General features: G+C 40.1%; 1 protein-coding gene across 1 annotated transcript; it reads right to left on the minus strand.

Moving 5' to 3' along the window:
• Positions 1-29,418: 29,418 nt before the first annotated feature.
• On the minus strand, positions 29,419-30,144 carry LOC138897558 (uncharacterized). The gene has a single exon (XM_070183540.1). The coding sequence runs from the start codon at positions 30,142-30,144 to the stop codon at positions 29,419-29,421; it is 726 nt and encodes a 241-aa protein (XP_070039641.1).
• Between the last annotated feature and the right edge of the window lie 41,945 nt (positions 30,145-72,089).

Genomic DNA, 72,089 nt, shown 5'->3' on the forward strand with positions numbered 1-72,089 from the left:
AGAAGCAAATGTGGTGAGAGTCACCAATTATCCTACATGGTTGTCAAACATCGTACCGTTACCGAAGAAGTGTGGGAAGATTAGTATATGTGTGGACTATCGAGATCTTAACAAAGCTAGTCCAAAGGATGATTTTCCTATACCAAATATTCATATCTTTATCGACAGTTGTGCGAAGCATGAGTTGCAATTGTTCGTCGATTGTTTCGCCGAATACCACCAGATCTTAATGCATGAAAAAGACGCGGAGAAAGCAGCGTTCGCCACACCATGGGGAGTTTATTGTTATAGGGTCATGCCATTTGGTCCCAAGAATGCCGGTGCTACCTACATTAGGGTCATGACGACCCTCTCTCATGACATGATCCACAATGAAATTGAGGCATATATGGATAATATCATCATCAAGTCTCGAAAAAGCATGGATCATTTGAATGACTTAAAGAAGTTCTTCAAACGATTATGAAGATAAAGTCTAAAATTGAATAGTGCATTCGGAGTTCTCGCAGGAAAGTTGTTAGGATTCATCATCACCAAAAAAGGGATAGAGCTGGATCCCTAAAGATCAAGGCCATTCAAGAATTGCCTCCACCCAAACGCAAGAAGGATGTGATGAGCTTCCTTAGTAGATTAAACTATATCATCAGGTTCATAGCTGAGTCACAAAAATCTACGAGCCTATTTTCAAATTGTTGAAGAAAGATGTTGCTACAAAATGGACAGAAGAATGTCAGAAAGCTTTCGACAAGATCAAGGAGTATTTGTCGAATCCGCCAGTATTAGTTCCTCCCAAACCTGGGAAACAGCTGCTACTATACTTGTCCATCTCGGATAATGCATTTGGATGTGTGTTGGGACAACACGACGAGACTGGAAGGAGGGAGCAAGTAATTTGTTACTTGAGCAAGAAATTCACACCTTCCGAGGTCAGATACACCTTGTTAGAACGAACCTGCTGCACTTTGACCTGGATCGCTCAGAAGTTAATGCATTACATGTCAGCATATACCACGCATATGATAACCCGACTCGACCCGCTCAAAGACATCTTGGAAAGCTGGCCAAATGGCAGATTCTTCTCAATGAATTTGATATTGTGTACGTGACACAGAAAGCTATCAAGGGACATGCATTGGCCGATCATCTCACAGAGAACCCGGTGAACAAGGATTATGAGCTACTCACTACATACTTTCCAGATGAAGAAGTGTTGTTCGTAGGGGAGAACATTGTAGAGTCATACCCAGGGTGGAGAATGTTTTTTGATGGAGCGGCAAATTTCAAAGGTGTAGGGATTGGAGCAGTCCTAATTTCTGAGTTAGGTAGCATTACCCGGCTTTAGCCAAGATAAGGTTCCTTTGCACAAATAATATGGTGGAATAGAAAGCATGTATCCTTGGGATTAGGATGGAAGTCTACATGAACGCCAAAAAACTTTTGATCATAGGGGATTCTGATTTGTTGATACATCAAGTTCGGGGCGAATGGACCACCAAAATCGTCAAGATGCTTCCATATTTGCACTGCATAAAAGAGTTGTGTAATAAGTTCACCAAGATCGAGTTCAAACATATTCCCAGAATCCAGAACGAGTTCACCAATGCTCTTGCAACCTTGTCACCTATGATCCAACATCCATACAAGAATTAAATCGACCCCATCGAGATATAGGTTTAAGATCAGCATGCGTACTGTTTTCATGTAGATAAAAAGCCAGAGAGACCCCGAACTTAGGTTTGTTAAGGTGTGTAGATGCTGCTGAAACAACAAGATTACTGAAGAGATACATGCAGGAACGTACGGGCCTCACATGAACGGTTTCACCTTAGCCAAAGAGATTTTAAGAGCCGGATACTTTTGGATGACCATGGAAAGTAATAGTATCCGCTACGTGCAGAAGTGTCACAAATGCCAGATTCACAGGGATTTCATCCAAGTTCCACCGAATGAGTTGAACGTAATGGGTTCTCCTTGGCCATTCACTGCCTGGGGCATGGATGTGATTGGATCTATAGAACTGGCCAGATCAAACGATCATTGTTTCATCCTGGTAGCCATCGACTACTTCACCAAATGGGTCGAAGCTTCTACATACAAGGCCGTCACGAAGGTGGTGGCAAATTTCATCTGTAACAATATAGTTTGTAGATTCGGGATTCCAGAGTCAATCATAACTGATAATGCAGCCAATATAAAAAACGATCTCATGAGGGAGATTTACGAGAAGTTCATAATCGTCCACCATAATTCCACAGCCTACAGGCCATGAATGGAGTAGTTTAAACAACCAACAAAAACATCAAGGGGATCTTACGAAAGATAGTGGACAATCACAGGCAATGGCATGAGAAGCTATTCTTTGCCTTACTGGGTTACTGTACCACTATGAGAACATCTACTGGGGCAACGCCATACATGTTGGTATACGGTACATAAGCTGTGATACTCGTAGAGGTCGAAACACCATCTTTGAGAGTCATTCAGGTAGCCAAACTAGATGATGCAGAATGGATATGGGTCAGGCAAGAACAACTCGTGCTCATCGATAAGAAAAGAATGGACACAATATGTCATGGTCAGCTGTATTAAAATAGGATAGCCAACGCATTCAACAAAAGGGTGAATCCTCAGCAGTTCACACCAGGGCAACTGGTTTTGAAAAAGATATTTCCTCATCAAGAAGAGGACAAAAGAAAATTCGCACCGAATTGGTAGGGTCCTTATGTGGTCCATGGAGTATTATACTTTTAGTAGTTGTTGCCACAAAAGACTAAGAGAATTTTTGGTACTATAGAGTCAGCACGAAGCCCATCAACTCAGACTCAATCAAGAGATGTTATATTTGAAGACAGTAGAATTAGGGTTTGGTTGTAACAGAACTATGCCTGACCTGACTTCCAAAGGTGGGATACGTAGACAACCCACGTAGTGTCCGGTCTCCCTCCCCCTTTTTGTAATAGAAAATCCAAATGTCATTTTGTATATATTCGGAACTACGCCATGACTTGATTTCCTTTGGCGGCATTACGTAGGCAATCCACTAGGTAGTCTGAGTCAGACTCAGCCACTTCATTTCAATTTCTCACCATTTTGCATCTATTATAATCAAACTACGTTTTGACCTAATTCCATTCGAATACGTAGGTTGCATGAGTCAGGCTAGGTCATTCAATCATAATCCATTCCTCATTATCGAACTATGTTCGGACCTGATTCCGTTCGGATATGTAGGTTACCTAAAATGGTTTAGTCATAACCCTAGGAAAGCCTTTGTAATGCATTTGTTTAGATTAGGACGATTGTGATGGCAATAAGCTACGTCATTAGGGGAATGTTCGGAAATCATCATCGATGGGATAAAATCACGAAGAAACGATACTCGCGTCAAAGGGAATTTCTAAACATGTCATAATCCGGACCTACGATGTTTGCCATAAAGATAAACGATTTTCAAAATGAAAACTCTATCTTTCCACCTACCTAACTTCGTGGCATAATCCACAAGATTCAGGCAAGGTCAGACCCATAATCAACAAAAACAATGCCCTCTACTAAGGATGTTTCTTTGAGCACAGGATCGACAGGAAGGATACCATAACACACTAAGAACAATGACAGACCCGCTACAATATCAGGAGCCCCTACCTCTCCTTTATTATTCAATTTATTTTCTAATATGGTTAAGGACTAACTTCAAAATCTTTGCAGGTATTATGGGACCAAGTCTTGGACGCATTCAGAGTAACCTGTATATAGCAAACCCTCTGCTCAACCAATCAGAGAGCCTTGTACATGTCAAACCACCGGCTTCGCCAATCAAAGCCTTGTATATAGCAAACCGTATGCTCAACCAGCTGGAGCACCTTGTATATATTGATACGCCGGTTTCGCCAATCGGAGCCCTGTATATAGCAAAATGTTTGCTTCGTAAATCGGAGCCCTGTATATAGCAAACTATTCGCTTCGCCAATCAGAGCCTTGTTTATAGCAAACTGTTCGCTTTGCCAACTGGAGCATTTCACATAGATAACCGTCACTCCGACATATCGAAGATTCCAAGTAGATAGTTACAAACTTCATTGCCGACTCCACCAATCGAAGGAAGGATCATCCAATTCCACCATACATTCCGTCGATCGATGCCCGCAAATTAGCTCTGCAGTCAAGAGTATCTCTTGGGCATGCTCATTTACTTTCTCTACTTTATCTCGAATGTTTTGACATTTTATTTATGCAGCTTACATGCTTTTTTACATTCAAAGTCATCTACTTTCACCGCATGGAGATACTCCCATCATGCAGAGATTTTGCATTTATAAAGTCAACTACTCCCATCGCGTGGAGATACTCTCATCACGTGGAGACTTAAATGCTCCGGCAGTTACAAAACGATACATAACCCGGCTAACACTTAAGTAAAATTCAAAGTCCCATCCTCGGCATCGAAAATAATGCTCCAGAGCTGGGAGACTTCAGATTCAAACATCCCGTCGCCCCGAGATCCCAAATAACTTCCAGCCGGCAGCCAGGGATCATCATTCCTGCATTATTTACATCATATCTTAACGTATTTGCATTATGATATATGGATATGTGTGTGTATCCTTTTGCAAGATCAAACACTATGACGTGGAACTTCTTCTAAGCAGCAAACCAAGTTACACCTCTATGAGGGACAACAAACTCATAAGCGAGCCAAGGACTCAGGCCGATTAGCAGAACTCCAAAATCGTTACGTCTTTCAAGTCTCATAATCAAGCTACAATCCATGGAGTCAGTCCGGGTTCCAAGATCTTCTCGTCTTGCAGTATCATCATTACACAATACCGGGGCAACTCCTGCAAGCATCACCCTCTCCAAACCATCATTTCAAAACTACATGAGGACTGATCCTCGATAAGACCGAGGTATGTAGGTGATTCAAAGCCAAAATTTGGCCCCTAATCTTACAACTCATAATCTTTCCCAGATCCATATGTCATTCCTGCAATACATGCCTAGAGTCGGGACAAAATTGGTCTTGGTCCAATTTCTTTGCCCGCAAACTCTTTCATCATCTTCGGTCAAAGAGGGGCACCTGTTGACGACCAATTTTGACCTTAGCTTTTCAAATTTTAATTATGCTTAATAATTTGCAATAAATGTGGTAAAGTATTTTCTAATCAATAATACCTATTTTTATTTAAATATAATAGGAAATATGAATTAACAATGTTAAAATAATAATTTAGTATTAAATATTTATGAATTATATTACCCCTATTATTTTGGAATTATTAAAATAGCCTTTATATTTTAATATACAAGTATTACAATTAATTTAATGAATTAATCTTTGATTTTTAATTATATCGCTTATTACTTTAATTAATTCGAAATTAGTTTCATAATTTAGTAAATAAAGTGTTAATAAATTATAGTAATTTATAATATATTTGATGATTATATTTTATCACATTTAATTAGAATTAATTAAGTATAATTAACTTATTCTTTAAAGGGGTTAAAAGTTCGAATGCTACAATTGCAATTATCTAATTAAACACAATGTGGCCATATTTTAAATCAAATACCAACTGATTTGGCCAAAACAACAAACCCAATACACCTTTGACCCGGTCCAGACCCACCCCCTTGTCCACTTTGGCAATCTACGCCAATCCCTGGGAGCCAATGGTGTTGCGCCACATCACCTCCTTTCTACACTAACAAAATAAGAACAAATGGATTTGGACCGTTGATCCAATGTAGCCCATAATTTATCTCCGTTTTTCCTCTACTTTTTAAAACCCTTGTCGGACCCCATCGCAACCGTTGGATCACACAAATCCAACGTCCATCGTTGTTTCATAATAACCTATTTTTTGTAATTTCTATCTTCTAAAATATCAGGGTTGTTGATCAAAAGATCCAACGCCCTAGATTCTATCCTTCACTTTTAACCTTAGAAACGGCCTAACCCTAATCATTTTACACCTTCAACGGCCTCCTTCCGTTCCTCTTTCTCTCCCTTTTCTTTCAACCCCTGTAACCCCATCAATCCAATAACCTTGCATAAATTAGTGCAAGGTCACCTCAATCGAGCCTAAATCATCTCCTATGTCCCTATTAGCCGCGAATCCCGCCTGAATCTTTCCTCTTTCATCGTTACAACTCAAAACCCCAAATCAAACCCTAGACCTAAAAGAATAACTCAAGATTTCATCTGTTTTGTCCTCGTTCTTTCAAATTGGAGCATGCATAGAGATTATATTTGGCTTCATCATCATTATTCTTTGTCCAGAGGTCAGATGCAGTGATCTCTATACATTAGGGCTTTGACCGACAGTTCTTTATGCTTCAACGGTCAATTCCTCACCACCTCGTACCTCAGGTAAATCCCATGCTTCTTTTCCCCTCTGTAGTTCTCTAATTACACCTCTATGCTATCATTATCATGCCTTCATCACTTTCCACTATCAATTTTGAATCTGACCGGACCCCTAGGGCTTGAATGCCACTATAAAAGTGGCATTCAATGTCCTCACCTAACATTGATCAATACTATCTAAAACACAAAAAAGAAGAAGTTAAAGCTTAAGGTTTTCCTCACTAAGTATTCTCTGAATTTTTTCTTTTCTTTTCTCTTCTCCGATTATAAGTTTGATTGTCGTATTGGTCTTGAGTTGGGATCCCCCAATGGCTGTTGAACAATCCTCACTTGGTTTGTTGCCTTGCAGAAGGTCAGTGTATACTTACCCTATGTCTATCTCTCGATTGTGCAATTTTATGATGTTTTTCCGGTTGATCATCTCTCGTTTATAATGTATACTAGTTTTGCATGACTATACTTGTTATATTCTATTTACACTATTGATTTGATGATATTACTGATAAAATTGTGTTGTTCTAATACTGCTATCTTATATATGGTCTCATCTCTCATAACTTAGAAGGATAAATATTTTTCATGATATTGATACTTTTCTGGGAAAATCCTGTAGGACCATTTATGATAAGTTGAACTAAGCCTTAAGTCAATGCTATGTATGTTCTAACCCTGTCAGTTAGATAATAGTTGTACTACCATGTTTAGTTAACTTAATTGAGCTATGCTCTTAAACTTCTCCTAATGTCCTCTTAAAAGTTCATATCTACTGCATTGTGCTATATTGATCCTTGGATTAGTAATGTTATACCATATTGTTGATTCAATAAAAGTGATCCTCATCATAGTTCATGTCATACCTTTGACTCGTTTGCTTTGATTGAATAGTTTGTTGTTGAAACTATGCATGTCATATACACTTAAGAATTCATGCAAATCTATCATTATAGTCTGAACTCATGTGATGAACTCATTAGTATAGTCATCAAACCATCTACTCATCTGATTTGTCCTTATTTTATGATCATGAAACTCTGTAGAAATCTCATTGTATGTTGGTTGAGTAACTCCCATTGACCTCTATGCTTGTGCTTGTCCAGTGATGCTCATGAACCCTTACATGCTTTTTATTTGAGAAAGTTTCACATCTAAACTACTATATTCTTTATTTGAAAATTGCTCTATAGAAGAAGAAAGTTGAACCATTGTCTTAATAACTTAACAACTTGTGTGAATAATGTTGAACATAGGATCTGAAATGGGAAGTTGAATGGTGAAACTTGGTCACTCATATGCTTAAGTAAACTCATTAAGACCTGTTTGTCTTGTTCTCATCCACTAAGAATGAACATCCTTACCCACTGTATCATATTTGGTTGATGTCCTTGTCTATAAAGACTTAATTATAAATCTAGAGTTGTTTGAGAACCTGATAAACTAGATATCATGCTACTAGGTTTGAACTAGATTAAAAATGACCTTCCTACTTACATTGATATCTTTGCTAGCTATCGTTATCCTTAAGAAGCCTGAATAAGGTTGTTAGTATAGGTGTTCGGTGAAGTAAAGTCGCAACCCTGTATAAGCTTACTTTGGATTGTTCTGAAGATCACTGAAATATCTGTTGAAGTGATATGAACCTAGTTAAGGATCCTAAAATATTGAGTCCTCAGTAGAACTAATGAAACTAATGTGTAGGTCTTTCCTTATCACTTACTAATGCTCAGACACTCAACTAGGTACTTCTGAGCTTGAATTGGTTTACTGATAGTTTGCCACTAATTCTCCTTATTTTTTACATCTGTGTGATAAACTTCCTTAGTGCCCTAATGCATGCTATAATCAACCTTAAGTTCATTGGTATTACTAGACCATATAAGTCCACTTGTAGCAGCTTTCCTTTACAATTTGGGTTCTGATCCTAAAGTCAATGTTGTGATTGATTTTGAACTGTTCATATCCTTGCACTCTAATGATGATGTTCTCCATAGTTTCTGTTTTGTGTGTCTGAACCAGCGTGTCCATTGTTTCTTTCATGATAGTTGCTAAGTTGACACCTTATTTGTGTCTTAACCTTTGGAGATGAATGAAAGTGATTCGCTGAGGGTATTTGGATTTGAAACTTAATATGTGGTTGAGATACCCCTCCTTGACACAAGCATTGCTCGGGGTTAATGAGACCCTTGTGGACTCTAAAGTGTCGGGGGTTGAAAAGAGGATTTTATCTATGAAATAAGGTTTTACTCTAAGCCTTTGGTCAATGAATCTCATTAATCCTCGTACGATTAACACAGATGAGAATTGGATCCACTGCATTTATTACTTGTTGTGATTTTATTCTTGTTATACTTCATATTGATTTCCATTAATTATCTCTTTATTTTTTCATGTGCATGTTTGAACTAGGCCTGTTGAGTTCTTTGGAACTCATGCCCTAATTTCAGCTTGGACTGCCTTTTCGCTCGTTGGAGTCTGTTGCTTGTAGATCTGCTGGGCCTGAATGTCCATCGTCCCAATGTCAAGAGTCTAGCCTTTTCCCCCCTCTCATTTTTAGATGATAACCATTGTTATTTAGTTATTCTGTGTATATGTCTTGTTTGAAACTAACGTCGCTATTGAATAATTTTTGATACCTTGATTGTGTTGGAAGCATAGGCAAACCAAAAGCTCATAGGAAAAAGAATCGAAATTTGAAATTTTGTTTGCTTTAACAATTTTTGTCACGCCCTGACCTCGGGGAGCGCGATCGACCCTTAACCGAGATACCCTGGTTAAGCAAGTCTGTTAGATGCCTACTACCCAACCTTTTCCATTAACAATATAAGAACCAGTACATGTGATAGACATGAGAAGAGTCAAGTGTTCCATAATATTTTCCACTACTAAATGATATTCATTTATGATTTCCAAAATATAACAAGTTTACTGATATGATAAAAACATGTTCGCCCAAATACCAGTACTTACTTGTTTAATTCCCAACATCATATACCACCCACAACTTGTCTACAGAGCCTCTAAGTACAACAGAAAAGTAGTATGGATATGCCGGCGACAAGGCCCCGGCTATACCTCAAAATGTAACGTACAACGTCAAATGACATGAATCCCGGAACAGAGTACGGCTCACCAAAATCTGCTAAATAGAGAGTAACTGCTAACGAGGGTCAAAACCACCTTCTAGCGAATCACCTGCATCCATTGAAGATGTAGCGCCCCCGGCTATAGGGATGTTAGTACATATGGAATAGTACTAGTAAGTAAAACTAAATGTCCACTTTCAAAATAGAATACCATTATAAGAAAGGGAAAATCATAGAAACAGCAAGTCACAATCAACAATATCCAAATGCCCAGTTAACACATACTAGTTTTCAAAATACGAAAAATAATATATATTTTTGGTTGGGAGATCATTAGCATCGATATACTGCCGTAGTTTTAGCACAGAGTCCAATCATGCCCGATCGTCTAGGCCATATCCCCACGGACAATGTGGTTTGACATGTGATGCGAAAAAAGGGTGTTACCAAGAGTAGTACCACCATGTGCACAACATCGCGTCCGATCTCCACCCGATCGGCTAGGCCGCCTTCCCACATATGCCGTGTGGGTTGAATTTCAAATTCACAGCTAATATCAATCTCATCCCAAATAAGGGGAATAATCACAATACATCACCATCCACCCCTACACCGGCACGTGTAGTTTCGTGTGTGGGCTCTATGACCCACCCTTCCTCGGTTTGCTAATAATACTCCCAAAAATATTTTTGGTTTACACACAAGGGAAACAAAAGTACAAATGTATTTATCTCATCATCTTTCACATTGTATAAACCTTCATTAGTATTTTCAACTACTCACAACAACAATATTTTCTTGGCTCTTTTGGCCATTCACAAGATTCATTATTCATGGCACGGTGGTCGTACTTCATATTCCACACTTTATTTTCTTTACTTTCAAGGATCATCAATATAAACATCAACATATAGAGTATTCCGGAAATCACAACTTTAAGTTATTAGCAATGAAGACTTAAACACAATGAATTCATTTCCAAGAAAAGAAGTAAAATGGCTGGCAATCAAAGCACAATTTAGAAGCATAAACGAGTAACACATCATTTAATCTTGAAATACTTTTCCCAAAAAGGGAAATACACAATATCAAGTCATGAATATATATAAGAGCTAAAGACACATTGAAAACACTTACAAAACATAGCATTAGTTAAAACAGCCATGTTTGGGCACAAGTATAACTCTTATTAATGGAACGGTGGCCACACTATGCATCTCCAACCCCCTTCTTTCACTTTCAAGCATCCTTATAGATTATCAACAACAAGATATTTTAATTTAAGACTTTAGATACACATTTGAGAAACTAACCAAATTAAGGGTCTTAGACACATATGATTTCTTACACAATTCGACATGCTAATTTTCATTAAAATTACGCTTCAAATCATGACATATTAACACACAGCTCATGTTTAATCACCTTCTCAAATAGCAGTTCAACAAAGAAGAACGTTTGGAATACAATTCAAACGCATATATCTTTTGACACAAGGCTTGTTCAGAATAATCAATTTATAATGAGCAAGACGGGACTTACAAGGCCATTGTGGGGTTCAAATCTAAAAGAGGATTTTAGCCAACATACCTTGCCTTGAGCCTTTTTAAATTACTACAATGTTTCGGAATTCTTAGCTTCTTCGATCTATTTGGAAATATAGCAAAATTGAACACAAATTAGGAGAGAGTTTATGGCTCCAGCTCATTTGAGCATTTTATCAAACACTAGGCGGGTATTATGATTTAAAGGCCCTCCCATGGTGGATTCTTTCACCCCCACTACCCAAAGTCTACCCAATTTAGCTCAACATTCTTCCCCCAACACTTGATAGTACATGCATGTAAAAATAAACAACCCCCACACCCAAGAATTGCCTTACTAATTACCTATTTTTTGTTAAATTTCGAAATTGAGGGTTAGGTTGTAGAATCTTACCTCTAGGATGAAGACCTAGTGTGTTTTCCTTGTTAATATTCCAAGATTTGACTAAGAATTGAGGAACAATTGGTTGAGGAACTCTCTCCCTCTCTAGAGCACTTTCTCACTCTCAAAATGTCAGGTTCCTGCTTAAGAAATGGTCCATAGAGTCTATGTAGTGAAATGGGGTCGGGTTAAAAAAACCAAAAAAATGAAGCTCCAAAATAGAATCTGCGGTCGCATATGCAATCGCATAATGCTTCTGCGGCCCTCCGGAACTAGGTACCGCTTCCTGGGTATGCAGCCGTTCTGCGGTCGCAAAGCGGACCGCAGAATCTTCTCCCAAATTCCTCATGTCGATCCTGCAATGCAATCTGTGGTCCACAAAGTAATTTTGTGGCTGCATAATAGACCGCATAATGGTCAACAAAGTTTGCTCAAGTTTCTGCTTCACTCTACGGCCATTTTGCGGCCGCATAGTGGGCCGCAGAAATGTCTTTTTCTGCCAATATTTTCCTTTAACTTTCTAGCACACTGTTCGACCCAAAAGGTCTATACCGCAGCTCGCAAGCTCGCCATGAAGAATTTCTACCATCACCAAACATATTAGCCTACCTCGCCATCACGAAACCTCTGATTTTAGGTGGAATTTTATGGGGCCTTACACTTTTAATTTTTTGATAACTTATTTTCTTAACAAGCGAAAGATTTCATTTTTCTATCGCTAATTATTTTCTATAAGTTTTGGATTTGAACAGATCTAAAAAGTGAAGCAATTTCTCTTTGAAAAGATCAGAATCGCAAAGATAAATATGAAGCTAATTTTCAAGAAAATGAAACCAAACGTATGGGTGATTGGAAATGAACCTCAATGAGTTTTTAAATGCAAGTTCTGATTGAAAATTGGTATTTCAAAAGAGATATACCCATCTCAACTCATGGTATACTTTCTAGTGGTCTTTTGTTTTTTCCAAATTATACATAAAAATTCGAACTTTCTTTCAAAATATAGAAGTCTATCACAAGATTTTTCTTCTCAACTTTGGAAGCATAAACATTTCCAAAGGATTCTCATAGGTTATAAAACCTTAAAAACCTATAACTCCTTTTCAGAGTACATACACAACCCTCATTTCAAAATAATAGATTTTTTGAGCAAGACTTAGAATATGTTACAGACTTTAAGCACATGACTAAGCAGAGTATAGACATTCCTTTCCCCAAACCTAGCCTAAGTTTAAGGAGTTACCTCAGGTAGATTTTAAGTGATGCCTAACACCTTCCCCTTAGAATAATTAGAACCCTTACCAAATCTTACCCGTTTGCGAACCATTAGGATAATAATCTTATAAACACATAGGTACCCTAATATATCTTAAATATTAGGTGGCGACTCTCTTTTATCAACATCAGAAGAGCCACTAGTTGAATCTTGTTTTGACCTGTGCAAAATAGGGTGCAATACTCACTACCGCGTTTTGATGATTTATTTGATCAGCTTCAGGATGTTAGAGTATTCTCAAAGATTTACAGGAGATCGGGTACCATCAGTTGAAGATTCGGGCTTCAGATATTTATAAGATGGCCTTAAGGAACTGTTATGGGAATTATGAGTTTTTAGTGATGTCTTTTGGGCTGCCCAATGCCTCAGTAGCTTTCATACACTTGACGAATAACGTGTTTCAGACTTACCTCAATTCCTTCATCATTGTGTTTATTGATGTTATTTTGGTGTAGTCTCGCAGCCAGGAATCGTGCTCCAGACTTTGAGGGAGAAGAAGTTATATGCTAAATTCTTCAAGTGTGAGTTTTCATTAGACTCAGTGTCATTCTTGCATCACGTGGTGTCCAGTGAGGGGGATTAAGGTGGATCCGAAGAAGACTAAGGCAGTTCAGAGTTGGCCCAGACCTTTTACCGCTACTGAGATCCGAAGTTTTCTAGGTTTGGCTGGGTATTATCTCCGCTTCGTTAGGGGTTTCTTGTCCATTGCAGCTCCTTTTACTAGATCGATTCAGAAGGGTGCCCCATTAATGTGGTCTGACGAGTGTGAGGAGAGCTTTCAGAGGTTCAAGATGGACTTGACTACAGCTTCAATTCTGGTTTGGCCTTCAGCATTGGGTTCATATACAGTCTATTGTGATGCTTCACGGGTTGGCATTGGATGTGTATTGATGCAGGATGGTATGGTTATTGCTTATGCTTCACGTCAGTTGAAGCCCCATGAAAAGAACTACACAGTGCACGATTTGGAGTTAGCAGCCATTGTTCACGCCCTCAAGATTTTGAGGCTCTATCTTTACGGTGTGTCTTGTGAGGTGTTCACTAATCATAGGAGTTTTCATCACCGATTCAAACAGAAGGAATTGAACTTGAGGGAACGGAGGTGGTTAGAGCTAATAAAGGACTATGATATTACCATTCTTTATCATCCTGGGAAGGCCAATATGGTGGCCGACGCTTTGAGTAGGAAGGCTGAGAGCATGGGGAGTCTTGCTTTTATCCCAGCTAGGGAGAGACCGATAACTTTGGATGTTCATGCTTTGGCTAATAGGTTTGTGAGGTTGGATGTTTTAGAGCCTAGCATGGTTCTTGGTTGTGTTGTATCACAGTCATCTTTATTTTAGCGCATCAAGGCGCGCCAGTATGATGATCCCTACTTGCTTGTCCTTAAGGACACAATGTAGCATAATGATGCTAAGGAGGTTACTATTGGTGATGATGGGGTATTGAGGCTTCAGGGCTCGATTTGTATGCCCAGTGTGGATGGGTTGTGAGAATTGATTCTTGAGGAGGCCCATAGTTCCCAGTATTACACTCATCTGGGCGCCGCAAAGATGTATCGTGATTTAATGCAGCACTACTTGTGGAAAAGGATGAAGAAAGATATTGTTGATTATGTGGAATGATTTTTGAACTATTAACATGTTAATTATGAGCATCTAAGACTGAACGATTTGTTTTCCAGAGTGGAAGTGGGAGCGTATCACCATGGATTTTGTGGTTGGGCTACCATGGACCTTGAGGAGATTTGACATTGTATGGGTCATTGTGGACAAATTTTGAATGAGTTTGCACACTTCATTCCAGTCATGACTACCTACTCTTCAAAGCAGTTGGCTCGGATTTATCTTAGAGAGATCGTTCGCCTGCATAGTATGCCAGTGTCTATTATCTCAGATCGAGGCACGTAGTTCACATCGTATTTTTAGAGAGTCATGCAACTTGAGTTGGGCACACAGATCAAACTGAGTACGATATTTCATCCCCAAACTGACAGACAATCCGAGCACACTATTCAGATCTTAGAGAACATGTCACGAGCCTATGTCATTGACTTCGGGAGTCACTAGGATCAGTGTCTACCGCTAGCAAAGTTCACCTACATTACCAGCTATCAGTCGGGCATCCAGATGACTCTGTATGAGGCGCTATATAAGAGGCAATATCGATCTCTAGTTGGTTTATTTGAGTTAGAGGAAGCTAGGTTGTTGGGCAGTGATTTGGTTCGTGATGCTTTGGAGAAGGTGAAGTTGATTCTAGAGTGGCTTCATACAACGAGTCCAGGAAAAAGAGTTATGCTGATAGGAAGGCTCGTGATGAGAGGGTTCTACTCAGAGTTACACCCATGAAAGGTGTGATGAGGTTCGGGAAGAAGGGCAAGTTGATCCCTCAATATATTGGTCCTTTTGACATTCTAAAGAGAGTTGGTGAGATGGCCTACAGACTTAACTTTCCACCCAGCTTATCGGGTGTTCACCCGGTGTTCCATGGTTCCATGCTCCGGAAGTACTATGACGACCAGTCACATGTGTTAGATTTCAGCTCAGTGCAGTTGGACAAGGATTTGACATATGTTGAGTCGGTGGCCATTTTGGACAGGCAGGTCCAAAAATTGAGGTCGAAGAACATTGCATCGGTGAAGGTTTAGTGGCGAGGTCAACCGGTCGAGGAGGCAACTTGCGAGACCGAGTATGATATGCGGAGACGATATCCTCACCTTTTTGGCACTTCAGGTATGTCTCTATACTTGTTCGAGGATAAACGTTTGTTTAAGAGGGGGAGAATGTAACGACTTGAACAATCATTTTGTGTCTTTGAGCCCTGTTTTCCCTTTTGAAGCTTCCTGTATGTGTATTTGTGGTTATTTGACTTGCATGGATAGTTGATTTGGTTTTAGGAAGGTTTTGGGTTGATTTAGAATGCTTGGTTCCTAGTTTGGAAGCTTAAGTTGGAAAAGTTGACCAATATTTGACTTTTGTAAAATCGGCCCTGGAGTGGTGTTTTGGTGGCTTCAATAGGTTCGTACCATGATTTTGGACTTAGTCATATGCCCGAAATTGAATTCTGGAGGTTCATAGGATGAATTGGCTCTTTTTGCCGAAAGTTGGCAGTTTGAAGGTTTTGAATTTCAGTAAGTTTGACCATAGGTTGACTTTGTGTCTATCGGATTTGGATTTTGGTTTCGAGAGTTCGAATAGGTTTGTTTTTTCAATTGAAACTTGTGTGCAAAGTTTGGTGTAATTCTGTGTTTTTTCAATTGAAACTTGTGTGCAAAGTTTGGTGTAATTCTGAGTTTGTTTGGTGGGAATCGAAAACATGATTGTAATTTTTGAAGTTCTTGAGTTTTATTGCGATTTTTATGCATTTTGGTGCTTGATTCGTGGTTCCGAATATTATTTAGGTGTTTTGAGCTCTCGAGGGAGTTTTTATGATGTTTCGGATCTATTTCGGGGTATTTTGGACTTGTTTTAGTTTGCTGGTTTTACTGGTGATGCAGGTCTCACAAATGCGAGCACTAGTTTGCATTTGCGATTATCGCATTTACAAAGGATCTATCACAATTGCGGAAGTGGGCAGGGGTGTCAGGACTCGCAATTGTGATGCAAGTCTCGCAATTGCGAAGGGGGACCTAGGCATGGGCAGACGCATTTGCGATCCATTGGTCGCTTTTGCGACATGAGCTGACTTTGCAAATACAAAGTTTTGGTCGTATTTGCGACTTTATCCAGGCTTGGCAATCTCCGCATTTGCGGTTAGTTGGTCGCATTTGCGGAGGTTGTATTTGCGAACCTCCGGTCGCAAATGCGATTTTGGGGCTTAGTTTCATTTCATCATATTTTGAGCCCCTGCTAGGTGGAAGGCGATTTAGGAAAGGTGTTTTTCATTCACTTTTGATATTATAACTTGATCACTTATGGATTTTAACATCAAAATCATGAAATTTGAAGAGAAGTTTTTGGGATTTTTGACTATGTTTTGAAAAATAAAAATTTGAGATTTGAGAGTCGATTTGGACTCGGATTTGAAAACCAATCACATATTTGGACTCATGGGTTACGGGTAGTTGAGATTTACCCCTCGACTCGGGTTTTGACCGGGCGGCCCCAAAGTTGACTTTTGTTGGCTTTTTAGGAGGGTTTTCACATTTGCAAGAGATTCTTCGCATTTGCGCGGTTCGCAATTGCGAACCCCAGGTCGCAATTGTGACATCTGCGACTGATCAAATAGCTGAGGGAAAGGATTTTTGATTTCATTCTCTCATTTTTGAACCCTAGACTCGGTAGGAGACGATTTGGAGAGGGGATTTTCACCTACAAATCTTGGGTAAGTGATTCTAGTCTATTTGTAATCATACTCCATCAACATATCTTAGATTTTAACATCAAAATCATGTGAATCAAAGTAGAAATTTATGAAACTTTGTCATGTTTTTGAAAAATAAGAAATTGAGTTTTGAGAGTCGATTTGGACTCGGATTTTGAAACTAATCACATATATGAACTCGTGGGGGTCATGGGTAGACGGAATCTACCATTGGACCCGGGCTTTGACCGAGCAGGCCCCGGGTTTTGACCGGGTGGGTCCGAATTGACTTTTGTTTACGTTTTGAGAAAGTGTAAAAATCATAACTTTATCTATTGCAATTGAATTCCCTAGCATTGTTTGATGATATTGAGTCAAGTTTTGGTTAGATTTGAGCCGTGTGGAGGCGAATTGTAAAGGAAAAGCTATTTTCGAGTGTTGAATTGGCCTACTTGAGGTAAGTGTCTTGCCTAACTTCGTGTGGGGGAACTACTCTTTAGGATTGGTATTGTTTGACTCATTTGTGCTAAGTGAAATCCGCGTACGCAAGGTGACGAGTGGGTACACAGGTTGTACGTAGTATTTGACCGGTTTAGGCTACTTATACTGTTTTCATGCTTTAATTGAAATGCCCTATTATGTTCTAAAACTCTCGTAGTCATCCTTAAATGCCTTAGTTGACTTGTTTAGTACTTGTTCTACATCCTACTTGCTATATTGCTCCCATGCTTTAGTTGAACGTGTTGTCTCCTTTATTGTTACATGTTATTTCTTCATTGTTAATTATCATTGTTCAAGTAATTATTCATGTTATCCCTTTACTTGTTGATTTCCATTATTTGAGACTCATTTTTGAATATTATCTCTTTTACTGTGAAATTAGTCTTATCTAATATTGTAGTTATACATTATTTCTCTCATCGTTGAGTTATTTGGTGTTGAAGTTATGGAACTCGTTAATACATTGAGACGATATTGGTTATTGTTGAAACATCTATCTTGTTGAGCATTTTTCATCCATTGTTGTTGTTGATATTCTCGTATATGTTGTGTTGGAGCCATGGGCTATTATTGTGGAAACATTGATATTGTTGTTGTTGGCAAGTTGTGAGATATGGGCGTGTGTGGTGCGAATTATTATTGTGATATGATATTGACATGCATGCGACGGTATAAGGTTTGGGTTGATGTACATGCGGCGGTATAAGGTGGGCCTTATGTGCATGATTGCTTGTAGGGGAACTGCATGAAGCCACACGACGTCATAAGGTGGGCTAAAGTGTGTGTAGCTATTTCGGGTTTCAAAACCTACTTTCAAATGTAAGGCTCGCGTGGCGGTATAAGGAAAGATTGTGATTGAAATTGAGAAATGTGAATACGAGCGGTACCTCGGTTGTGATTTTTGATTATACGAGGCGGTACCTCGGTTTGATTTCATTATACATGAGGCGGTACCTCATTGTGCTTCTTGCTATTTGTTTCATGTTGCAAAGTGTTGCGGAAGGAATATTTCTTGTTACTTCATTCTTTATTATTCTAGAAGTTGTAGTCCGTACATGATCATTGTAGCACTTTAGTTGCTTCTTCGATGTTATTTCTATTGTTAACTTCTGGTACTAGTTCTTGCTATTGTCTTGTTCCATATCAGTTATTCTTTACGTTTCGTTGCTTAACCGTATTACCTTTTTATACTGTCTATTTCATATCCTAGTAGGTATTTTGACCTGACCTCGTCACTACTCTACTGAGGTTAAGCTTGATACTTATTAGGTACCTTTGTGGTGTACTCATACAATGCTTCTGCACATATTTTTGTGCAGATCTAGGTACGCCCGCTCGTGCTGGTCAATAGAGATTTCCTACTAGCTGCTTTTACCGGAGACTTCAAGGTATGCCTGCTCGGCGCCCGCAGGCCTCAGAGTCACCTTCCCTTATTTTCATTATTGTTGTATTTCCTTTCGGACAGTGATGTAGTAGTTACTCTTGTTATACTTTGTAGAGCTTATAACTCAGTTGTACCAGGTTTTGGGGTGTTAGTGTGAGATTCTATTTTCGGAAGGCTTTTTTTTATCTATTATCCAGTTGCTTTCAGTAATTCGTTAATGTATATCTATTCAGTTATTATTATTGTTAGGCTTACCTAGTCGTAGAGACTAGGTGCCATCATGACATCCTGCGGAGGGAAATCGGGGTCGTGACACCTTGATATTGTTCATGTGTTGGAACGAGGTTGATGTTTTGATCACATAATTGTTCTCTTAAATGTTTCTACCTTGTGTTTTGATGATTTGTTGGTTGATTTGATATGCTTTTGCATGCCCCACTCCTATTTGACATTTTGGTTGGTAAAGAAAGGTTATTCCACATTGAGTTGTTGTTTCACTATCACGACCCGAAATTTCCACCTTCGGGACCGTGATGGCGTCTAACATTTCACTTGCTAGGCAAGCCAACGTTAGAATAGTTTTAACCATTTTTTAACAATTCATTTTAATCAAATAGTAAAGAATCCAAACAACTAGAATAATGTCTGAATTTAAAGTGAGCAAACCAAAATAATAACGATGTCGAAATACCATCCCAAAACTAGAGTCACAAGTGCACGAGCTTCTAGAATAATACAAATAAGGGTCTGAATAAAATAAAGTTGTCTGAAAGAAAGCACACAGCTAAGATAAAGTAGAAGGAGACTTTAGAGTTGCGAACGTCGTGCAGCTATACCTCAAGTTTCCTCTGATAGCTAAATCAAAGCAAATCTACAGTACACCGTTGGGACCAACTCCGGTATCTGTACAAGAAGTGCAGAGTGTTGTATGAGTACAACCGACCCTATGTACTCTGTAAGTGCCGAGCCTAACCTCGACGAAGTAGTGACAAGGCTAAAGCAGGTCGCTTACATTAACTTATACGCAAAATAATAATAATAACAGGAATAGAGGTAAAACAGGTAAATCATATCCATAATTGAGGTCAATTCGGTAGTCAAAATCAATTATTTCTTTTATCATTCTGTTGCGGCGTGCAACCCGTTCCCACAATATAATCCTTCAATTAAATTCCGTTATAGCGTGCAACCCGCTCCAACAATATAAACTTAAAATAAAATCCGTTGCGGTGTGCAACCCGATCTAACAATATAATTTTTCGAATAAATCTCGCTGCGGCGTGCAACCCGCTCCAACAATATAAATTAACAAAACTTATACGTAAGACTACTTCAATAAATGCCACAATTAATAAGAAATTATTAGGCAACAAAGTATACAACAATTATAAATTATGTAAGAAACAAATATGGGCAAGTAACAATTAGGTGTAGAATCAGGGAGGAGATAGTCAATTTAATATATGAAATGCTAATTATCAAGTAGCAATTATGGCACAAAAATTAAATAAACATGTAGCAATTAAGGCATGAAATCAAGGCATAATAGTAGGCAATGAAAATAAGAGAATCAATTAATATAACAATTAATTCATGAAACCAAATAATTAATGAAATTCGTAAAGACATGGAAGCAAGCAATTTGACGACGTATAGACACTCGTCACCTCGTCTATACGTCACTATACATGAAATTCACATAACACATAGTTAAAGGGTTCTATTCCCTCAAGTCAAGGTTAACCACGATACTTACCTTGCTTCGCAATTCAAGTGATCACTCGACCATGGCTTTTCCTTTCGAATTATTCTCCAAACCAATCAAACCTAGCAATTTATTTACCAACAATTCAATTTGAGCTTTAGAAATTATTCACAATTCGAAAAAGACTTAATTTTAGTCATTTTCGAAAAAGCCAACAAAAAGTCAACATGGGGCCCACTTTTTGGAACCCGATGAAATATTACGGAATCCAAACACTCATTCCAAAACGAGTTCAACCATACAAAAATTATCGAATTCCGACATCGGATTGCCTTTCAAATCTTCATTTTACATTTTTGGAAGATTTTACAAAAATATGATTTTCTCCCACTAAATTCACGGATTCATGATGTAAATGAGTATGGAATCATGAAATATAAATAATATAGGATAAGAAACACTTACCCAGTTCGAACTTGTAAAAAATCCCTTTGAAATCGCCTAAATCCGGGACTTAAAACTCAAAAATGAGTAAAAATGGCAACTTCCGAATTTATGGACTCTGTCCAGTCTTTTTGCATCTGCGGACACAAGTTCAGCATCTGCGGACTCGCATTTGCAAGACAAAGCTTGCATTTGTGATGCCAGGCTACCAGGCAAAATTTTGCATCTGCGGACATTCCAGTCGCATTTGCGCAGAAGCATTGATGGAGCCGCAGAAGCGTGAGGTTCCGCATTTGCGGTCCTGCATTCGCAGAAGCGGCTGTGCACCTGCGGTCACCTTTCACATGTGCGATTGCAACAGGTTCAGCCGAGAACCAGCTTCTTTCAACATGCTCTAAGCGATCTGAATCTCGTTCGAAATTCACCTGAGCCACTCGGGACCCCGTCCAATTATACTAACCAGTCCCTTAATAAAACACGGACCTACTCGAGGTCTCAAATCACGTCAAAGAATGTTGAAACTACAAATCACAACTCGATTCAGACTTATGAGTTTATGAAAATTTCAATTCTATAACTCGTGTCGAAACATGTCAAATCAATCCGGAATAACCTCAAATTTTGCAGGTAAGTCCCAAATGACAAAACGGAGCTATTCCAACTCTCAGAATTTCAATCCGAGTCCGATATCGATAAAGTCAAATATACGATCAAACTTTGGAATTCTCTAACCTTTAAGTTTCTAGTTTTCGTCAAATGGCGATAATTCGAGCTAGGGACTTTCGAATTTGATTTAGGGCATACGCCTAAGTCATAAATCATGATATGGATCCACCGGGACCGTCAAAATACTGATCTGGATCCGTTTTCTCAAAATGTTGACCGAAGTCAACTTAAGTGAGTTTTAAAGCACTATTTCATATTTTTATCAATTTTTACATAAAAGCTTTCCAGAAAAATATATGGACTGCGCACGCAAGTAGAGGAGTGTTGAATGGTGCTATTCGAGGTCTTGGAGCACAGAATTAAATGTTAAATTTAAAGATGACCTATCGAGTCATCACATTCACGCTCTAGGAGGTTGTTGATAATTATTATGTTATATATTCTGTTGTCAGTTTTTCCTTGATATCTTGCACAAGTTATTTGACTAGTGAGTATCATGACTTAAACCTCATCACTACTCCACCGAAATTAGTCTTGATACTTACTGGGTACTGATTATGGTATACTTATACTATGCTTCTGCATATTCTTTCTGTAGATCCAGGTACTTCAAGACGAGCTGATCGTTAAGAGGTGCTAGAGCTTGTTAGAGACTTTAAGGTATCCATGTTGTTCTGTTCGCAGGCCTCGGAGTCACCCTCATTACTTATTTTACTGTTTATGTATTCCAAATAGTGTTGTACTATCACGACCTCAAAATCCCACCTAAGGTAGTCGTGATGGCACCTAGTCTCTAAGACTAGGTAAGCCTAACATTCATTGATAGCTTAACAGAAATGACAAACCAAGATAATAAAATAAACCGATAAAGCTCATAATAACTCCAAAGTGGAACATCAGTAAAAAGATCCCCAAAATCAGTGGAACTGAGTCATAAGCTCTACATAATGTACTAAAATCTCTAATACAACAATGTATGATAATAGGACACACAGTAGTAAAGGAAATGACAGAGGGTGACTCCGCGTCGAGCAGTTATACCTTGAAGTCTCCGGAAATAACTGTACGATCACTGGCGTCCGGCACGAGCAGATGTACCTAGATATGCACAAAAACGTACACAAGCATAGCATGAGTATACCACAACGGCACCCAGTAAGTATCAAGCCTAATCTCGGTAGAGTAGTGACGAGTCCAAGTCTAGACACCTACTAGGACCAAAATATTAAACAAAAGTATAATAGTCTAATAATGGAAAGTGTGTAAATAAATAAAAATAAAGCATTACAATAATGTAAACTGAAAATGGAATTTAAGACAGTAAGGGCAACAAGGGATGAACACATGATAAGAACAATAAGCAATCAAATATGGGCAAATATAATTAAGACAAATGAAGAAACAACAAGAATTGTTCAACCAACAAGCCCTTTTTCACATAGAATGAGCAACAAGAATCACAACCGAGGTAACCCACCTCATAATCTCATTTCACAAGTCACAATCACAATCTTTCTTATATCACCACATTCGCCTTTGCATTTATTTCAAAACATTTTTTCCGAAATAGCTACATGCGTTTTAGCCCACTTATCTCATCGCGTAGCTTCAAGTAATTCCCTTACTAGCAACATGCGTATAAATCCCATATTATCTCACAACATGCGTATCAACCCCTATTCTTATACCACCGCATGCAAAACACAATAGTCAACTCGCACCACACGTCTCCATATGCCACAACACTTGCCAAAATCAATAATACAAATGTTCCACAACATATAGCCCACGCCTCGACCACAACATGTACAAGAATTTCAATAATAACAAGAATGAATGTGAATTACTCAATAAGGAGAGATATCTCAATAATCAATAGCTTCAACCTCAATGTGATAATAGTTTCCATAACTTCAGCTTCAATAACTAAAAATGAAGTTATTTCCACCAAATGACAACTTCCAATCCAAGAGTATAACATAAGCTTAACAACGAAAAGATAGTATGAAATAGAAACTACGTCTAATGCATAAGAATAATTCAACACGAAGATATATCATGAAATAACAACTACAAATAAGAATAATTCAACAACAAAAGAAGCACATGACAATAAGAGAGGTAACAACGTCAATTAAGGCATATAAGAGCATGCTTGACAATAAAGGATAAAACATGTGATAACAATATCAAGTAAAGCATGTAAGATCAATTCAACAATGGAAGATATAACATGATATGATAATTTCCAATTAAGTGCATGAAAGAGCCTAAGAGTCTAAATCGGTCAAAATACCATATATGAGCCTGTGTACACGCTCGTCACCTCGTGTACACGTCTTTCACATAATTCAAATACCACAATCAACCCAAATCCTAAGGGGTAGCTTCCCCCCACATAAAGTTAGACAAGATACTTACCTTAACTAGGCCAAATCAACCCTCAAAAATAGTTTGTCCCCTAAAATTCGCCTCCGCGCGGCTCAAATCTAACCAAAAATGACTTAATAACATCAGACAATGCAAGAGAAACCAATTACGATTAATAAAGCTATGATCTTTACTCAATTCCCCAAAAGTCAACAAAAGTCAACCCCGGGCTCGTCCGGTTCATACCTGGGTCCAAGGGTAGATCCCAACTACCCATAGCCCATGATTCCATATATGTATTTTGTTTTCAAATCCGAGTCCAAATCGACCCCCAAATCCCAAATTTTCACTTTTTAAAACTTGGAAAAAATTTCCCTAAAATTCCTCTTTGATTCTCATAAATCTGTTGTTAAATCTCATATATAATCATAAAATATAGTTGGAAGTTGATTAAACTACTTACCCAATAATTGTAGATGAAAATCCCCTATCCAAATCGCCTCCTACCGAGTCTAGGGTTCTAAAATGAGAGAAAATGAGGTGAAATCCCGACTCTCAACCCTTTTGTTAAGTTGCAGATGTCGCAGTTGTGACAAAACCCTCGCAATTGCAATGGAAGGCTCGCAAATGCGGCACCTGACAAGCCCAGGAGATGTCGCAATTACGACACAGACCTCGCAAATGCAAAGTCTGCACTCCTCGCAAATGCGACCAAATTGTCACAAATGCGACCTAACCCACGTAAGCCTAGACTTCGCAAATGCGAACCATATATCGCTATTGCGATATCTGTGTGCCTCATGTCATGTTCGCAATTGTGATGTTGGTGCTCGTAATTGCGACAATTGCAGCACCAATACACCAACAACTTGTTTTTGAGTCCAAACCTTTTCGAAACACGTCTAAAACTCACCCGAGCCCTCGGGGCTCCAAACCAAACACCCACACAAGTCTTAAAACATCATACGAACTCGCTCGCACAATCCAAATAAAAAAATAACATCTAGAACTACGAATCGGGCCTCAAAACGCATGAATTTCAAAGAAAATTTCAAGAACCTCTAGAATTGCAACCAATCATCTAATTCCTATCAAATCAACTCTAAATGACACCAAATTTTGCAGGCAAGAGTCAAATAGAAAAATGGACATATTTCAAATCCCGAAACCAAATTTCAAACCCGATAGCCAAAAGTCAAACTTGGGAAAATCTTTAAACCTCAAATTGCCAACTTTTGGCAAAACAAGTCAAATCAACCTAGGGACCTCCAAATTCGATTCAGGGCATACGTCTAAGTCCAAAATCACGATACGAACCTATCGGAGTCATCAAAACAATGTTCTGGGGTCGTTTTTTTATAAAAGTCAAACATTGGTCAACATTTTTAACTTAGGCTTCTATATTAAGAATCAAAGGGTCCAAATCAACCCGAAACCTTTCCGAAAAAAAATTAACCAACCCGCAAGTCATAAAACAATAAATACACATGTGTGAAGCATCAAAAGGGTAGATGGGGCTCAAATACATAAAACGACCGGTCAGGTCTTTACATTCTCCCCCTCTTAAAACAAACGTTCATCCTCGAACGTGCATAGAGACATACCTGAAGTGACGAAAAGGTAAGGATAACGACTCTGCATGTCGTGCTCGGTCTCCCAGGTCGCCTCCTCGACCAGATGACCCCTCCATTGAACCTTCACCAAAGCAATATTTTGTGACTTCAATTTTCGTACTTGCCTGTCCAAGATGGCCACCGGCTCCTCAACATAAGTCAAATCCTTGTCCAATTGGACTGAGCTGAAATTTAATACATGTGATGGATCACCATAATACTTCCGGAGCATGGAAATATGGAACATCGGGTGAATTGTCGATAAGTTAGGTGGCAATGCAAGTCTGTAGGCCACCTTACCAACCCTCTCTAGGATCTCAAAAGGACCAATATACATACGGCTCAACTTGCCCTTCTTCTCGAACCTCATCACACCCTTCATGGCTGAAACCCGAAGCAAAACCCTCTCTCCGATCAGCATAACTCTTATGTCTAGACTGTGTTGTACGAAGCCGACACTGAATTAACTTGACTTTCTCCAAGGCATCCCGAACTAAATCAGTGCCCAACAACCTAGTCTCACCCGGCTCAAACCAACCAATTGGAGACCGGCACTGCCTCCTATATAAGGCCTCATAAGGAGCTATCTAAATAATTGATTGGTAACTGTTTGTAGGTGAACTCTGCAGGTAGTAGAAACTGATCCCATGAACCCCCAAAATCCATAACACAGACACCTAGCATATACTCCAAGATCTGAATGGTGCGCTCGGACTGCCACATCTGTCTGGGGTGAAATGTTGTACTCAACTCAACCCATGTGCCTAACTCATGCTGCATGGCTCTCAAAAAATGTGATGTAAACTACGTGCCTCAATATAATGGACACTGGCACACCATAGAGAAGAACAATCTCACGGATATAGATCTGAGCTAGCTGTTATGAAGAATAGGTAGTCACCACGGAATGAAATGTGCTGACTTGGTCAGCCTATCCACAATAACCCATACTGCATTGAACTTCTTCAAAGTCTGTGGGAGCCCAACAACGAAATCCATGGTAATACGCTCCCACTTCCACTCAGGAATTTCAAGTCTCTGAAGCGAACCACTCGGCCTCTGATGCTCGTACTTCACCTATTGATAGTTCAAGCACCGAGCCACATAATCCACAATATCTCTCTTCATTCTTCTCCACGAATAGTGTTGTCTCAAATCCTGATATATCTTAGCGACACCCGGATGAATGGAATACCACGAACTGTGGGCCTCCTCAAGGATCAACTCACGCAACCCATCCACATTGGGAACACATATTTGTCCCCGCATCCGTAACACCCCATCATCACCAATAGAAACCTCCTTGGCATCGCCGTGCTGTACCGTGTCCTTAAGGACAAGCAAATGGAGGTCGTCATACTGACGCGCCTTGATGCGCTCATACAAAGAAGACTGAGAAACCACGCAAGAAATAACTCGGCTAGGCTCCGAAACATTCAATCTCATAAACTGATTGGCCAAGGCCTGAACATCCATGGCTAGTGGCCTCTCTGTTATCGGTAAATATGCTAAATTGCCCATACTCTCTGCCTTCCTACTCAATGCATCAGCCACCATATTGGCCTTCCCGGGATGATATAGTATGGTGATATCATAGTATTTAAGCAACTCTAGCCATCTCCACTGCCACAAATTAAGGTCCTTCTATTTGAAAATATGCTGGAGACTCCGATGGTCGGTATAGACCTCACATGAAATGTCGTACAGATAGTGCCTCCAAATATTCAATACGTGAATAATGGCCGCCAACTCTAAGTCATGCACATGGTAATTCTTCTCATGAACCTTCAACTGCCGGAACGCGTAGGCAATCACCCTACCGTCTTGCATCAACATAGCACCAAGCCCAATATGTGGCGTATCACTATATACAATGTAAGACCCTGAATAGGTCGGCAACACCAATACTGGGGTTGTAGTTAATACAGTCTTGAGCTTTTGAAAGCTCGCCCCATACTCCTCAGACCATCTGAAGGGAGTACCCTTTTGGGTCATTCTAGTCATAGGTGCAACAATGGATGAGAAACCCTCTACAAAAAAGCAATAATACCCGGCCAAACAAAGAAAACTCCGAATCTCAGTAGCTGAAGACGGTCTAGGCCAACTCTGAACTGCCTCAATATTCTTTAGATCTACCTTAATCCCCTCACTAGATACCACGTGACCCGAAAATGCCACTGAATCAAGCCAAAACTCACACTTTGAGAATTTTGCATATAACTTCTTCTCCCTCAAGGTCTGGATCACAATCCTCAAATGCTACTTGTGATCCTCCCGGCTGCGGGAATACACCAAGATGTCGTCAATGAATACGATGATGAAAGAATTAAGATATGGCTGGAATACATTGTTCATTAGGTGCATAAATGTTGCTGAGGTGTTGGTCAGACCAAATGACTTCACTAGAAACTCATAATGGCCATACTGAATCTAGAAAGCAGTCTTCGAAATGTACGAATCCTGAATCCAGAAAGCAGTCTTTGAAATGTCTGAATCCTGATGATACCTTAACCTTAAATCAATCTTCGAGAATACTCTAGTAACCTGAAGCTGGTCAAATAAGTCATCAATGCGCGGTAGTAGACACCTATTCTTGACTGTAACTTTGTTCAGCTTCCTATAATCGATGCAAATCCTTATAGTACCATGCTTCTTCTTCACAAACAAAACTAGAGCACCCCAAGACGAGATACTCGATCAGATTAAACCCTTATCAAGCAACTCTTCTAACTGCTTCTTTAACTCATTCAACTCCACTGGTGCCATACGATATAGTGGAAAAGAAATAGGTTGAGTGTCCGGCACCAGGTCAATACTAAAATCGATGTCCCTATCGGGCAACACACCCGATAGGTCTGCTGGGAACACATCTATGAAATCTCTCACTACCAAAACTGACTCAACGGTAGGAGTATCAGCACTAACATCCCTCACAAAGGCTAGATATGCCTCACACCCCTTCTCAACCATTCGTTGTGCCTTAAGAAAGGACACAACCCTGCTAGGAACATAATCCAATGTACCCCTCCACTCCAACCGCGACAAACCTCGAAGAGCCAATGTCACGGCCTTGGCGTGACAGTCCAAAATAGCATGATAGGGCGACAACTAGTCCATGCCTAAGATCACATTGAAGTCTACCATATTGAGTACCAATAGATCAACTCCGGTCTTATAACCACCAATAGTGACTAAACACGACTGATAAACACGGGCTACAACAAAAAAATCTCTCATAGGCGTGGACACATATACAATAGCACTCAAAGAATCACGTGATATAGCCAAATACAGAGCAAAGTAAGATGACACATATGAATAAGTGGGGCCCGGATCAAATAAAACTGAGCATCCCTATGACATACCGGAGCAATACCTATGATGACTGTGTCTGATGCGACCGAGTCCGTCCTACCCGAAAAAGCATAGAATCTAGCATGGCCTCCCCCTCTAGGGAGACCTCTACCCACCTGAGCTCCACCCCTAGCTGGCGGTGCAGGTGGAGCGGCAACTGGAGCAGCAACCATGGCATGTGAACCTTGTGGACTTTGTGGAGTCCGTGGAGCCTGTGTAGTCTGTGGAGATACCCTCTCCTAAGTTTGGGATAGTCCCTCACCATATGTTTGTTATTGCCACACTCAAAACAAGCTCTCGGTGGGCGTGGCTGCTGAAACTGACTCTGGCCTAGTCGGTTGGATTGACCACTAAAGGCACTCCGTGCAGGAGGTGTATTGGGCATTGCTGAGCAAAATGGGCAACTTGAGACCTCAGAATAGTAGGATCACATAGAAGCTGGAAGTGCTGAATGAACTGGGTGGCTTACATAGCCTCTGCCATGATGGGCTGCAACCAGAGCGCAGGCACCACTATATCCTCCAGAATCTCGAGACCTTTTGGCCTCCATGTCCTCTGTCACATGGCCCTGCATACCCTCAAACCTCCGTGCAATCTCTACCACCTGCTGAAATGGAGCATCCGTCTCCAACTCTCGAGCCATGCTGAATCTAATACCATAGTTGAGCCCCTCGATAAATCTACGGACTCGCTCTTTGACTGTAGAAACCAAGGCAGGTGCATGTTGGGACAACTCACTAAATCTGATAGCATACTCTGACACTAACATAGTCCCCTGACACAGTTGCTTAAACTCTATGTGCCATGCATCTTGAAGGGTCTGGGAAACAAACTCTCTCAAGAAAATATCTAAAAACTGAGCCCAATTAAGTGGGGTTGCACTAGCTCTCCTACCATTTTCATAAGCCTGCCACCACCGATATGCTGCTCCTGATAGCTGGAATATAGTGAAAGCAATTCCGCTCACCTCTACAATACCCATGGTACGGAGAATGCGGTGGCACTTCTCTAGAAAACCATACTCATCCTCGGTAATTGTGCCACTAAAAGTAGGAGGGTCATACTTCTTTAACCTCTCAAGTCTCCTCTGCTCCTCCTCAGATGCCTTTGGCCAAACCTCAGACTGAATCGAAATAACGGGTTGTGTTGGCATGACACTCAAAACCTGATCAATGTGGACACGCTACTCTGGAGTACAGGCCGCGGGAGTCTGAGCTCCTCCCCCAGCCTAAGTTGTAGTTAGTGCAAGGGGAATCAATCTCACCTCAGCTAGAGTGCCGAACTTGCTCAAAAACTATACGAGGGTCTCTTGAAGTTCAGGGGCGATAACAGGCACCTAGGGTCCCTGTCCCCAAATCGGAGCTACTGGTGGCTCCTCAGTCGTTGCTCGGGCAAGTGCTTTAGCTGCAGCACGTTCCTTTCCTTGGCCTTTTCCCCAGCCCCAACCCCAGCCTCGCGCGGCTTTAGCAGGGGATGCAGTGTCTGATCATCTGATCTAGCAGTGCATGTCCTCACCATCTGTGAGAGAATAGAAAGACAAAGACTCAGATTTTGAAATCAACAAATTCGCATGATAAGGAATCAAAGAAGTGGAATTTCCTAACAGTTCCATAGCCTCTCGAAGATAAGTACAGACGTATTCGTACCGATCAGCAAGACTCTACTAAACTTGCTTATGACTCTTTACACCTATAAACCTAGAGCTCTGATACCAACTTGTCACGATCCCAAAATCCCACCTACGGTAGTCGTGATAAAACCTAGTCTCTAAGACTAGGTAAGCCTATAATTCATTAATAGCTTAACAGAAATGACAAACCAAGATAATAAAATAAATTGACAAAGCTCATAATAACTCCAAAAAGGAACATCAGTAACAAGATCCCAAAAATCAGTGAAATTGAGTCATAAGCTCTACAAAATGTACTAAAATCTCTAATACAACACTGTCTGATAATAGGATAAACAGTAGAAAAGGAAATGATAAAGGGTGACTCTGAGTCCTGCAAGTGTCGAGGAGGTATACCTCGAAGTCTCCGGAAATAACTGTACGATCGCTGGCGTCCAGCACAAGTAGATGTACCTGGATCTGCACACAAATGTGCAGAAGCGTAGCATGAGTACACTACAACGGTACCCAGTAAGTATCAAGCCTAACCTCGGTAGAGTAGTGACGAGGCCAGGTCTGGATACCTACTAGGACAAGAAATCTAAACTGAGTATAATATAGTCTAATAATGGAAAGCGTAGAAATAAATGACAATAAAGAAGTACAATAATGTAAGCTAACAATGGAATTTAAGACGGCAAGGGCAACAAGTGATGAACACTTGATAAGAAAAGCAAGTAATCAAATACGCGCAAATACAAGTAAGACAAATGATGAAATAACAAGAACTATTCAACCAACAAGCCTTTTTTAACGTAGAATGTGCAACAAAAATCACAACCGAGGTACCACACCTCATAATCTCATTTAACAAGTCACAATCACAATCTTCCTTATATCACCGCGTGAGCCTTTGTATTTATTTTGAAAATATTTTTTTTGAAATAGCTACACGCATTTTAGCCCCCTTATCTCACCGTGTGGCTTCCAGTAATTCCCTTACTATCAACACGCGTATAAATCCCACCTTATCTCACCGCATGCGTATCAACCCCTATCCTTATATCACCGCATGTGTATCAATATCACAACATAATAGTCAACTTGCACCACACGTGCCCATATGCCAAAATACTTGCCAAAATCAATAATACCAATGTTCCACAACATGTAGCCCACGAATCAATCCCAACATGTACAAGAATTTAAATAATAACAAGAATGAATGAGAATTATGCAAAACGGAAAGATATCTCAATAATCAAAGCTTCAACCTCAATGTGATAATAGTTTCCATAACTTCAACTTCAATAACTAAAAATGAAGGTGTTTCCACAAAATGACAACTTCCAATCCAAGTGTATAACAAAATCTTAACAACGAAAAGATGGTATGAAATAGCAACTACGTCTAATGCATAAGAATAATTCAACACGAAGAGATATCATGAAATAACAACTTCAAATAAGAATAATTCAACAATAAAAGAGGCACATGACAATAAGAGAGGTAACAACAACAATTAAGGCATATAAGAGCATGTTTGCCAATAAAGGATAGAACATGTGATAAAACATCAAGTAAAACATGTAAAACCAATTCAACAATGGATGATATAACATGATATGATAATTTCCAATTGAGTGCATGAAAGAGCCTAGGAGTCTAAATCGGTCAAAATACCACATATAAGCCCATATAGACACTCGTCACCTCATGTACACGTGTTCCACATAATTCAAATAATACAATCAACCCAAATCCTAAGGGGTAGTTCCCCCCCCCCCCACCCACAAAGTTAAACAAGATACTTACCTCAACTAGACCAAATCAATCATAAAAATAGCTTTTCCCCTAAAATTCACCTCTGCACGGCTCAAATCTAACCAAAAATGACTTAATAACATCAGACAATGCAAAACAAACTAGTTATGATTAAAAAAGCTATGATCTTTATATAATTCCCCAAAATTCAACCCCGGTCCATACCCGAGTCCAATGGTAGATCCCGACTACCCATAACCCCACGAGTCCATATATGTATTTTGTTTTCAAATCCGAGTCTAAACGATTCTCAAATCCCAAATTTTTATTTTTTAAAACTTGGGCAAAATTTCCCTAATCCTTATTTATTCTCATAAATTTGGCATTAAAATTCATATATAATCATAAAATATAGTTGAAAATTGATTAAAACTACTTACCCAATGATTCTAGATAAATATCCTCTCTCCAAATCGCCTCGTGCCGAGTCTAGGGTTCTAAAATGAGAGAAAATAAGGTGAAATCCCGACTCCCAGACCTTTTGGTCAGCTGCAGATGTCACAATTGCGACAATATAACGACCCAATCGGTCATTTTGAGCATTTGTACTTCACTCGGTATTTTGAGGGCATGCGTAGCTTCGTATGATGTATTATGACTTGTGTGAATCGTCGGTTTTGGTTTTCAGGTTATTCGGAAGTGATTTGGAAAAATGAATTCATGTCTGAAGCTTTAAGTTGGAAGAGTTGACCAAGTTTGACTTTTGTGAATTTGACCCCGGAACAGAGTTTTGATGGTTCCATTAGGTCTGGATGGTGACTTTGGACTCGGGTGTATGCCAGGATTTGCATTTGGATATTTCTAGAAGGATTCGGCACTAATTGGCGAAAGTGGAAACTTTGAAGGTTTAGAAAGTTCACAAGTTTGACCGGGAGTTGACTTTGATGGTATCGGATTCGGATTGTGGTCTTGGGAATTGAAATAGCTTCGCTATGTCATTTGGGACTTGTGTGCAAAATTTGAGTTAATTCCGAGTTGATTTAATATGTTTCGGCGCGAGTTTTGGAAGTTGAAAGTTCAAAGTTCATTAATTTTGATTTGAGGTGTGATTCATCATTTCGATGTTGTTATGCATGATTTGAGGCCTCGAGTAGGTTCGTGTTTTGTTATTGAACTTGTTGGTATATTTGGACGGGGTTCCGAGGGGATCGGGTGAGTTTTGGACGAGGTTCGGACCATTTCGTCGCATGTTGCACTTGGCTAAGGCTGTTGGTTCTAGTGTGGCTGCATCTACGGACAATTGGTCATAGAAGCAACTTCGCAGATACGGGGTTTTCTTTGCAGAAGCGAGAAGGGACAGCTGGGCGTAAAGATCGCAGTGCGGGTGCTTAGGCGCATCTGCGCGACCGCAGGTGCGGTTTAATGTGTGCAGGAGTGCGATCGCAGAAGCGGGTATCAGATCGCAGAAGCGATGGTTGCTGGTTCAGGGATGTTTTACAAAAGTGAAACAGGTACTGCAGAAGCAGGGGTCGCGGATGCGACGATTTGATCACAGATGCGATAACCGCTGGGCAAGCCTATAATTCGAGGTCTTTGGTTTCTTTCTTCATTTTTGGATCTTGGAGCTCGGTTTGGGCAACCTTGGAGAGGAATTTCACCACACGAATTGGGGTAAGCATTCTTAACTCGGTTTTGATTATATTTCATGAATCCATATTCATTTTGGAAATTGGTTGATGAATTCAAAGAGAGAAATTGGGGGTTTTGTCAAAAGTTTCATAGAGTGAACTTTCGAGTTTTGAACATCGATACGGAGTCGAATTTGAATGAAACTAGTATGGTTGGACTCATAATTGAATGGGTTGTTGGATTTTGTGAGTTTTGTCGGGTTCTGAGGTGCATACCCAGGTTTGACTTTTGGATTGATTTTGGGCTTTTGATTTAGATTTGACTTTTATCATTTGGAATCATTTCCTTGGGCTTCATTTGATGCATTTGAGTTGCTTTTGGCTAGTTTCGAGTCGTCTGGAGGTCGATATACGCGAGATGGCATTTTTGGAGCATCGCTTGTCTTGCTCGGTATTGAATTTGGCTTGTTCGAGGTAAGTAACACTTCTAAACTTGGTGTTGAGGGTATGAAACCCCGAATTAAGTGTTATGTGATTGATGTTGAGGTGACACGCATGCTAGGTGACGGGCGTGTGGGCGTGCACCATGTAAATTGTGATTTAGTCGATTCCATGGAACTGTGTAGCTATCTTATCTAGGGGTGGGCGTCGGTCGGTTCGGTCGGTTAGTATAAAAGTACGGTTCGGTTTATCGGTTTTTGCTTTTGTAATATTAATAACCAAACCAAACCAAAGTATTTACGGTTCAGTGCGGTTTCAAGGTTCGGTTAGATTATTTCCGATTTATTTTTTTGGTTATTAACAGTGCAAGATTTGTATGTGTTGACTCATATAGACCTCCGAGCTGAATAAATACCAACAATAGGAGCATAACCATTAAAACTTAGCTGATCGAACAACACTAAAAAGAGCGTCTTCTACTACTGGAGAAGTTCGAAAGCATGGTATTGCAGAAGGGTCACCACGGCCCAAATGAATGATTGGCTTCCTCGCATTCTCTTCTTTAAGATTTTCCATTATTGTTTCAAGAATTGATTGAATTGAAAGCAATGATTTTTCCTTTAAATCTCCATTGTTGAAACCAAAACTTCGATTTTTCAGTTTAACCGAAAACCGAAACACCAAAATCGTTAACCGCACCGAATACCAAAATTTAATAATTTATAAACCGCACACCGATCGAATAACTGATTAAACCAACAAAGAAAAACCGAAATTTACGGTTCGACCGGTTTTTTTGATTCGGCCGGTATTATACCCATCCCTAATCTTATCTAAATATTTTTACTGTACTATATGTGTTAGAGCACTTGAGCTGTAATTCATGCTAGAAATCATGTTTAGGCTATATGCTTATACTATTAGGACCCACAGTGGTCGTTCTTTGCTGTTGAGTTACTTGCTTAATTGCAGTTATTTACTCAGTAACATTCATCATTTCATATCATATCTCAGTCTCTGTTATCATATACTGCCACATCTTATATCATTGATTAGGGCTGCTTAGCATGAGTGTTGTGAGCCCGAGAGACTGGAGAGATTGATGACTGAGTGAGGTTGAAGGCCTGTTGTGAGTAATATTTATGGGATCTGGCTGTACGCCGTAGCAAACTATATTGATTCATGCCAGGATTTGGCTTATTATAGCGCTTGGGCTGGATCGGCCCCTCCGGAGCCTGCACATCCACAGTGGGCGAAATTGCTAGCAATTATTTGCATTTGTGTTGGATCTGCCCTGGTTTATTTGCATTGGGCTGGATCTGCCTAGTTTATTTGCATTTTGGTTCATTTGCATTGGGCTGGATCTGCCTTGGTTTATTGCATTTGGGCTGGATCTACCCCGTACAGTACTGAGTGACTGAGTGTGCCGAGTATTGAAACATGATGAGTGAGAATACGGGACAGTGAGATTGAGTACTCTAAGAGTGTGACTGCATGAGTCCATCAATGAGATGCATGCGTACTAGAGATACATGCATAGACGTGCATTTCCTTCTACTACTCAATTTTGGTGACATTCATGATTTCACCGGTATATTGACATATAGGCATAGAGATGCATTTTCCTCATACTATCTGAAAATGAAACATCTTATTTATTGCTGAAAGGTTTTTATTTTTGGGAAAAATCATAGTTTCAAACTTACTCATATGTTTTTGGTGTTTTCGGTGAAAGTTTTGGGATTTACTATTATACTTGAAAAGCATGCCTATCTTTCCGTAACTGTGAGCTAGTTGAACATCTTACCTCTGAATTATTTTCATGTACCATTTTATTATATTGTTATGATTGTTGTTGGCTATTGGAGTTGGACTCTGACCCTTGTCCCAGCTCGTCACTACTTTCAACCTAAGGTTAGGTTTGTTACTTATTAAGTACATAGGGTCGGTTGTACTCATACTACACTTCTGCACCTTGCGTGCAGATGTTTGATGTTGATGTTGCTGCGTACGGAGGGAGCTAGATCAGAAGATGTACCCGCGTTCCGGTTATGGCCATCACTAGTTCTTGGTAGCATTAGATTCGAATTCTATTCATTTACACTTCAAATAGATGTTGTAATTATTTCAATTCAGCTTTTGTAAAAAAATCTAAATGTTAGACGCTCATGATTTGTACTATTGGTCCTTGGGGAGAAGTATAAAATTTAGTTACCTCATCTTTGACTCACATCAGTATTATTATATTGGGTTTTATAGTTAATTGGCTTACCTAGTGTAACGACCTGATCGGTAGTTTTTAGCAATTGCACTACGCTGGGTAGTTTGGGGGCACGAGTAGCCACGTATGACGTATTATGACTTGTGTGAATTGTCGGCGTTAGTTTTCAGGTGTTTCGAAACTTGGTTGGAAGAATGAATTTCATTGTTGAAGCTTTAAGTTGGAAGAGTTGATCAAGTTTGACTTTTTAGTATTCGACCTCGGATCGAGGTTTTGATGATTTTGTTAGGTCCGGATGGTGATTTTGGACTCGGGTATATGGCCGGATTTGCATTTGGATAATTCTAGAAGGTTTCGGCACTAATTGGCGAAAGTTAAAAATTTGAAGGTTTGAAAATGTTCATAGGTTTGACCGAGGTTTGACTTTATTCATATCGGGGCCGGATTTCGATTCCTGAAGTTATAGTAGGTCCGTTATGTTATTTATGACTTGTGTGCCAAATTTGAGATCAATTCAAGGTGTTTAGGCTTGTTTGCCGTTAACTTTGAATTTTGGAAGTTCATTAACTTCATTAAGTCGATTTGAGGTACGATTTATGATTTTAATGTTGTTAAGTTGGATTTGAAACATCGAGTAGGTCTGCGTTATGATTTGGAACTTGCCTACAAAATTCGGGGTCATTCGGAGTTGGTTTGATAGTATTCGGATGCTTGGTTGTAATTCTAGAAGTTCTTGAGTTATCCCTTCAAATTTCATGCGTGTTGATGTCCGATTCATGGTTTTTTGGTGATTTGATCGCGCGAGCAAGTTCACATGATGTTTCTAGACTTGTGTGGATATTTGGCGTGGAGCCCCGAGAGCTTGGGTGAGTTTCGAGGTGGTTTCAGACTGATTTTAGGCCATTTTTAGTTGCTGATTTTTGGCTACAGAGGTGTACATTGTGATAGCATGTATTTGGACGCGATAGCGAAGAGAAAAATAGGAAAAATGGAGCGGTGAATCACGATTGCGGAAGACTTCACGCGATTGAATAGAAAAAAAATCTCTGCTACACTGATCCGACTTTGGAAGCTTATAACTTGTAATCTATAAGGAATTTGGAGATGATCCAAAACTGAAAGTTGTAGCCCTTTGTATCTAGTTTTCAAAAAATTAAACTGTTTGTCATTTGGAGTTTTGTAAAAAATGTTATGGCTAATATACTACAGGCTATCTGAGAAGAGTTGGGAAGGGTTAAATGGAAGTCGTGATCGCGGGGATATGGCCGCGATCTTATAGGGAAAAAATTGTCCTACAAAATTTTGTAATCACGATCGCGAGGTTTGTAACCGCGATCGTGAAGGGTACCCCTGGAACAGTGTATAAAGTACTATATTTTGAAGGTTTCGGACATTTTTTCATATTTGGAGCTATAGAGCTCGGATTGAGACGATGTTTGAAGCAATGTTTACCATATGGATTGGGGTAAGTGTTCTCCACTCATTTTTCATTATATTTTGTGATTCTATCTTCGTTTTTGGCAATTGGATTATGAATTTTAAAGAGAAATTGAGGATTTTAGCCTAAAGTTTCATAGAGTGATCTTTTGAGTTTTGAACATCGATTTAGAGTTGGACTTGAGTGAAACTAGTATGGTTGGACTCGTAATTGAATGGTTTGTCGGATTTTATAAGTTTCATAAGGATCCGAGGCACGGGCCCGGGTTTGACGTTTTGGCCGATTTTGGGCTTTTGTAAGGATTCGACCTTTATTATTTGGAATTATTTCCTTAGGCATTAATTGATGTATTTGAGTTGATTTTGGCTAGTTTCGAGCCGTTCGGAGGTCGGTGCATGCGGGATGGAATTTTTGGAGCATCGTTTGGCTTGCTCGGTATTGGATTTGGCTTGTTCAAGGTAAGTAACACTTCAAAACTTGGAGTTGAGGGTATGAACCTTGATTATACATATTATGTGATTTGTTTGGAGGTGACGCACATGCTAGGTGATGAGTGTGTACCGTAGAAATTGAGACTCGGTCAATTCTATAGAGCTGCGTAGCCAATTAACATGTATTTTCCATGTATTTTGCATGTGTTAGAGAAACTGAGTTGTGACGCATGTTAGAAATCATGCTTAGGCAAATGCTGGTATTATTGGGACCCACTGAGGTCATTCCTGCTGTCAAATTATATGTTTAAATTGTAATTTCGTACTCAGCCATGTTCATTAATTGCATATCATATGTCAGTCTCTGTTTCTACTTATTGATACATCATATCATCATTTTGAGCTAGTTTCATGACATTGTGAGCCCGAGAGACTGGAGAGATTGATGACTGAGTGAGGCCGAGGGCCTGATTGTAAGTGATATTTATGGGATCGGGTTGCACGCCGCAGCATGTTTTATTAATTTATGCCTGAATTTTGGCTTATTATAGTGCTTGGGCTGAAGGAGCCCCTCCGGAGTCTACACACCCATAGTGAGCGCAGTTGATATTATATTGAGGGATGGATCTTGCCTAATTATTTATGCGGAGGGATGGATCTTCCTTGGGCATGGATCTTGCCTAATTATTTATATTGAGGGATGGATCTTCCCTGGGCTGGATTGGCCCTATACAGTACTGAGTGACTGCATGTCATTTACCATATATATATATATATATATATATTTGGGATGGATCTTCCCTGGGTTGGATTGGCCATATACGGTACTGAGTGACTGTGCGCAAGTTTTCATTTATATTTGGGCTGAATCTGCCTTGTACAGTGCCGAGTAACTGAGCGTGCAGAATATTGAGCGTGATGAGTGAAAATGCGAGACAGTGAGATTGGGTACTCTGAGAGTGTGAGTACATGAGTTCATCACTGTGTTGTATTGCATTAGACATGCATACTTGATGTGTTGGCATAGAGAAGTATTTTTCCTCATGCCATCTGATAATGGAATTTCTTATTTGTTGTTAAAATTTTTGAGAAAAATCATAGATTTCAGACTTACTCATATTTTCAGTGATTTTGGCAAAAGATTTGAGTTTTACTGTTATACTTGAAAATAAAATGTTTATTTTTCGGAATTGTATACGAGCTGAATATTTATTTATTGAGTTATTTCTTGTACCATCTTTATTATACTATTATGAACTGTTGCTAGTTATTGGAGTTAGACTCTGACCTTTGTCCCAGCTCGTCACTACTTTCAACCTAAGGTTAGGTTTGTTATTTATTGAGTACATGGTGTCCGTTGTACTCATACTACACTTCTGCACCTTGCATGCAGATTTTGGACGCTGATGTTGCTGTATATGACAGAAGCTAGCATTGAAGACATACATGCATTCCAGTTACAGCTGCCTCTTGTTCATGGTAGCCCTAGACTTATGAAAATCTGTTTATGTACATTCGGACAGATGATGTAGTTATTTCATAACAGTTTTGTAAACTCTAAATCTTAAAAGCTCATGATTTGTACTACCAGTCCTTGGGAATTCTTGTATAACAGTTCATTTGTCTTATCATTTCTTCTCTTAATAAATATCATTTGAACTGGTTTATTGTTAACTGGCTTACCTAGCGGGTTGGGTTAGGTGCCTTCACGTCTAGATGGATTTTGGGTTGTGACAAGGTGGTATCAGAGCTCTAGGTTCATAGGTTCTACAAGTCATGAGCAAGTGTCTAGTAGAGTCTTGCGGATCGATATGATGACGTCCATACCTATCTTCGAGAGGCTACAGGGCAATTAGGATAAACTTCCCATCTTTCTTTCCTTATTGTGCGGCATTGATTCAGCTTGAAACATAACTCTTTGAATTCCCTCCACACATTCGTATACACATGTGAGCGCTCGGTATCAGTTGTGCATCGCTGGCTTGTGATTCCATGAATGAGGTGTGAGGTGTGATTTTGGTGCGCTGATGATGGGCCATTCTGGAGGACTTGAGGCCGGGTTTTGACTGCAGCTTGAGCACGGGGATTTCAGTTATGTGAGCACATGTTTTTGGACTTATATGTCCGGTAGTGTCCCTATGACTAGAATTTGTGACTCGATGAGTGGCTGGATGGCTATATGATGAGCATGATATGACTGCGGAATGTGTTCAGATGATTTGATTGTGATGAGAATAGTTTGCTTGAGATGTAAAAAGGAATATTGGGTGCTAGATTATTGTCTTGGTGTGACGTATAGTCTCGAGTTAAGAGTGTGTTGAAAGATTTTTCATGTTGATTAATTGTTGAACGAAGTAGATTTTCATGTCTTGTTGTGAGTTCAGACTCAGCAAGATTTAGTGATGGCGTAGTATTTGTGACCGCAAAAGGGTATAGCAAGATGCCAATTTGAGGCCAAGCAGGTGAGTTATCTCATGTGGAGTAATCTATGAAGGTGTGATCCTTATAATGTTGTGTGGAGAGTTTCTTTTCTACCAGCGGGGTATATGTGTTGAGATTTGAATTTGAATTTGGTTGAGAAAGTCGACTTGACCGCCACGTGGATGTACGTGAGCTTAGTAAATGATTCGAGGTACTATATGGTTTATGTTATGTGAGCTTATGAAGGATTTAGTTAAATCTCCCTGCGGTATTATGGTAATAATAGAGTATGGGTATTGCGAGTTATCGAGTGTTTTGATCTATGGCTTTGAGACAAGTGGGGGAGTCTGTTATCACCGATTTGATTGGGTGGTTATGTGTTGTACTGGTTTCGATTTGAGGCATACTTCTAAATCATATATGACAAGCAGAGGTGGAGAGCAAGGATGACTCGAGTAAAGGAATTTCTGGATACTGGATATGTTACACTTTATGGGTATATGGAAATCATGGAATGAGTTGAGTTGTTATTCGTGACGGATGTAGTGTGCACGGTGTATGAATTTGCTTGGTTGCATTAAGGCAAAATTACTTCTTTGGGGTGTTGTTGTTCAAATTGAGCATAGGCAGCTCGGCCCGTTTGGACGGTGCAATTGAGATTTGAGTAGAGTGGATGACTCTCGAGAAAGTTCTAATGGATTCAAGATTTTTATGTAGCAATTGTGATTTTTCTTTCCAGATTGGTATATGGCTAGAATATGAGATTTGCATCGGATGGTATCAGGACTTGCAGTATTTCTATATCATTATGGATTTTACATTTCAGTATCTAAAAGGTGAAGGAAACGACTTTAGATTCACATAAGGTCTTTTCAGAGTGGGTGTTTCGGTTGTCGTACTTTTGGGGTTCTTAAGAGGGAATACAACGGCTTATGGGCCTTAGGGCGGTGTGGTTTTATGCTAGAGTCTCGTGGGGTGAGTTTTGGTTAAGGATTGTGGTGTTCTGGCAAGGGAAGTGTCCATTTGAGGGCAATTCATAAGGAACTTAGAGAAATAGAACAACTTGGTAATAGCTTGGATTAGCATGGTAATGGATATGATCGGTTCTTTGGGTATTTATGATGTGGTGAGCCTCTACAGGAGTTTAGTGGCAATGCTCTTGGGTTTTGGTGACATGCGTGACTTGGTTCAGTTAGAGGGATTCGGTTCTGATAGCTGGGTTATGTGCAAATAGATTTTAAAGTATTCTAAATGGTTTCTACCATGGTTCGAGGTGTATATTTCTGGCTGGCGTGAAGAGCGTCGTAACGACCCGACCAGTCATTTTGAGTTCAAGTGCGTCGTTCGGCAATTTGAGGCCATGAGCAGCTTCACTTAAGGTATTATGACTTGCACGCGTGGTCGAAATTGAAATTTCGGAAGTTCAGAGTTGATTTGGAAAGAAAATTCTCATTTCGAAAGCTTTAAGTTGGAAGAATTGACTAAGATTGGATTTTAGAGTAAACTGCATCGGAATCGGGATTTGAAGGTTCCAGCAGGTTTGTATGATGATTTCGGACTTGGGCGTATGTTCGGATCGGGTTTTGGATACCCCGAGAGCGTTTCGGCACCTATTGTGGAAGTTAGCATTTTGGAAGAATTTCCATAAATTTGGGTTGAAGTGCATTTCAATGTTATCAATGTCCGTTTGGGATTCCGAGTCTGGTAATAGCTCCGTATGGTGATTCCGGTATTGGGAGCGCATCCAGAAGTGGATTTGGAGGTCCGTACGTCATTTTGGAGTCGTTTGGCGAAAGTTAAAAATTTGAAGGTTTTTGAGAAGTTTGACCGGAAGTGGACTTTTTGATATCGGGGTCGGATTCTGATTTCGGAAGTTGGTAGGCCCGTAATGTCAAATGTGACTTGTGTGTAGAATTTGAGATCAATCAGACGTGATTTGATAGGTTTCAGCATCGAATGTAGAAGTTAAAATTTCTAAAGTTCACTAAGCATAGAATGGGGTACGATGCATGAATTTGACATTGATTGATGTGATTTGAAGGCTCGACTAAGTTCGTAACGTGTTTTGGGACGTGTTGGTATATTTGGTTGAGGTCCCAAGGGCCTCAGGTGGATTTCGGGTGGTTAACGAATCGAGTTTGGACTTGGAAGAAAAGATGAGGCAGCTAATATCTGGTGTGATCGAACCTACGCAAAAAGAGCCGTAGGTGCGAGCTAGTGGTCGCAAGTGCGGTTTGGGAGAAGCTGGTCAGTGACCGCAGGTGCGAAGGGTTGTCCGCACCTGCGAGGGTTGCAGATGCGGAGGTAAGCCGCAGGTGCTAGAGTGAGAGAAGAATCTGGGAGCGCAAGTGCGAGGTTATGTCCGCACCTGCGAAGGCGCAGATGCGGAAGGAAAGGCGCAGGTGCGGAGTCGAGCTAAGCAGAGGGAATGCGCAGGTGCGAGGTTTTGGCCGCACCTGCGAGACCACAGATGCGACGAAGAGTCCGCGGGTGCAGAAGTCGGGGCTGGGCAGTGTCTCTTTTAAAGCGAGGGTCTGGCTCTATCTCATTTCATTTTCGCCCATGGGAGCCGATTTTGCAGCACATTGGAGTGCCATCTTCATAAATCATAATGGGGTAAGTGTTTTCTTCACAATTTTGAGTTAAATACGTGATTATATATGGATTTAAACATGAAAATTAGTAGAAATTAAGGGGTTTTGATAGGAAACCTAGAGTTTGGTATTTTGGATTTTGTTTTACCACGAATTTGAGTATGGAATTGAGAATAAACTATATATTTGAGTTCGTAAGGTTATGGGTAAAGTTATCTTCAAAAAAAATTGGAATCCGGGCACGTAGACCCGAGGGTGATTTTATCAACTTTTCGAACGGAGGTGGAAATTGTTATAAAATGATTAATTATGAGTATTAGAGTATATTTTGATTCGGTTGCTTCATATTTGACTAGTTTTGGAGCGACGAGCATCAGTTTGAATTGTCGGAGCGGCTTTGGAGCCGGTTATGAAATTTCGGAGTAAGGTAAGTCTCCTTTCTAACCTTGTAAGAGGGAATTAACCCCATAGGTGAACTAAATTATTATGTGATTCTATTTGTGGGGGCTACATATGCACGAGGTGACGAGAGTCCGTACGTAGCTACTAACTATGCCTATGTTTGGGTAGTTTTAGGCTTACATCATGCCTTATTGCTATTGTTGTTGAATTATGACAACCACCTCTTTGATGAGGTCCACTACATCTATATATATATGCTCCGGTTACGGAGAGAACTCGCTAGTTGAGAGCTTGAGTAAATTGTAAAGAGGGAAATTGTACCACGTATTTTATACTTGTTTGTTTAATATATTTACTCTGTCTCATATTCATTCACTTCTTTATTGTACCTTATATTATTGATGGCTACAGTAAGTGTCGGAGTCGACCTCTCGTCACTACTTTTGGAGGTTAGGCGGGATACTTACTGGGTACGCATTGATTTACGTACTCATGCTACACTTGCTGCACAGTTTTGTTCAGGTACACATATATTTAGCGGCCTTGTGGGCGCAGAGGCGTGATTATGGCGGGGACTTAGGTGAGCTGCATTCTATACGACGCTCCGCAGCCAGCAGAGTCTCCTTCAGTGTATTATATTTTCTTTCTTGTCCAAATTTATATTCCGGACAGTTATTGTATTTTATTTTAAATTCCTAGAAAATGATCATGCACTTGTGACATCGGGTTCTGGGATGATTATGGGATATTCAGTACTGGAATTGGAAAACATTGTTGAAGTAAAATTCACGATTTCAAAAATATTAAAATGAGAATTTAATTAATTATTTAGTGTTGGCTTGCCTGCCAGTGATGTCCGGCGCCATCACGGCCTTTAACGGATTTTGGGTCGTGACAACATGGTATCAAAGCACTAGGTTCACTTAGGTCTCATGAGTCATGAGCGAGTCTAATAGAGTCTTGTGGATTGGTACGGAGATGTCTGTACTTATCTTTGAGAGGCTACAGGGCTTTTAGGAGCACTTCCCATCTTGATTCTCATCGTGCTATTTGATTCCTTTGAGGCTTATGCCTTCATTTCCTTCCCATTCAATCTTATGCGACATGAAGCGCTGGTTATAAATCAGGAATTGAGAAATTGTAATGGTACTATAGATGTGGTACGGGATGTTTCTCCCTGCGTAGTTGCTTGGACTATTATCGTCGCCTTGCGGAAGGATATTCTGTCAATTCAGCTCAGTAACTGTACTTCTAAGAGCTTTGAGGCTATGCATAGGTTGCTATGATGCTCAGGAGTTGTTGTCGCACATTATTGATGTGATGGTAGGATGCTTGCCTATGTGTCGGGGCAGTGAATGACTTGGAAGGAGGTCTACTTAGTGCATGATTCCGAGATTCAGTATCTTATTTCGGTGGAGGAAAAGCAATTGGACTATGAATGTCCATATTTGGGTTGGTGGAGTAACGAGGCTTGGTATTTTCTAATGTGATGGAATCTTCATTTGAGGTGTGGTGTCGTCGTCCTTGATTGAATGTATTAAGTTCATCGGTGTTATGATTTTCTTCGATTCGCCTTTGGGGCAGGGTAGCATATGGGTTCTATGGTAGGATGACTACACGCCTTGAGAAAGTTTAGAGTGATTTGGGATTCATGGTGGACCGTAACTAGGTCTACGGACTTAATTTGGAGTATTGGTTGCTATATTGAGGAAGATTGGGGGTGACAGGAGGGAGTTGCTTGATATGAAGAAGGATACAACATGACTTTGGATTGGAATGTATTGTCGCACCTTTAGTTGATGTCCATGAGGAGTGAACGGACCTATACAGCTAGTGAATGAGCACGGGTCCAAGATGGATTACTGATTTTGTAGTTATTGTACCTAGTATAGCGGCATTGGATGATGTCGGCATGGAATTTCCACAGGTGAGTTATCTCATGTGAGCAGGTTAGCGGTTGCGTGGTGTTGATGGGGCTGTCACGAAAGAATTCTACGGTTAGATTGCTTGGTCGGTTAATTGTAAGATTTCTGGTTATCGGCATATTGGTGGGATATATGGCTGTCCAACAGGACGGGACGGGACAGAACGACATTTAGTCGGGATGGTGGCGGGATGGGACGAAACGGGACTAAACGGTATGCACATCCCGTCCCGCTAACAAAAGGGACGAGACGGGACAGGACGGGACGTACGGTAGGCCTATCCCATCCCGCTAACAAATGGGATGGGACGGGACGAGACGGGTTCGCGGGCCTTAAGTGCCGTTTTAAAAAAGAATTATTTAAGCATTGAGTTTGGCAACGGCTATTCTTTTGACAATGACTAAATTTTTAAAATTTGCAATAGCTAGTTTTTTGACTTATTTAATAAACTTAAAAATTAAACGGAAATTAGGAAACTAAGTAAAGAATTATAAAATATTAAAACAAAAGACTTGTAATGAAATATTCTAGTAATTATAAATTTATAATAGAATTATAATAGAATTATGATAATTTCAAGCCATTAAGTAACTAAGTAAGAGTGTAAGATAATTCATAAAAAGAATTCAACGCTTGAAGGCTTTAATTTTATTAATAAAACTTTCAAATCTCACATACAAATATAATTCTTTTGAAGAGCACCTAATCTACGCAGCCACCTTCTAGGAAGGGTTTTGTTTGAACTAGGCCTCTTAGTAGCCAATTACAAATTATCATACTAATATTTGTAAGCTCCTATATAACTTCGTTGTTAACTTATCTATAATTTCTCTCGGACATTGTTCTGGAATTGGCAATGTTGATTGATGTTCCATGAGTTCCATGTCGTCATAGCTCCCAGTGCTAAGTATCTCATTGTATTCTTCTTCTTTCCTAGTTTCACCACTTGTTGTTTCCATAGATTTATATTTATCAAACATTGATCTAACATAAGCATATATGTTAGCTTGGCAGTCTTCGAGAGATGGTTGTTCATTTTGTTGAATTGCTAAATTCTCATAAATTTTACGAACAAGTCCATTTGCACCTCTTAATTTTAAAGATGGGTTAAGTATAGTAGAAATTAAATAAACTTGGGGAATAGGGAAAAAATACTTTTTAAATTTTGCAATCATTTCATTAATGGTCGGTGCATAAGTTGGATTAATTTTGCAATAGATTCATTAAGATAGTTGTTGCAGTTGTGTTAGCACTTAGCAGAAGCATTATGTAAGGTGATAGTTAAAATTTTATCAATTAGTCCATAAAAATCAACAATTTGTAGAATAGTAGTTGCAATATATGCTCCAGTAAGTTTTGAATAAACAAATTTATAACCAATAATATGTTTTTGCATGTTTCAGTGATGATCAACCCAATGACATGTAACAGTTAAATAACCACAACCATTAGGACTACGACCTACATCATATGTGATAAACACTTTACAATCTAAGTGAAAAAATACACAACGAATATACTGAAGATATTCGGTTTGAAATTTAAAAACATCATTTCTAACTGTGGTTTTAGGAAAACCTTGAAAAGAAGGATTATAAGTTTCTTGTATATAATGCAAAAAAAAGAATAGGACGCGGGACAAGCGGGACGGGACGGGATGGGATGGGATAGTACGGGACGGGATGGTATGGAATGGGACGGGACAGGATGGGACGGGACCGGATGGGACAGGCAGGACGGGACGGGACGAGACAAACGGGACGAAATGGCCATCCCATCCCATCCCATGTCCCGTTTAACATGGGCCCATCCCGTTTAGAATTAAGTGGGACGGGACGCGAGACAGGACCGGGATGAGACGGGACGGCCCGTCCCGTTGGACAGCCTTAGTGGAATATTATGACTAAGTAAGAGAGAACATCAGCGGTAATTTGAGCAAAGTATTGAGGAATGTGTGCTATAGTAGGCCTTATTGACTCATGTTCAGGTTTTGGGAAGATTCAGGATTTATGCTTCGTGTAAAGGTGATTTACAAGGAAAGTGATTCAGTCGGGTGATTCTTGAAAGGGCGTTCATGTGCTAGTGGAGCTTGGGAGTTTGATTATATTCGGGACCAAGTCAGAGTGGGTGACTCTCAACAACGGTCCTAGTGGATTCAAAAGTTAAAGTGTGGTGCGTAAGGATTTCGAGTCCGTAGTATTGTTAAGTATTGAGTTGTTGCAGCGGATTATAAAAGTGGCTTGGAGTGTTCTATGTTATCTTAGGTATGCGGTGTAGCAATGGAAGAATGGGAGAAAATAACTTCGGAATCGTAAAGGAAATATCAGAATGGGTGTACCAGTTGAAGATGCGGATGTGCGCACAAGGGGGGTGTGAGATGGTTCGTGGGTTTTGGGGACAATGTGGTCTCGTGAGATGGGGTCACTCAGGATGAGTGCGGATTAAGTTTGTTATATTGATAAAGGAGTTGTTGTTATTTCTAAGGAAGATCCAGAGTAAATTAGGAGAAGTCGGGTTCGGTTAGCAATGGTTCAATCGGCATAGTGATGGCAATGATCAGCTCCTTCAATGTGTTGGGTTATTCATGTGATTGGTGACAGTACGTGCGAGGTTTGACGGTCGCCGTAACTGATCTTATTTAGAGGCTTTCGAGTATTATGGCATGTTATGTGCAGATGGATCCTGGAAGGGTTATGGTGGTTTAAACCACTACTTGAGGTTGGTATTTTCTGCGGATATGAGGATTCAGTCGCGTGTTGCAATAGTTCTCTTGGAATGAGTTAAGTAAAAGGTTTCTATGTGATGAAGTGTTTACCCTATTAGTAGTTTGGAAGTTAAGATGAAATTCTTGTACTCTTGCGCATTGGCATGATTAAGTGCAGTGATCGGCATGGGATTCGAAAGTTGAAGATCAAGGTTGCAGTTTGGTGTCGACAAGAATGTCAAGCGCTCGAATGAGCGGGAAAGGATTCAGATGGCTAGAGTAAGTTGGTATTGTCTCTGGCGTCACCAGAGATTGGTGTCTTGTGTAAAAGGCATTGCATACTGATTTCGGATTCTTGATATGCTTTACAACATTAGTGTGACCGGTGGTATGGATGTGCGGACCTGTTACCTGGTGCGGAAAGTCATGGGAGCATGTCCCACGGGAATATTGTATAAATGTGACATGTAGGCACTTAACTGATTGAAGATTTAAACCCAGTATGAAGAGGGTTGTTCTTGTGTGTTATGGGAAAAAGGGTTATTATGAACCCTTGAAAGGTTATTAGCCTAGTACGGTGCGATCAGAATTGGCTCGAGGTCTGTGGATGGATTTAAATGTGAATATGGGCTCTATGTCAGGCCGGATGTGTTCATTTCAGCATAGCGCTCCTTATGGAGGAGTATTCAGACATTGGATGTCATTTAGTCGTCGGTTATTTCATGTAATACTATATTGTGCCGTGTGAGATATGAAATGGCTTGGTAAATTTCTTATGTGTTGGGGTTCCACATAGCGATGGTGTTATGTGCGCAGGATGGCTCTCGAGATTCAAATCATATACCGTACCTTAGTTGTGCTTGCGTTTTGTAGCGTATGGCGCTATCTGTCTCCCCAGGGATGGTATTATCCACTTAGCGTGCTTGTGGCCAATATTCGAGTATTTTGTAGTAATGAGTATTCTAGCTCGGTAAGTATCTCTTTATGTGGATTTTATGTGTGGATCGGGTGGCACGCCGCCACGGGTATGTTGTTTCGATCGGGTTGCACACCGCAACAGTGGGATGTTGATTATAGTCCCCTATATCTATTTTCATGTGTTTTGTTTTCCATTTTCTGGGAAAGGTTCATAACACCTTTTCGGTTGTCTAATTAGTTACGCGGGTTGAGTAATCCTTTCTAGAGTTCATTTTCCTTAGGTATCACGTTCGGGTTTGTAGCCTATTGGCACATTGTGGCCATCATACGCGACTTCTGGCAGTGCCTGAGGTGGCTTATTCCCTAGGCAGCTTATACTGGGTGAGACGAGAATTTTGGATTTGGGATCAATGTGATCAAATTATATGAAGCATATTAAAGAGCAAACACCATTATTCGGTTCATAATGGGGTGATGATTCTAGTCAAGAGGGGAGATTCAATGATTTGTTGACTCGGGAATTGGTTATGAATTTCTACACGTCTCTTCCGTCATGGCGGTATTTCAAGAGTTGGATCCAAACTTATATATGTCATGAGGTGCATGGTGAACATCAGATTCGGGGAATTTCGGCTATTGTTATCATAGGATGTTATTATTGTCATGTGAATTATGCGGTGCATGGTGTGAATTCAGCAAAGGTATGCAGTCATGTTTTGGTACATCGTGTGGTTATTGATACGGTGATCGTATGTTGGAAACAGGCCTAGAAGAAGATTCCGGATGTTGGAATTTGGCTCTAAGGCTAGTTTAACTAAACACAAGGGGAATCTTCAGATTTGATCAAGCCAGTGTGCTCAACTGAGTTGTGGTAGCACGTGTAGGTGCACGAGGTGTTAATCAGTGATTTCAGACAACTCCAGAGCAGTTCTTAGCACGTTCGAGGACGAACGTATGTTTAAGTGGGAGAGAATGTAACGACCCGACCGGTCATTTTGAGCTCTAGCACGTCATTCGGCGGTTTGAGGCCATGAACAGCTTCACTTCAGGTATTATGACTTGCACGCGTGGTCGGAATTGAAATTTCGGAAGTTCCGAGTTGATTTGGAAAGAAAATTCTCATTTCGAAAGCTTTGAGTTGGAAGAATTGACAATGATTGGATTTTAGTGTAAATGACCTCGGAATCAGGATTTGAAGGTTCCAGCAGGTTCGTATAATTATTTTGGACTTGGGCGTATATTCGGATCGGGTTTTGGATACCCCGGGAGCGTTTCGGCACCTATTGTAGAAGTTAGCATTTTGGAAGAATTTCCATAAATTTGGGTTGAAGTGCATTTCAATGTTATCAATGTCCGTTTGGGATTCCGAGGCTAAGAATAGCTCCGTATGGTGATTCCATTATTGGGAGCGCATCCGAAAGTGGATTTGGAGGTCCGTAGGTCATTTTGGACTCGTTTGGCGAAAGTTAGAAAATTGAAGGTTTTTGAGAAGTTTGACCGGAAGTGAACTTTTTGATATCGGGGTCGGATTCTGATTCCAAAAGTTGGAGAGGGCCCGTAATGTTAAATGTGACTTGTGTGCAAAATTTGAGGTCAATCGGACGTGATTTGGTAGGTTTCAGCATCGAATGTAGAAGTTAAAATTTCTAAAGTTCACTAAGCATGGAATGGGGTGCGATGCATGAATTCGACATTGATTGATGTGATTTGAAGGCTCGACTAAGTTCGTAACGTGTTTTGGGGCGTGTTGGTATATTTGGTTAAGGTCCCGAGGGCCTCGGGTGGATTCCGGGTGGTTAACGGATCGAGTTTGGACTTGGAAGAAAAGATGAGGCAGCTAATATCTGGTATGATCACACCTGCGCAAAAAGGGCCACAGGTGCGAGGCTGCAGGTACGAGCCAGTGGTCGCAGGTGCGATTGGGCAAAGCTGGGCAGTGACCGCAGGTGCAAAGGGTTGTCCGCACCTGCGAGGGTCGCAGATACAGAGGTAAGTCGCAGGTGCGAGAGTGAGAGAAGAATCTGGGAGCGCAGGTGCGAGGTTTTGTCTGCACCTGCGAAGGTGCAGATGCGGAAGGAAAGGCGCAGGTGCGAAGTCGAGCTAGGCAGAGGGAATGCATATGTGCGAGGTTTTGGCCGCACCTGTGAGACATCAGATGCGACGAAGAGTCTGCATGTGCGGAAGTCGGGGCTGGGCAGTGTCTCTTTTAAAGCGAGGGTCTGGCTCTATCTCATTTCATTTTCGCCCATGGGAGCCGATTTTGCAGCACATTGGAGTGCCATCTTCATAAATCGTAATGGGGTAAGTGTTTACCTCACAATTTTGAGTTAAATACGTGATTATATATGGATTTAAACATGGAAATTAGTAGAAATTGTGGGGTTTTGATAGGAAACCTAGAGTTTGGTATTTTTTTTAACCACAAATGTGAGTATGGAATTGAGAATAAACTATATATTTGCGTTCGTGAGGTTATGGGTAAAGTTATCTTCAAAATAATTTTGGAATCCAGGCACGTGGACCCGAGGGTGATTTTATCAACTTTTCCAACGGAGTTGGAAATTGTTATAAAATAATTAATTATGAGTATTAGAGTATATTTTGATTCGGTTGCTTCATATTTGAATAGTTTTGGAGCGACGGGCATCAGTTTGAATTGTCGGAGCGGCTTTGGAGCCGGTTATGGAATTTCGGAGCAAGGCAAGTCTCCTTTCTAACCTTGTAAGAAGGAATTAACCCCATAGGTGAACTAAATTGTTATGTGATTCTATTTGTGGGGGCTACGTACGCACGAGGTGACGAGAGTCCGTACGTAGCTACTAACTATGCCTATGTCCGGGTAGTGTTAGGCTTACATCATGCCTTGTTGTTATTGTTGTTGAATTTATGTTTATTGCTTGCCTTGAAAGGAAGCGAGATTGAGTTAACTTATTAAACGTTTTGAAAGAAGTTGAAATTGAGGAAAAGTTGAGAACTTAAAGGTTTTCATTTGAACTTCGTATTTTTGAAAACAATTGAGGAACACCATAATAACATAAGAAATCTATGTGTAACCGCGTCGCATGTATGTTTCACGAGCGGGGTAATTTCCTTAAAAATCTACAAGCTGAATTTCCCTTATTTTGAAAAAAATCATAAAAGAGATATGATTTTAAATGTTAAATTTATATTTGACCGCGTTGCACGTATGATTCACGAGTGGGGTATTTCCTTAAATTTATATTTGACCACGTCACACGTATGATTTGCAAGCGGGGTATTTCCTTCTACCACTCTTATGGGATTCGGTCATTCGCCTCGGCAGAATTTATGTACCACACTCTCATGGGTGTGGGCCATTCGCCTCGGTAGGTTAATAGATGCATCTATGGTTCGCGTCGTTCGACCCTCGGCAGTGCACAGTTTACTTTTATGTTGGATCGGGCCGTACGCCTTGGCATTTCCTATATATATTATCCTCGTGGAATCGTGCGTAACATTTGGCAAGAAGCCAGTGTATCTGAGGGTTTTTCCCTGATTTGAATTATGACAACCACCTCTCTGATGAGGTCCACTACATCTATATATATATATGCTCCGGTTACGGAGGGAACTCGCTAGTTGCGAGCTTGAGTAAATTGTAAAGAGGGAAATTGTACCACGTATTTTATACTTTTTTGTTTCATATATTTACTCTGTCTCATATTCATTCACTTCTTTACTGTACCTTATATTATTTATGGCCACAGTAAGTGTCGTAGTTGACCTCTCGTCACTACTTTTCGAGCTTGGGCGGGATACTTACTGGGTACGCCTTGATTTACGTACTCATGATACACTTGCTGCACAGTTTTGTGCAGGTACACATATGTTTAGCGGCCTTGTGGGCGCAGGGGCGTGATTATGGCGGGGACTTAGGTGAGCTGCATTCTATATGACGCTCCGCAGCCTGCAGAGTCTCCTTCGGTGTATTGTATTTTCTTTCCTGTCCAAATTTGTATTTCGGACAGTTATTGTATTTTATTTTAAATTCCTTGAAAATGCTCATGCACTTGTGACATCGGGTTCTGGGATGATTATGGGATGTTCAGTATTGGAATTGGAAAACATTGTTATTTATTCTGTAAATTCATCTTTTACTAGATAAATTGAAGTAAAATTTACGATTTCAAAAATATTAAAATAAGAATTTAATTAATTATTTAGTGTTGGCTTGCCTGCCAGTGGTGTTCGGTGCCATCACGGCCTTTAACGGATTTTGGGTCGTGACAATATAGTTTCAGAGCACTAGGTTCACTTAGGTCTCACGAGTCATGAGCGAGTCTAGTAGAGTCTTGCGGATCGGTACAGAGATGTCTGTACTTATCTTTGAGAGGCTACAGGGCTGTTAGGAGCACTTCCCTTCTTGATTCTCATTGTGCGATTTGATTCCTTTGAGGCTTATGCCTTCATTTCCTTCCCATTAAATCTTATGCGACGTGAAGCGCTGGCTATAAATCAGGAATTGACAAATTGTAATGGTACAATAGATGAGGTACGGGATGTTTCTCCTTGCGTAGTTGCTTGGACTATTATCGTCGCCTTGCAGAAGGATATTCTGTCAATTTAGCTCAGTAATTGTACTTCTGAGAGCTTTGAGGCTATGCACAGGTTGCTATGATGCTCAGGAGTTATTGTCGCACATTATTGATGTGATGGTAGGATGTTTGCCTATGTGTCGGGGCAGTGAATGACTTGGAAGGAGGTTTACTTAGTGCATTGTTCCGAGATTCAGTATCTTATTTCGGCGGAGGAAAATCAATTGGACTATGAATGTCCAAATTTGGGTTGGTGGAGTAACGAGGCTTGGTATTTTCTAGTGTGATGGAATCTTCATCCGAGGTGTGGTGTCGTCGTCCTTGATTGAATGTATTAAGTTCGTCGGTATTATGATTTTCTTCCATTCGCCTTTGGGGCAGGGTAGCATATGGGTTCGTTGGTAGGATGACTACACGCCTTGAGAAAGTTTAGAGTGATTTGGGATTCATGGTGGACAGTAACTAGGTCTACGGACTTAATTTGGAGTATTGGATGCTATATTGAGGAAGATTGGGGGTGACAGGAGAGAGTTGCTTGATATGAAGAAGGATACAATATGACTTTGGATTGGAATATATTGTCGCACCTTTAGTTGATGTCCATGAGGAGTGAACGGACCTATACAGCTGGTGAATGAGCACGGGTCCAGGATGGGTTACTGATTTTGTAGTTATTGTACCTAGTGCAGCGGCATTGGATGATGTCAGCATGGAATTTTCACAGGTGAGTTATCTCCTGTGAGTAGGTTTGCGTGGTGTTGATGGGTCTGTCACGAAAGAATTCTACTGGTTATCTGGCAAGAGGTCGACTATGTGAATGTGGTTAGTGATTCAGAGTGTTCATAAAAGGTCAAATGGAAGGATTTCGAGGAATTTGGCGAGTTGGTTGTGCAAGATCAGTTCAACGATGAAGAAATAATCTTGGCGGGTTCTAGAGAGATTTATGCAATGATAGCTTCAAGCTAAGTGAGAGAGTTCGACCGCCTACGGTTTGATTGCATGGTCGGTTAATTGTGAGATTTCTGGTTATCGGCATATTGGTGGGATATATGGCTGTCCAATGGGATGGGACGGGAAAAACATTAACGGGACGGGAAAAACATTAACGGGATGGGACGGGACGGAATGACATTTAGCTAGGATGGTGGCGGGACGGGACAAAACAGGACGGGACAAATGGGACGAAACGGTAGGCCCATCCCGTCCCGCTAACAAACGGGACGAGACGGGACGAGACGGGACGGGACGGGACGTATGGTAGGCCTATCCCATCCCGCTAACAAACGGGATGGGACGGGACGGGACGGGTTCGCGGGCCTTAAGTGTCATTTTAAAAAAAAATATTTAAGCATTGAGTTTGGCAACGGCTATTCTTTTGACAATGACTAAGTTTTTAAAATTTGCAACAGCTAGTTTTTTGACTTATTTAATAAACTTAAAAATTAAACGAAAATTAGGAAACTAAGTAAAGAATTATAAAATATTAAAACAAAAGACTTTTAGTGAAATATTCTAGTAATTATAAATTTATAATAGAGTTATAATATATTTATGATAATTTCAAGCCACTAAGTAACTAAGTAAGAGTGTAAGACAATTCATAAAAAAAATTCAACGCTTGGAGGCTTTAATTTTATTAATAGAACTTTCAAATCTCACATACAAATATAATTCTTTTGAAGAGCACCTAATCTACGCAGCCACCTTCTAGGAAGGGTTTTGTTTGAACTAGGCCTCTTAGTAGCCAATTACAAATTATCATACTAATATTTGTAAGCTCCTATATAACTTCGTTGTTAACTTATCTATAATTTCTCTCGGACATTGTTCTGGAATTGGCAATGTTGATTGATGTTCTATGAGTTCCATGTCGTCATAGCTCCCAGTGCTAAGTATCTCATTGTATTCTTCTTCTTTCCTAGTTTCACCACTTGTTGTTTCCATAGATTTATATTTATCAAACATTGATCTAACATAAGCATATATGTTAGCTTGGCAGTCTTCGAGAGATGGTTGTTCATTTTGTTGAATTGCTAAATTCTCATAAATTTTACGAACAAGTCCATTTGCACCTCTTAATTTTAAAGATGGGTTAAGTATAGTAGAAATTAAATAAACTTGGGGAATAGGGAAAAAATACTTTTTAAATTTTGCAATCATTTCATTAATGGTCGGTGCATAAGTTGGATTAATTTTGCAATAATTTCATTAAGATAGTTGTTACAGTTGTGTTAGCATTTAGCAGAAGCATTATGTAAGGTGATAGTTAAAAGTTTATCAATTAGTCCATAAAAATCAACAATTTGTAGAATAGTAGTTGCAATATATGCTCCAGTGAGTTTTGAATAAACAAATTTATAACCAATAATATGTTTTTGCATGTTTCAGTGATGATCAACCCAATGACATGCAACAGTTAAATAACCACAACCATTAGGACTACGACCTACATCATATGTGATAAACACTTTACAATCTAAGTGAAAAAATACACAACGAATATACTGAAGATATTCGGTTTGAAATTTAAAAACATCATTTCTAACTGTGGTCTTAGGAAAACCTTGAAAAGCACGATTATAAGTTTCTTGTATATAATGCACAAAAAAGAATAGGACGTGGGACAGGCGGGACGGGACGGGATGGGACAGGACGGGACGGGACAGTTAGGGACGGGACGGGATGAGACAGGCGAGATGGGACAGGACGAAACGGGACGAGACAAACGGGACGAAATGGCCATCCCGTCCCATCATGTGTCCCGTTTAACATGGGCCCATCCTGTTTAGAATTAAGTGGGACAGGACGGGACGGGATGGGATGGGACGCGGGACAGGATTGGGATGAGACGGGACGGCCCATCCCGTTGGACAGCCTTAGTGGAATATTATGACTAAGTAAGAGAGAACATCAGCGGTAATTTGAGCAAAGTATTGAGGAATGTGTGCTATAGTAGGCCTTATTGACTCATGTTCAGGTTTTGGGAAGATTCAGGATTTATGCTTCGTGTAAAGGTGATTTACAAGGAAAGTGATTCAGTCGGGTGATTCTTGAAAGGGCGTTCATGTGCTAGTGGAGCTTGGGAGTTTGATTATATTCGGGACCAAGTCAGAGTGGGTGACTCTCAACAACGGTCCTAGTGGATTCAAAAGTTAAAGTGTGGTGCCTAAGGATTTCGAGTCCGTAGTATTGTTAAGTATTGAGTTGTTGCAGCGGATTATAAAAGTGGCTTGGAGTGTTCTATGTTATCTTAGGTATGCGGTGTAGCAATGGAAGAATGGGAGAAAATAACTTCGGAATCGTAAAGGAAATATCAGAATGGGTGTACCAGTTGAAGATGCGGATGTGCGCACAAGGGGGGTGTGAGATGGTTCGTGGGTTTTGGGGACAATGTGGTCTCGTGAGATGGGGTCACTCAGGATGAGTGCGGATTAAGTTTGTTATATTGATAAAGGAGTTGTTGTTATTTCTAAGGAAGATCCAGAGTAAATTAGGAGAAGTCGGGTTCGGTTAGCAATGGTTCAATCGGCATAGTGATGGCAATGATCAGCTCCTTCAGTGTGTTGGGTTATTCATGTGATTGGTGACAGTACGTGCGAGGTTTGACGGTCGCCGTAACTGATCTTATTTAGAGGCTTTCGAGTATTATGGCATGTTATGTGCAGATGGATCCTGGAAGGGTTATGGTGGTTTAAACCACTACTTGAGGTTGGTATTTTTTGCGGATATGAGGATTCAGTCGCGTGTTGCAATAGTTCTCTTGGAATGAGTTAAGTAAAAGGTTTCTATGTGATAAAGTATTTACCCTATTAGTAGTTCGGAAGTTAAGATGAAATTCTTGTACTCTTGCGCATTGGTATGATTAAGTGCAGTGATCGGCATGGGATTCGGAAGTTGAGGATCAAGGTTGCAGTTTTGTGTCGACAAGAATGTCAAGAGCTCGAATGAGCGGGAAAGGATTCAGATGGTTAGAGTAAGTTGGTATTGTCTCTGCGTCACCTGAGATCGGTGTCTTGTGTAAAAGGCTTTGCATACTGATTGCAAATTCTTGATATGCTTTACAACATTATTGTGACCGGTGGTATGGATGTACGGACTTGTTACCCGGTGCGGAAAGTCGTGGGAGCGTGTCCCACGGGAAGAGTGTATAAATGTGACATGTAGTCACTTGATTAATTGAAGATTTAATCCCAGTATGAAGAGGGTTGTAATATCGCTAATTTGAAATATTTATGTCTGGAGGGCGCTCGGTTCATTTGTTTTGGACTGTGGAGGTTTATTCCGGATGTGATGGTTGTTCTTGTGTGTTATGAGAAAAAGGGTTATTATGAACCCTTGAAAGGTTATTAGCCTAGTACGGTGAGATCAGAATCGGCTCGAGGTCTGTGGATGGATTTAAATGTGAATATGGGCTCTATGTCAGGCCGGATGTGTTCATTTCAGCATAGCACTCCTTATGGAGGAGTATTCAGACGTTGGATGTCATTTAGTCGTCGGCTATTTCATGTAATACTATATTGTGCCGTGTGAGTTGTGAAACGGATTGGTAAATTTCTTATGTGTTGGGGTTCCGCATAGCGATGGTGTTATGTGAGCAGGATGGCTCTCGAGATTCAAATTATATACCGTACCTTAGTTGTTCTTGCATTTTGTAGTGTATGGCGCTATCTGTCTCCCCAGGGATGGTATTATGCACTTAGCGTGCTTGTGGCCGATATTCGGGTATTTTGTAGTAATGAGTATTCTTGCTCGGTAAGTATCTCTTTATGTGGATTTTATATGTAGATCGGGTGGCATGCCGCCACAGGTATGTTGTTACAATCGGGTTGCACACCGCAACAGTGGGATGTTGATTACAGTCCCCTATATCTATTTTCGTGTGTTTTGTTTTCCATTTTCTGGGAAAGGTTCATAACACCTTTTCGGTTGTCTAATTAGTTGCGCGGGTTGAGTAATCCTTTCTAGATTTCATTTTCCTTAGGTATCACATTCGGGTTTGTAGCCTATTGGCACATTGTGGCATCATACGCGACTTCTGGCAGTGCCTGAGGTGGCTTATTGCCTGAGGTGGCTTATTGCCTGGGCAGCTTATACTGGGTGAGACGAGAATTTTGGATTTGGGATCAATGCGATCAAATTATATGAAGCATATTAAAGAGCAAACACCATTATTCGGTTCATAATGGGGTGATGATTCTAGTCAAGAGGGGAGATTCAATGATTTGTTGACTCGGGAGTTGGTAATGAATTTCTACACGTCTCTTCCGTCATGGAGGTATTTCAAGTGTTGGAACCAGACTTATATATGTCATGAGGTGCATGGTGAACATCAGATTCGGGGAATTTCGGCTATTGTTATCAGAGGATGTTATTATTGTCATGTGAATTATGCAATGCATGGTGTGAATTCAGCAAAGATATGCAGTCATGTTTTGGTACATCGTGTGGTGATTGATACAGTGATCGTATGTTGGAAACAGGCCTAGAAGAAGATTTCGGATATTGGAATTTGGATCTAATGCTAGTTTGACTAAACACAAGGGGAATCTTCAGATTTGATCAAGCCAGTGTGCTCAACTGAGTTGTGGTAGCACGTGTAGGTGCACGAGGTGTTAAGCAGTGATTTCAGACAACTCCAGAGCAGTTCTTAGCACGTTCGAGGACGAACATATGTTTAAGTGGGAGAGAATGTAATGACCCGACCGGTCATTTTGAGCTCTAGCGTGTCGTTCGGCGGTTTGATGCCATGAACAGCTTCGCTTCAGGTATTATGACTTGCACGCGTGGTCGGAATTGAAATTTCGGAAGTTCAGAGGTGATTTGGAAAGAAAATTCTCATTTCGAAAGCTTTGAGTTAGAAGAATTGACTAAGATTGGATTTTAGTGTAAACGACCTCGGAATCGGGATTTGAAGGTTCCAGCATGTTCCTATGATGATTTTGGACTTGGGCGTATATTCGGATAGGGTTTTGGATACACCTGGAGCGTTTCGGCACCTATTGTAGAAGTTAGCATTTTGGAAGAATTTCCATAAATTTGGGTTGAAGTGCATTTCAATGTTATCAATGTCCGTTTGGGATTCCGAGTCTGGGAATAGCTCCGTATGGTGATTCCGTTATTGGGAGCGCATCCGAAAGTGGATTTGGAGGTCCGTATGTCATTTTGGACTCGTTTGGCGAAAATTAGAAATTTGAAGGTTTTTGAGAAGTTTGACCGGAAGTGGACTTTTTGATATCGGGGTCGGATTCTGATTCCGGAAGTTGGAGTGGGCCCGTAATGTCAAATGTGACTTGTGTGCAAAATTTGAGGTCAATCGGACGTGATTTGATAGGTTTCAGCATCGAATGTAGAAGTTAAAAATTCTAAAGTTTACTAAGCTTGGAATGGGGTGCGATTCATGAATTTGACGTTGTTTGATGTGATTTGAAGGCTCGACTAAGTTTGTAACGTGTTATGGGACGTGTTGGTATATTTGATTGAGGTCCCGAGGGCCTCGGGTGGATTCCGGGTGGGTAACGGATCGAGTTCGGACTTGGAAGAAAACATGAGGCAGCTAATATCTGGTGCGATCGCACCTGCGCAAAAAGGGCCACGAGTGCGAGGCTACAGGTATGAGCCAGTGGTCGCAGGTGCGATTGGGCAAAGCTGGGCAGTGACCGCAGGTGCAAAGGGTTGTCCGCACCTGTGAGGGTTGCAGATGCGGAGGTAAGTCTCAGGTGCGAGAGTGAGAGAAGAATCTGGGAGCGCAGGTGCGAGGTTTTGTCCGCACCTGCGAAGGCGCAGACGCGGAAGGAAAGGCGCAGGTGCAGAGTCGAGCTAGGCAGAGGGAATGCATAGGTGCGAGGTTTTGGTAGCACCTGTGAGACATCAGATGCGACGAAGAGTCCGCATGTGCGGAAGTTGGGGCTGGGCAGTGTCTCTTTTAAAGCGAGGGTCTGGCTCTATCTCATTTCATTTTCGCCCATGGGAGCCGATTTTGCAGCACATTGGAGTGCCATCTTCATAAATCATAATGGGGTAAGTGTTTTCCTCACAATTTTGAGTTAAATAAGTGATTATATATGGATTTAAACATGGAAATTAGTAGAAATTGTGGGGTTTTGATAAGAAACCTAGAATCTGGTATTTTGGATTTTTTTTTACCACGAATGTGAGTATGGAATTGAGAATAAACTATATATTTGCGTTCGTGAGGTTATGGGTAAAGTTATCTTCAAAATAATTTTGGAATCCGGGCACGTGGACCCGAGGGTGATTTTATCAACTTTTCGAACGGAGTTGAAAATTGTTATAAAATGATTAATTATGAGTATTAGAGTATATTTTGATTCGGTTGCGTCATATTTGACTAATTTTGGAGCGACGGGCATCAGTTTGAATTATCGGAGCGGCTTTGGAGACGGTTATGAAATTTCGGAGCAAGGTAAGTCTCCTTTCTAACCTGGTAAGAGGGAATTAACCCCATAGATGAACTAAATTGTTATGTGATTATATTTGTGGGGGCTACGTACGCACGAGGTGACGAGAGTCCGTACGTAGCTACTAACTATGCCTATGTCCGGGTAGTGTTAGGCTTACATCATGCCTTGTTGTTATTGTTGTTGAATTTATGTTTATTGCTTGCCTTGAAAGGAAGCGAGATTGAGTTAACTTATTAAACGTTTTGAAAGGAGTTGAAATTGAGGAAAAGTTGAGAACTTAAAGGTTTTCATTTGAACTTCGTATTTTTGAAAACAATTGAGGAACACCATAATAACTTAAAAAATCTATGTGTAACCGCGTCGCATGTATGTTTCGCGAGCGGGGTAATTTCCTTAAAAAGCTACAAGCTGAATTTCCCTTATTTTGAAAAAAATCAAGAAAGAGATATGATTTTAAATGTTAAATTTATATTTGACCGCGTCGCACGTATGATTCACAAGCGGGGTATTTCCTTTTACCACTCTTATGGTATCGGGTCGTTAGCCTCGGCAGAATTTATGTACCACACTCTCATGGGAGCGGGTCGTTCGCCTCGGCAGGTTAATAGATGCATCTATGGTTCGCGTCGTTCGACCCTCAGCAATGCACAGTTTACTTTTATGTTGGATCGGGTCGTACACCTCGACATTTCCTCTATATATATATGGATAGGGCCGTAAGCCTCGGCACTTCCTATATATATGTTATCCTCATGGAATCGTGCGTAATATTTGGCAAGAAGCCAGTGTATCTGAGGGTTTTTCCTTGATTTGAATTATGACAACCTCTTTGATGAAATTCCCTATATATATATATATGCGCTCCAATTACGGAGGGAACTTGCCAGTTGAGAGCTTGAGTAAATTGTAAAGATGCTCCAGTTACGGAGGGAACTCGCTAGTTGAGAGCTTGAGTAAATTCTAAAGAGGGAAATTGTACCACGTATTTTATACTTGTTTGTTTCATATATTTACTCTGTCTCATATTCATTCACTTCTTTACTGTACCTTATATTATTGATGGCAACAGTAAGTGTCGGAGTCAACCTCTCGGCACTACTTCTTCGAGGTTAGGCAGGATACTTACTGGGTACGCGTCGATTTACGTACTCATGCTACACTTGCTGCACATTTTTATGCAGGTACACATATGTTTAGCGGCCTTGTGAGCGCAGAGGCACAGTTATGGCAGGGACTTAGGTGAGCTGCATTCTATACGACGCTCCACAGCCAGCAGAGTCTCCTTCAGAGTATTGTATTTTCTTTCCTGTCCAAATTTATATTCCGGACAGAGATTGTATTTTATTTTAAATTCCTACAAAATGCTCATGCACTTGTGACACTGGGTTCTGGGAAGATTATGGGATGTTCAGTATTGGAATTAGAAAACATTGTAATTTATTCTGTAAATTCATCTTTTACTAGATAAATTGAAGTAAAATTTATGATTTCAAAAATATTAAAATAAGAATTTAATTAATTAATTAGTGTTGGCTTGCCTGACAGTGGTGTTCGGCGCCCTCACGACCTTTAACGGATTTTGGGTCGTGACAAGCGTGTTGCGTGTTGTGATTTTCTCCTGGATGAGATCAAATGGAAGGTTCATGGCTAATTCAGTATGTAGTTTGCTTGTGACTCAGAGTTGATTATGAGATTCTCGTACATTTCATATTCGTGATAGATGTGATATGTTATGTGAGATTAAGATTTGTGTATGCAAGGTCATGGTTTGGGTTTGAAAGGAAGAGTATGAATTCTTAGACAACATGGGCGGTTTCAGATGAGTAGATGGATGAGATTACTACTTGGTATTGCCTGAGGAGAGCGTACATTTCAGAAGGTGCACTGAGTGTTGACTTACGGATGCTTCATTGATATTACGGTACTCGCCTGGTTGATCGACTGCTAATATTCAGATTTTGCTATGTGGCACGGAAGAATTATAGAAGTATTCCTCGTGAGATGATCGTGTATGAGAGATGTGTTAGACATTCAGGCGGTGGAGTTGGGATCAAATATGGTGGTTCGTGTGTTCTACGAATTTGGAGACCAGGAGTTCTCAGAAGCAGATTGTTTCGTGGTTGTGGACGGTGAAGATGTGGACAAAGCTAGCCATATGATAGTATATGCCATGGTTAGATCATTATGGACTTTTGGAGGATTATTTATCTATTTGTGGATGACCAGAGTTGATTTGGGGCCCATTGGTAGGACGAATGAGGATGTGTATTCTACACCGGGTCGGATTGGTCGACTTCGTACTGCTATTGTATGGGGATGTTCCATTCGGTAGAGTGGAGCTTATTCGTGCTCTGATATGATCTATGTGTTACTCCTCTACGCTACGAGGGGTTGTGATTTGTTGGTTATAAGCATACATGGTGCGATTCTGTTTGGGTCTTGTAGCGGGATTTGAGCGAGATGGTTATTGGGGTGTCGAATGGTTGATTGCGCCTTGGTAATGTTCTCTCCGGACTGTGGTATATTGTGCTATTTGCTTCTCCGTGGTTATGGTCATACACTTCATGTATTTGATGTTGAATTGCGTGTAGTTTCTAATTTTGAGCATGGTGGTTTGAGGTATTTCATATGAACTCATTTTTGGATGGGGTCATGCAGTGCAGCTGGGTTATGTCGGGATATGATCCTTTGTGTTAGATTCGTGTGTCTTGGTTCTAATATGTAAGATGGGTTTGTAGCATTGCGATTGTGGTGGTACTTGTTGAACTTGCGGGATGGTTCTCTCGTTTGAGTCATTTTCCATGATTGAGTACATTTGGGTCGTTGCTTATTGGTGCATAGATTATGTAGATTGTGGTTTTAGTTTGTATTGATGTGGCATATCACTAGAGTGGTTGTGTGATGAGATGAGGTCATCGGACCTAGAATGGGTGCTATCAGATTTGTTTGCGGTATATTTGGAAGGGTAATGTCGTTGATCGGCTTAGAAATGAGCTATAGTTCTTGTCGAAGGAGAGGGAGCTCCATGGCTTGTTGTTCTGATGAATGATTGTGAGTTACTGCGTGTTTCTTTCATCATCGGCGGTGTACAAAGGTTTTAGAATGAGGTTTTGTTTGATATGAGGTTTATTACCGGCATTGGGATGGTTTGAGCAGCCACCGTGATCGGAAATTTTTCTACGAGTATGCGAGTTGTGTGGTATGTCATGTGATCACATCTTCGGTTATGGTTATGTCTTGATACAACTTGTTCAGACTTATACAGTGTGTAGATGTGACTCGTGGCACATTCGAGGACGAACGTATGTTTAAGTGGGGGAGAATGTAACGATCCGACTGGTCGTTTTTAGCAATTGCACTTTGCTCGGTAGTTTGGGGGCACGAGTAGCCCTATATAATGTATTATGACTTGTGTGAATTACCGGCATTGGTTTTCAGGTGTTTCGGAACTTGTTTGGAAGAATGAATTTCATTGTTGAAGCTTTAAGGTTGAAGAGTTGACCAAGTTTGACTTTTTAGTATTCGACCTAGGATCAGAGTTTTGATGATTCTGTTAGGTCCGGACGATGATTTTGGACTCGGGTGTATGCCCGGATTTGTATTTGGATAATTCTAGAAGATTTCGGCACTAACTGGCAAAAGTTGGAAATTTGAAGGTTTGGAAATGTTCATAGGTTTGACCGCGGTTTGACTTTATTAATACGGGGCTGAATTTCGATTTTGGAAGTTATAGTAGGTCTGTTATGTCATTTATGACTTGTGTGCCAAATTTGAGATCAATCCGAGGTGTTTAGGCTTGTTTGCCGTTAGTTTTGAATTTTGAAAGTTAATTAACTTCATTAAGTCGATTTAAGGTGCGATTTGTGATTTTGATGTTGTTAAGTAGATTTGAAACATCGAGTAGGTCTGCGTTATGATTTGGAACTTGCCTACAAAATTCGGGGCGTTCGGAGTTGGTTTGATAGCATTCGGACGCTTGGTTGTAATTCTAGAAGTTCTTGAGTGCTCCTTTCAAATTTCATGCGTGTTGATGTCCGATTCATGGTTTTAGGTGTTATTTTGGTGATTTGATTGCCCGAGCAAGTTCGCATGATGTTTCTAGACTTGTGTGGATGTTTGGCGTGGAGCTTTGAGGGCTCGGGTGAGTTTCGGACCATTTTTAGGCCATTTTTAGTTGTTGGTTTTTGGCTACATGGGTGTGCATTGTGATAGCGTGGATTTGGAGGCGATAGCGAAGTGAAATTAGGAAAAATGGAGCAGTGAATCGCGATCGCGGAAGACTTCACGCGATCGCATAGAAGAAAATCTCTGATGCACTGATCTGACTTTGGAAGCTTATAACTTGCAATCTATAAGAAATTTGGAGATGATCCAAAACTAAAAGTTGTAGCTCTTTGTGTCTAGTTTTCAGAAAATTAAACTGTTTTTCATTTGGATATTTGTACAAAACGTTATGGCTAATACATCACAAACTATCTGAGAAGAGTTGGGAAGGGTTAAATGGAAGTTTGTTCATCGCGATCGCGGGGATATGGCCGCGATCTCATAAGGTAAAAATTGTCCTGCAAAATTTTATAATCGCGATCGCGAGGTTTTGACCACGATCACGAAGGGTACCGCTGGAACAGTGTATAAAGTACTCTATTTCGAAGGTTTCAGACATTTTTGCATATTTGGAGCTATGGAGCTCGGATTGAGACAATTTTTAAGCAATTTTTCACCATATGAATTGGGGTAAGTGTTCTCCACTCATTTTGTATTATATTTCATGATTCTATCTTCATTCTTGGCAATTGGATTATGAATTTTAAAGAGAAATTGAGGGTTTTAGCCTAAAGTTTCATAGAGTAAGTTTTTGAGTTTTGAACATCGATTCGGAGTCGGATTTGAGTGAAATTAGTATGGTTGGACTCGTAATTAAATGGGTTTTCGGATTTTATAAGTTTCATCGAGTTTTGAGGCACAGGCCCAGGTTTGACATTTTGGCTGATTTTGGGCTTTTGATTAAGGATTCGACCTTTATCATTTGGAATTGTTTCCTTAGGCATTAATTGATGTATTTGAGTTGATTTTGGCTAGTTTCAAGCCGTTTAGAGGTTGGTGCGTGCGGGTGGCATTTTGGAGCATCGCTTGGCTTGCTCGATATTGGATTTGGCTTGTTCAAGGTAAGTAATACTTCTAAACTTTGAGCTGAGGGTATGAACCCTGATTATACGTGTTATGTGATTTATTTGAAGGTGACGCACATGCTAGGTGACAGGCGTGTGGGCGCGAACCGTAGAAATTGAGACTCGGTGGATTTCGTAGAGTTGTGTAGCTAATTGACTTGTATTTTCCATGTATTTTTCATGTGTTAGAGAAACTGAGCTGTGACTCATGTTAGAAATCATGCTTAGGCAAATGCTGGTATTATTGGGACCCACTGAGGTCATTCCTGCTGTCGAATTATATATTTAAATTGTAATTTCGTACTCAGTCATGTTCATTCATTGCATATCATATCTCAGTCTCTGTTGCTACTTATTAATACATCATATCATCATTTTGGGCTAGTTTAATGACATTGTGAGCCCGAGAGACTGGAGAGATTGATGACTGAGTGAGGCCGAGGGCCTGATTGTGAGTGATATTTATGAGATCGGGTTACACGTCGCAACATGTTTATTGATTTATGCCTGGATTTGGCTTATTATAGCGCTTGGGCTGAAGGAGCCCCTCCGGAGTCTGCACACGCACAGTGAGCGCAGTCGATATTGTATTGAGGGGTGGATCTTCCTTGGGCATGGATCTTGCCTAATTATTTATATTGAGGGATGGATCTTCCCTGGGCTGGATTTGCTCTATACAGTACTGAGTGACTACATGTCAGTTACCATACATACATATATATATATATATATATATTGGGATGGATCTTCCCTGGGTTGGATTGGACATATACTATACTGAGTGACTGTGCGCGAGTTTTCATTTATATTTGGGTTGAATCTGCCCTGTACAGTGCTGAGTGACTGAGCATGCAGAATATTGAGCGTGATGAGTGGAAATGCGAGACAATAAGATTGGGTACTCTGAGAGTATGAGTACATGAGTTCATCACTGTGTTGCATTGCATTAGACATGCATACTTGATATGTAGGCATAAAGAAGTATTTTTCCTCATGCCATCTTTTAATGGAATTTCTTATATGTTGTTAAAGTTTTTGAGAAAAATCACAGATTTCAAACTTACTCATATTTTCGATGATTTCGGCAAGAGATTTGAGTTTTACTGTTATACTTGAAAAGAAAATGTTTATTTTCCGGAATTGTATACGAGCTGAGCATTTATTTATTGAGTTATTTCTTGGACCATCTTTATTATATTGTTATGAATTGTTGCTGGTTATTAGAGTTGGACTCTGACCTTTGTCCCAGCTCATCACTACTTTCAACCTAAGGTTAGGTTTGTTACTTATTGAGTACATGGGGTCGGTTGTACTCATACTATACTTATGCACCTTGCGTGCAGATTTTGGACGCTGATGTTGATGTGTATGACGGAAGCTAGCATTGAAGACGTACCTGCATTCCAGTTACAGCTGCTTGTTGTTCATGGTAGCCCTAGACTTATACAAATCTGTTTATGTACATTCGGACAGATGATGTATTTATTTCATACAAGTTTTGTAAATTCTAAATCTTAAAAGCTCATGATTTGTACTACCAGTCCTTGGGAAATCTTGTATAACAGTTCAGTTGTATTATCATTTATTCTCTTAATAAATATCATTTGAACTGGTTTGTTGTTAACTGGCTTACCTAGCGGGTTGGGTTAGGTGCCATCACGGCTAGATGGATTTTGGGTCGTGACACCTAGCAGGTTGGGTTAGGTGCCATCACGACGGTTTGGATTTTGGGTCGTGATAGACAAAGAGTTCGCAATTACGACAATTGCGAACCCTCACAATTGCGAAGGACGCCTAGCATATGCAGCATATGACAAGCCCAGGAGATGTCGTGATTGCAACACAGACCTCGCAAATGCGAAATCTACACTCCTCGCAAATGCGACAAAATTGTTGCAAATGCGACCTAACCCACCTAAGCCTAGACTTCGCAAATGCGAAACATATATCTCAATTACAATATCTGAGTCCCCCATGTCATGTTCGCAATTACGATGCTAGTGCTTGCAATTGCGACAACCGCAGCACTAGCAACATGTATTTGAGTCCAAACCTTTTTGAAACATGTCTGAAACTCACCTGAGCCCTCGGGACTCAAAACCAAACACCCACACAAGTATAAAAATATCGTATGAACTCGCTCGCGTGATCAAAATACTAAAATAATATCTAGAACTACGAATATAACCTCAAAACGCATGAATTTCAAAGAAAAATTCAAAAACCTCTAGAATTGCAACCAAGCGTCTGAATCCTATCAAATCAACTCCAAATGATACCAAATTTTTCAGTCAAGTTTCAAATAGCAAAACGGGCCTATTCCAAATCCTGAAATCAAATTCCAAACCCGATAGACAAAAGTCAACCTACGGTCAAACTTGGGAAAACATCTAAATTTCAAATTGCAAACTTTCGGCAAAATAAGTCAAATCAACCTAGGGACCTCCAAATTCGATTTCGGGCATACGCCTAAGTCCAAATTCACAATACGAACCTATCAAAGCCATCAAAATACCATTTCGGGGTCACTTTCACAAAAGTTAAATATTGGTCAATATTTTTAACTTAGGCTTCTAAACCATGAACCAAAGGGTCCAAATCAATCCAAAACCTTTTCGGAACAAAACTAACCAACCCCGTAAGTCATAAAACTACAAATACACATGTGTGAAGCATCAAAAAGGGAAACGAGGCTCAAATACATAAAATGACCGATCGAGTCGTTACATGTACGCTTTGAGACTTGTAATGTATTCCTTGTAGAGCTTATAACTTAATATTACTGGGGTTTAAGAAGTTTCTTATTGTAACCATATTTGGCAGTTTTGTCATATAAAAAAAGGCAAATTGGAATACGAAAATCCCATAAGCTTTTTACAATAGAGATGAAGGAAAAAAAACCCGATTAAATAGCCGACGACCCTCTCTCTTAAATTTTACGGCAATAGGATTGCTATTATTATCAAATTAAGAGACATGAGAGTACCATTTTTCCTTTGTGTAATTTTACTAACTAAGTACCGTAAGCTTTTTACAATATAGATAATATACTAACCCCATGAAGATGAAATTGTATGTAATTTCACAAACAGTCTCAACCAACAATTTACTCAATTAAACAAAGAAGGAAAAAATGAAAAGTCACCTTATAACTACACAACCAACATACACAAATTGAGCCGCAAGAGAGAAGATTTAAAAGACAGAGGAAAGTCGTAGAGGAATTGAGTAAATCCGAAAACCTAGACAAAGAACGGTATTTTTTAGGTCAAAACTGTGGAAATTGCGTGCGTTGCAAAAAAGTTTCATTGTTTCCAAAATAACCCTGACAACCCCAAGCTCCTCAAACTCCTTATTAATGAGAGAAAAATATACTTCACTCTAGAGGATAGATAGAGCATATAAAGAAACCGAAGGAAAACCGAGAAGAAAAAAAGGAACAAAAAGGGGGGAGGGAACAAAATGAGAGAAAAAGGATCTGGGAACGAAAAAGAGAGAGGATGGAAACACAGAACAAAAATAGGGGAGAAAAAAACCTAACAGCTAGAAATTTTGAGCAGTCGCACCTTCTTCTTCAAGGAGAGAGCATCGGCAACTGATTCTTCATCACACTCCATTAGAGCCCCAAATATTAACCTTAAACCACCTAAAACCATCATAAAACAACCACTATTTCAACGCTAAAACACCCTCTTTCACTAGCCATCTTCTTCCATTAAAGCAACATTTAAACCCAGCTGAAAATTAGCTCCAATATACTCAAAACAATAGCCAAAATCACCCGTCAACAGCCACAAAAATTTGCCCGAAAACAGACCTCAAACCCAGCAAAAACAGTCTAAAAATGCCCTCTCCACAACCCAAAAATAACTGAAAATGCAGCCATGAAACCCCAGTGAAGGGGTTGAGTCCGCCGAGGTCGACGTGGGAGTTCTCTGGCCGAAGGTTCCTGTTGAGCTCGTTTGTTGCTCATTTTGGTCGCCGCCTTGCCTGGTCTGTTAGATTCATTAGCTCGAAGTTTTTGTCCAACACTTGTCTCTGCTATACAACTTTGTTCAAGGAGCTTTCTTAATTCAATCAATTGGAAAACAAATTTTTGCTTCATAAAAGGTCTAGTTCCTTAATTACTTTTATTTTTATATTACTCTATTAGTGGATAAATATTTTGGCAAAAAGTATATTTTTTTCTGTTTGAAAGTTCTTGAATGTCTCCATAAATTATGTGTTAGCACGCCTTAAAAATTACTGATTGTAGTTTATGATTTGTGATGGTAGGCTATAATCTCGTATTTTAGTCGCTTATTAAACTCTAATTTATTGTACTTTAATTGAGTTTGAGCTTTAATCGCTAGTTTTTTGTACTAATTGTGTGTTTTATGCCTTGTATGAGTGATTTCGAGATATGCAGATGTTATGGAATGAATTCAAGTGATTTGAAGCTTTTAAGTCTGAGTAAAAGCCCAAGAGTATAAGCCGGGATCGCATTTGGGGGTCGAGAACCACGTTGGGATAGCTAAAAAGCAAGGAAAATCCGTACTCAGAGAAAGTCCCACAGCCGCGGCGCGTGGCGCACCACGGCTGCTCAATTTTCCCAAAGCCTGTCAGAACAAGCTCTGTGAAGTTTCCCACAACTGCCTCATGTGGCGCGTCACCCCATGCGGCGTGCCTCTACAATATTTGCAGAGTTATTATACCAGTTCGTGCAGGAAAAGGTATTTTCGTCTGGGCCCGGGCCTACTTAGTATAAATACATGTAAAAATATTATTTTAAGCACTTTTGACACATCTAAGACCTAAGGAGGCTAAGGAGGAGGTGGAGAAGCGAAAGCACAAGGAATTCATCATTCAATCCTCACTCAAGACAAGAGTTTGGATCGTTTTATGTTTTTCTTTACATTTGTGATGAATTACTCCATATCTATGGAGTAGTTCCCTTTAGGATTTGATCGATTTGGTGTATTGATATTTGTTTGTGGATTATAACTCTAGTTTTTATGTATTGAATCATTTTGGATGTTTAAACTGTTTCATCTATATTCACATGATAATGTAATCGAGAGAGGCATAACTTGTGAAATCTTTGATTTATCTTATTGGTTAAATTCATTATTTCTTCTTGGTAATCGAAAGAGGCTATGGATAATCGAGAGAGGTTCTCCTAAAGATCAATCCACTACGAATTCTTGCATATCTTCACTAAGCTTAAATTGGTTCATATTGTAAGGTTGAGACTTAATCGAGAGAGGAGTTTCTACTAAACACTTGAACTAATAATTGAGTGAATTCGAGAGACTCACTTGAACATTAGAAGTGAATTAACTAGAGTTAAGTCCCAGACATTTATCTTGCACCTATCCAATCAATCCCTATTTTTCTCCCCTTGATATCTTCCTTGCTTACTTTTGTTCGAGTGTCATTCGTCAATTAGCTTTAGATTCTTAGTTAATTTTAGTTTTA

The sequence above is a fragment of the Nicotiana tomentosiformis genome, chromosome 8, assembly GCF_000390325.3.
Source record: "Nicotiana tomentosiformis chromosome 8, ASM39032v3, whole genome shotgun sequence".
Classification (NCBI taxonomy): Eukaryota; Viridiplantae; Streptophyta; class Magnoliopsida; order Solanales; family Solanaceae; genus Nicotiana; species Nicotiana tomentosiformis.

Coding starts and splice junctions, on each gene's coding strand:
- LOC138897558 (XM_070183540.1), bottom strand. CDS start 30,144: ATGCCAACACAACCCGTTATTTCGATTCAGTCTGAGGTTTGGCCAAAG.